At 40.9% G+C, this 72,089-nt stretch overlaps 1 protein-coding gene across 1 annotated transcript; it reads right to left on the minus strand.

The window, feature by feature from the left end:
* Positions 1–9,037: 9,037 nt before the first annotated feature.
* On the minus strand, positions 9,038–46,230 carry LOC126188397 (ADP/ATP translocase 1-like). Its single transcript, XM_049929999.1, has 4 exons — positions 46,047–46,230; positions 29,248–29,506; positions 28,560–28,794; positions 9,038–9,310 (listed from the first exon to the last, which is right to left on the minus strand). The coding sequence occupies exons 1-4, from the start codon at positions 46,228–46,230 to the stop codon at positions 9,038–9,040; spliced, it is 951 nt and encodes a 316-aa protein (XP_049785956.1).
* Between the last annotated feature and the right edge of the window lie 25,859 nt (positions 46,231–72,089).

Below are 72,089 nucleotides of genomic sequence, written 5' to 3' on the forward strand. Positions count from 1 at the left end.
TCGATCCCTGAGTCAACAGATGGGGACGTTTGCAAGACAATAACCATCTGCACGAACAGTTCGACGACGTTTGCAGCAGCGTGGACTATCAGCTCGGAGACCATGGCTGCGGTTCCCCTGGACGCTGCATCACACACAGGAGCGCCAGCGATGGTGTACTCAACGACGAACCTGGGTACACGAATGGCAAAACGTCATTTTTTCGGATGAATCCAGGTTCTCTTTACAGCATCATGATGGTCGCATCCGTGTTTGGCGACATCGCGGTGAACGCTCATTGGAAGCGTGTATTCGTCATCGCCATACTGGCGTATCACCCGGCGTGATGGTATGGGGTGCCACTGGTTACACGTCTCGATCACCTCTTGTTCGCATTGACGGCACGTTGAACAGTGGACGTTACTTTTCAGATGTGTTACGACCCGTGGCTCTACCCTTCATTCGATCCCTGCGAAACCCTACATTTCAGCAGGATAATGCACGACCGCATGTTGCAGGTCCTGTACGGGCCTTTCTGGATACAGGAGATGTTCGACTGCTACCCTGACCAGCACATTCTCCAGATCTCTCACCAATTGAAAACGTCTGGTCAATGGTGGCCGAGCAACTGGCTCGTCACAATACGCCAGTCACTACTCTTGATGAACTGTGGTATCGTGTTGAAGCTGCATGGGCAACTGCACCTGTACACTCCATCCAATCTCTGACTCAATGCCCAGGCGTAACAAGGCCGTTATTACGGCCAGAGGTGGTTGTTCTGGGTACTGATTTCTCAGGATCTATGTACCCAAATTGCGTGAAAATGTAATCACATGTCAGTTCTAGTATAATGTATTTGTCCAATGAATACCCGTTTATCATCTGCATTTCTTCTTGGTGTAGCGATTTTAATGGCCAGTAGTGTAACTAACTTATTACATGAATAATAAATTTTTGATTTGGTTCCTGATTTGGTTCCATGGAATGGAGAAAATGAAAGAATTTCTGAGCTAATGTTCAGCACGGAACAAGAGCAGAGAAGCCAGCTACAGACATTCTGATCAAACAGAAAACTAATGTGTCGCTCGGATATACTAACGAAATCCTGCAAACCAACGTCTGCCTGCGTCATTCATATTACCAAGGGCAACGGGGTGGTGCCTTAACGTCTTTGGTTCATAATAAGACTAACAGAGTGACTTTGGATTTACTATATTAACAGTACATCATAATCGGGGACTGTGGATACTCCATTCAGAATACTGTACATGCAGTGTAGAGGGACAACGCACAACAACAGAACATCCAGAAGCAAGAGAATCCAGTATCATATTTCTTGCAAACGTGACACGCTTTATATAAGACAGACAGCCGGGACGGTTGAGATCCGATGTACAGAATACCAAAGGTACGCGAAACTAATGCGGCATAGGAAATCAGCTGTACCAGAACACTGTTTTCCTCTGCAACATGAGATGGAGTAACGTAGTCGAATGCTGCTCTCAGACCTGTCGATTCTAGGAGATCGTGATAAAGAAGGTCAAAAATATCGGATGGCAGAAAACCTCAACTCAGAAAAGACCGCAAAGAAAACATCAGTTCTCTTATGGTATGGTCGATATATGGCAAAACGGCGGGAGACTGCTAGTGGGCCAGGGACGGAACGCACAGATAGACGAGCCTGATTATAACGTCCTAACGTCTCAGTAGCATCAATTGCAGTGATGGTAGTGACGAGCTACATGACTGAAATACTACGGTGCATGACACACACGGTTGCATATCCGCAAATTGAATTTGCTAAAACACCATTAAAACCTAAGGAGATGCAACGCCAGTTCAGTTGCACATTGTGAGCTTTGTCAACATCCACACTTGTCGCCAGAGACAAAGTACCCTTGTCCCAGGCAGATGATTATGTTTGGGCTCTGCGATTGTTCTGTAATTTTGTTACAGTGAGCCTTAAATGATTTAGGTCGGCAGTATTGTAAAGCTATTCTTTGGCTGGTTTGTACATGAATGTGACTTGTACTTGTTTTCAGTTACTCCGAATAATTTTCTTTACATTTCACCCGCTGCGAATTTGTGGTTAGAAGTGGAGCTCATTCCCTGAGAGAATCCGTATTGAACATCACAGTGGTGTATGAAGCAGTAGGTCCGTGTTGAGTACTGGTGAATTTAAACGTTCGTCACTGTCATTTACACTGATATCTACACCAACCATATTCGCAACTATAAGGCAGACGAATGGTGACAGCATTCCTTGATTTTTCTAGGGATATGAAAGTTTGAAAACAAAATTTAATATTCTGCCTTTCGTTATTTTCTTTCGTCCTTCAATTATGTGTTATCAACTATTCAAGTAGCTCATCATTTCTTGGTTAACATGCCTACCTGCCGTTTTATCCTTTGCTTCGAACGTACTAAGCCGCATCCGCTGTTTCTTAAGACGTTTCCCGATGTGACGTTATGGATTTCTCTTCTTTGTTGGTAATGAAGCAACTGTTGTACGAGACACCCAACAGACACACCCCAGGCGCTGATAACCCGCATCGTAAAAGCTGCAAGGAGTGTTCTTGAGACCCTTGGTCATTTTCAAAGCGCTACTAAACTAGACAGTCTAAGCACCGACGCTTATATATCAGTCTGTCTTCGACGGAATAGAACAAGCTGTTTGATATCCGACACTTTACAGAGTCGCGAGTCTTTCCAGCCAGTTACCAGGAAGATATGGAACAGAGTCTCCAATTTGGGATAACTGGGAGATGATTACCAATTACGGCATTTGCCAGACAACGAAAGAAAACTTCCCAAAAACGTTCTTCGCAACCGGGGCATTGAAACTGTTTTAAATTTATTTTTATATGTGGGACATATGCAACCGTTCGGCAACATGTTCATGATAAACACATCCGCCAAAGTTGCAAAATATTTTTATTGACCGAAGTCTTGCACGACATAAGTTACCACACACTATCACTGTTTTGGAGTCTTAGCCCCTTCGTAAGGTGTACCTAAAACCTCTATAGAGAAAAGGCAATGTCCCGACTGACTAACTCTCTGACTCATCAGCGCCCAGCCCAAATCACTACGGATGGAACCTTGAAATTTGTAGCGGATGTTGATCTTATACGGTAGGCGTTGTTTGAGAACGGTTATCTCGATATTCATTCCGTAAGAGGGTGAAATATGGATTGAAGGCTTTGTGAAAATATGGCACTGTTGAGGTAATTTCGAAGCTAGAGCTACGAAAATTGTTATTTGTTTTTTTGGTCAGAAATAAAAAAAAACATTTATTTCGCCATTTCTGTAAATTCAACTACTGAGGGGTTAAATAGGAGTTGAAAGAACGAGATTTTCACTTTGCAGCTGAGTGTGCGCTGATATGAAACTTCCTGGCAGATTAAAACTGTATGCCGGACCGAGACTCGAACACAGTTTTAATCTGCCAGGAAGTTTCAGGAGATGAAAGATTTTTTGAAAATAAATCATTAGTAAAGAGCAATTAAAGTATTTTTAAAGCTGTATCTATGAAAATTGGTATTTGACTCCCCAGTTACAAATAAAAAATCTGTGTTTCGATGTTCTGTAAATTCAAATCCTAATAGGATCAAACAGGGAAAGAATTTTTTAAGCTAAATCTATGAAAATTTTAATTTTGATTCTCAGTTAGAAATAAACAATACTTGTTCGCCTGGTTTTGGAAATTCAAACCCTGTGAGGATGACATAGAGGTTGAAAAGTTTCATGAAATTATTTCATTATGAAATCATTTTCAAAGCTAAATTTATGAAAATGTGTATTTTGCTTCTCTGTTGGAAACAAAAAACTGTTTTTGGAAATTCAACCCCTAAAGCGTCAGATTGGGGATGAAAATTTTTAAGAAGTTATTTCGTTATATTAAAAAATTATTGAAGCTAAATCTATGAAAATTGTTATTTCGCTTCTCGGTTAAATATAAAGAAATATGTGTTAGGGGATGAAGGTTTCTATTGAAATATCACCACAATAACACTAAAGATGTGATTAACAAAAGCCGTGGACACCAAATACCAGAATCGCTTTTTCGTTAGAAGCACATTCGGAAAAGGCCATGCTTCTGTGGTCCTATATGGCGTGAAAAGTTCAGAAGATGTTGCAATTCGTAAACAATTCGATTACAGAAATTCGTAAACAACTCGATTACATAAAAACAAAAACAACAGAAACTGGTGAATACCACACAGTCTACGTGAGCGAAGCAGCGGGTGCTTAGCTATGTAAAAGGCAGTTACCCGACTAACTGACTCACTCACTGACTCATCATCGCCCAGCCCAAACCACTAGCAAAATTGTTCGATATTCAGCTCCTACGGGGTTGAAATAGGGGATGAAAGGTTTTTATAAAAATGTCGCTATTAAGGCAATTTCGAACCTAGACTTGGGAAATTCGGTATTTGGTTTGACGGTCAGAAATAAAGCAATACATGTTTCATAGTTTTTCGAACTTTAACCCCTATAGAAGCGAAATAGTGGTTGTAAGTCTTTTTTTTAAATTATTAAACAACTGTTAAGCCCAAATCGCTAAGGATAGACAATTGAACTTTGGAGAAGGTGTCGATCTTGTACTGTAGGTATAAAACGTTATCCAGTGTTTTTGGAAAATCCATCTACTACGGAAGTGAATTAGAGGACAAAAAGTTTTATGAAATTACTTCATTATGAAAGCATTTTCAAAGCTAAATCTGTGAAAATGTGTTTTTTGATTCTCTGTTAGAAATTAGAAAAATACTTGTTTCACTGTTTTCGGAAATTCAGCCTCAGTGCGGTAAAATATGGGATGGAAATCCGTTTAAGAAAGGTTGCTCGAAATTCCACACCGAAGAGGCGAAATAGGGCATGACAGGATATTTGAAAACATGCCGCTGTTAAGACAATGTTGAGGCTAGAACTACGAAAATTTGTTTCTCAGTCGGAAATGAAAAAGTACGTGTTTCGGCGTGTTTAGAAATTCAATCACTATGGGGGTAAAGTAGTGGGTGAAAGTTTTTTGAAAATAAGTCGTCATTAAAGAACTACTGAAACATTTTTAATGCTACATCTTTGAAAACTGGTATTTGACTTTTCTGTTACAAATTAAAAAAATACGTTATTCAGTGTTTTTGGAAAATTAATCCACTACGAAAGTGAAGTAGAGAATAAAAAGTTTTCCGAAATTATTTCATTATAAAAGCATTTTCAAAGCTAAATCTATTAAAATTTGTATTTCGATTCTCTGTTACAAATTAGAGAAATACGTGTTTTAATGTTTTTGGAAATTCAAGTCCCTGTGGGGTAAAATAGGGGATGAATGTTTTTAAGAAAACATTTCGTTGTATTAAAAAAAATTGAAGGCTAAATCTATGAAAGTGGAATTTCGCTTCGCGATTAGATACAAAGAAATATGTTATGGGATGAAAGGTTCAAAATAACGTTGCCGCAAGAACGCAAAACGCATGATTAACAAAAACCTTCGACTCCAGCTACAACAATCGCGTTTTCGTCAGGAGTACGTAGCGAAAGACCGTGCTTCTGTGACTTTAATTAGCGTAAAAAGTTTAGAAGCTGTTGAAATTTGTGAACAACATAAAAATTCGATTAAAGAAAAAAAAATCTGTGCAGACCATACAGCCCAAGTGACCAAAGCAGCGGGTGTAAAGTTAGTCTGAAGTAAAACAGCATTTGTAACCTACTCCATTAAACAATTAAGAAATTTTAGAGAATTAAAGATTAACATTTAGAAACTGAAAAATCAGATGAAATGATTAAAAAAATAGCCTACCTAGCAGCAGTAGGATGTCATGTCCATGCCCAAACAACTACACTAGGGTCCAAAATTAAAGCAACAAACGGAAATTTTTCAAGTTTACGTTTATTTTGACACCAAACAGTATAAACAGGTAATAGTAAAGTAGAAAAATGTAAAGAATACAGAATGTAAACAACTGCAGTACGCATAGAGGTAGACAATTACGTTCTTCGTTTTTCCGACTTAACGGATTTGCACCGCATTCCGACAACTGGTTTAATGTACTCAGATGGGGTGTGACCACCTCTGGCAGCAGTAGAGGCCTAACAACGACAGGGCATGTTGTAAATGAAGTCATCAAGCTCATGTTGAGGCAATAACGCCAGCTTTTCCTGCAGAGCTGCTAGCAAGTCTGGGAGAGGTTGGTGGATGCTTATGTGATGCAACGCGTCTCCCTAGTGCATGCCAGACATGCTCTACGGGATTCAAATCGGAAGAGCGAGCAGGCCACGCCGCCGTACTTTCCAAGCAAACATCATCCACATGTGCTCTATGAGGTCCTGCATTAACATCCATCAGTACTAAGTCTGGGCCCACCGCTCCTCGCAATAACCGTACATAAGGTCCCAAGATCTCGTCACGACACCTGACAGCATTTAAACCTTGCCGATTCACCCATACAATTTCATGAAGAGCTGTTCGAATTGTCAACATAGCACCTGCACACACCATTAGATATCCTCCAATCCACAATGTTTGGGTCCTGCAATCGTGTTCCACGTTCCCTACAGATGCGAATCCGTCGAGAATCACTCTCCAGACCAACACCACTCTGCCGAAGCCTTCTGTGGTGTCACCGCCAGACACCACACTTGCTAGGTGGTAGCTTTTAAATCGGCCGCGGTCCGCTAGTATACGACGGACCCGCGTGTCGCCACTGTCAGTAATTGCTGACCGAGCGCCACCACACGGCAGGTCTAGTGAGACGTACTAGCACTCGCCCCAGTTGTACAGCCGACGTTGCTAGCCATGGTTCACTGAGAATTACGCTCTCATTTGCCGAGACGATAGTTAGCATAGCCTTGAGCTACAGTTGCTACGACCTAGCAAGGCGCCGTATTCAATTGCTATAATACTTCTGTATCATCAAGAGCAATGTTCTACAATTATGAATTAAAGTTAAGTATTCCAGAAGCTACGTACTTTTCTTTATAGCATTCATTACGTATCCTGTTTCAGACCTCACGCCAGCCTGCGTGAGCTTATAGCGTGCATTTCGGTCTCCTCAAACAAAACAGTGTTGGCACTTCTGCCGACACATCACCTTCTGTACACCTTTGGCCTCGATACATGTTCAGTGGATGCTGCGAGGTCAGATGCTAGTTGCCGTGCAGCACTTAAGTGGTACCGTCGTGCCCTTACAGCCAAATAACGGTCCTCTCTTCTGAAGTCACACGTGGTCGGCCCTGTCCTGGTCTTCGGGATACAGTTGTGGCCTCTATAAGCTGTCGCCACATCCGAGAAGCAACAGAATGATTCACATCAAGCCATCGGGCCATTTCAGTTTGTGACTGTCCCATTTGCATTCTTCCTATGGCCCTCCATCGCAGAGAGCCTGGTAGGGGCCTTCTCTGTGCCGTACTGCACCGTCTGCGGCTGTGTACACGGCGATTGTGGATGTGGGACTACCCGGCAAACACTACCCCGTTCGAGAGGTGCCCTGACGCTACCGTTGGCATGGTTGTCCGTTCACCGGAATGCCATCTTCTGAGCAGAACATAGTCGTACGGACATCTGTAGACAGTTTGTATGGTTATATCGTGAATTAATCACAGAATGGGGAAATATAGGTTTGTTGCTTTAATTGTGGACACCAGTATAGTGGGCAAACATCTGCCATAGGTAAGCCCTCATATAATATCCCAAATGTAGCTGCAGAAAACCCCAACTTTCAGTCGCAGAATTGCCACCGGGACAGCATGCAGCCTACAAAAATAGTCACCATACGACATTAGACATTAGCCCAGCGTTAAACTAAGTTACAATCCTGCGCTGCAGAAACCGCAAATCAGTTTACACCGTGATATGGTGAACCACAAGGAAACGCCTACATTCGAGTCCAGTACTTACCGAACGCTAATACAGCGCACTCGGGTGACCGGGGAGCGGACTGAGCAGTAACGCTGCGGACCGTATTCGTGTTAAACACTGTGATTTTATCTGACTTTTAATTTATAAACGTTAATCCTTAATTCTTTAACATTTCTAATTGTTTTATGGAGTAGGTTACAACTGTTTTGCTTCAGATAAAGATTTCAGATACACCTGATGATGGGGTTAACACCCTGAAACCGTGGTGGTGTATAGCGACATATGCATGCAAAACTTCGGTCAATAAAAGTATTTTACAATTGTGGCGGATTTGTTTACCACGAACATATTTTTAATTTATTTCTGGAACAATGTTGTCAATTATCCCAGACAAAAATTTAAAAATCTGTGTGTGTGTGTGTGTGTGTGTGTGTGTGTGTGTGTGTATGTGTTTCACCGCTCCGACGTATAATATCATTTACCAACCGTGTAGCTTCGTAAACCGATATCTGCAAGTGTTTTGTCACAAAACATAAGTGTATCTCTTTCCTCGTATTTCAATGTTGGATGATTTTAAACTAATTTTACAACCTGCCTAGCTATAGGCTTTATGTAGACGCTACCTAATATGATTGAAAATGGTCGAGAAGTTTTCTGTCATTTTAATACTGAGATTTCTGTTTACATTGGTTGTTGTATATGAATTTATTTCATTAGTGTTGTGATATTTGATTCCTTTCACACTGAAAGGACGATTGAAAAACTAAATCTTTGCAATTGTTATTATGTCCCAGTCGGTTTCTGAACTTCCTTAGCACTCAAGTATTAGAAAAACGATTTAGAAAAGGTACGAAGGTAGCAACCACTTGGAAAGTTTCCGGCTTTATTACTTCAGAAATTAAAAGTTGGTATCCTGTATACTGTACACATTCGGTGTTTTACCACCGAGAAAACTACAACATGATGGGTGAAAGACATATGCGTTCAGCGTCGGTCCTGGCACTTGTTTACACATGAAGCAATAAGGTAAACTATGAACAACTAGAAGTAAACATAAAGTTGTATAAAAAGAAGATGAATGGATGAATTTCTGTTCTCATAACTCAGTCGCTGAGACCCAAGTGTTGATGCTACTGGGTCGTTCGCCGTAGCTCTGATATACCGGGACTGTGCTCGTGGTCTCTTCATTTTTTCGTGGCGTCAAGAGGGCACGCGTTTGCTAAGGTTTCCGTAAGAACGTTTCTTGAATTCATCATACAGTACAATGGTTATGGCACCCCCAATGCCCCGTAGGACGTTGGGAAGTGCACCTCTGAAGAAAGCGCGGGCTCCCTCCAATCTGTAGACCTTAGCCCAACATTGGAGAGCGTTCTTGTACATGACGTCGCTGCCCTTCCGTCCAGATTGCATCATCATCCGACGGCGTACCGTGTCGAAAGGGTGCGACATTGCGGTAGCAAGCGACATTACTCCCTGTAACGAATGGATTCCATTTAGCTTTGAAGCAGTTACTGAGGTTAATTTACCACTCTTATACAGAATATGTAAGTAAAATACATCTACATCCACATCTAATTTCTCCATATCACTGCAAAATGAATAGCAGAGGGTAATTTGCGATATGCTATGTAGTAAGGATTCCATCAGAGTCATTCATGGATCATTCATGGACGAAGCGTGAGAGGTGTGGCTGCTTATTTTCCATTGTGTCGACTGTGATTGGTCTAATTATGTACTCATGGTCATCATGTATTCGATTTGCAGAAGGATAGCAACAGCCGCCATTCATCCCTGAAAAATAGTTCTAGGAATTTTAAACCAGATTTCCGCTCTGTTTCGAGTTTTGATATTTTGCAGTCTTTCTGTTACACTCTCGTGCCAAAAGAACCTTTGATCATTCGTGTTGCCCTTCTTTGCATACGTTCGATATTCTGTTATTCCAACATCACGTAGACTTCTCACACTTCAGATATATTCCAGTACAGGCTGTCCTACTTTTTCTTTTATAAACTCCCACGATTTACAACAAATAGTCTTCCGTAGAGTCCTGCCAAGAAGTAGTTGTGACTCGTCCGTTGTATAGCAGAAGCCCACTAATTTTTTTTTCGATTTACTACAAGAGGTGTTCGATAAGTAATGCAACACACTTTTTTCTAAAAGCTGATTGGTTTTATTCAGGATTCCATTACACCGTATTATTCACACTCTTTTGGCTACAAAACCCTACTTTTCAAAATAACCTTTGTTCAACGCGACTGTCGTACGCCACCATGCATGGCAGCATGGGCCAATGTACTGGTCGATTTGGAGCCAACATCGTGCTGCGTTAATAACCTCCCCATCATTCACGTACTACTTCCCGCGGAGTGCATCTTTCATTGGGCCAAACAGATGGAAGCCGGCTGTAGTGTGGATGAGGACGAATACTCCAGTGAAGTTTAGTGAGCTCCTCTTGGATGCGCAGACTGGTGTGAGGCCTTGCGGTTTCATGGAGAAGGGGACGATCGTTTGCTTTTTTTTTTTTTTTTTTGTGGAGACGAACATGCTGAAGTCGTTTTTCAATTTTCCGACTGTGGCACAATACACTTCCGAATTGATTGTTGCACCACGAGGGAGTACATCAAACAGAATAACCCCTTCAGATTCCCAGAAGACCGTCACCATGACTTTATCGGCTGGGGGTGCAGCTTTTAACTTTTTGTGGGTATTAGGGAGATTAGGGGTGGTGTGGCGCCACTCCATGCATTGCCGTTTTATTTCCGATTCGAAGTGATGAACCACTGCTCGGCAAAAAATTGTCACTCCCAGCCTCGTAAAGCGCAAGCAATTCCGAATAGACAGTCCTTCTTTGCTCTTTATGGGCTTATGTCAGGCAGCAAGGAACACACCTCTGTGTACCCATACTACTGGACGAGTTCGTCAGCACTACCGACAGAGACTTACAGCATAGCAGTGAAGTGTTTCATAGTGATCCGTAGATAACCGAGTGTCTGATTGTGAGCGGTCAATAACCTCGAAAGAGTATGTCCGCATGGTCCAACATTGAAGGAATCGTAGTTGTGTGTGGCCGGCCGGCACGCGGGTGATCGGACATGTTTGCGTGACTTCGTTGCAATGATGACAGACGCATCGCACAACGATTCAACGTGCTTTTGTTCACTGCCAGATCTCCGTAGACATTGTGCAAGAGCCGACGAATAAATGTGTTGCTCTGGTTTTCCGCTAAATGACAGTTCTTTGTTTGGATCGCATCTTTGTTGCAGATGCCAATTTGAAGGCTATGTAGGGTATCACCACCTACAAGAAAGTCATGAAATTATAGGGACTGAAGTAGGAATATTGCGCCATGACACCAACGGAGAAAAAAATGTGTTACGTTACTCATCGAACGTCCCTCGTACATTTTCCTTTTCCTTTTTTTCGTTTTTCTCTACATTACGAGCGAGTTGTCAGTTTTACACTGTTCTGATATTTGGTTAACGTGTAGCTGGACGTTTCTACAAATTCTGTTAGATAACGTTTTGCCATAAACGGGTTCAACAGAGAAAGGTCTGAGGTTGCGAGCAGGAAGATAGAAGGAACATACGGGTTAGAAGAATGACTGCTTGCAAGCCACTATTCGAATGATGATGACTCTAAATTTATTAGCAGGGCTCTATAGGAGGGATATTGTTAGAAATAAAAGCGTTTCTAAAACCTGTCATGAATTACTGGATTTTTTTGAGTAGGTCATCGTGAGGTATTAGGTGTCCTTCCTTCAGTATCTGCGAGTACAGATTCTGTAATTTTTCATTCCACCCCGACCCGTCTTGAGCTCTTGGGCCAGTCGTACAACCCTTTTAGTAGCAAATTAACTTCTCAGTACCCCACTACACTTATACGGGTTCTTGTAATTTGGTTTATCTACAATACACGTTGCTGCTCTAATAGAGTATGACTGATATTAGTAACCAGTGCTGTGACTAATTAATTGTACGTGCGAAGTCACCAGCTAGTGGTTCTGTGGTTAGCGTTGCAAACTATCGATCACGGGGCTAAGGATTCGTTACCTGTCGGGTCGGGGATATTCTCCACTCGGGACTCTGTGGTGTGTGTGTATATTGTTCTCACCGCGGGGTGAGTCAGCTGCCCCTGCCTACGAGCCTTACGCAACCCCAAATGCCTTCTAAAACAAAGCTCGAAATTTTCATATTCTCTCGCTCGCTATGCACAATTTACTAATACTACAGAAAAAAATAACAAGACCTTTTTGTAGGAAATTTAATGTAGTTAAATTTTGTAATGGGATACGTATTTTCTGGACGCCAGGGTTTTCAAGTTATTAAAAAAACTCGTTTGTAGGTCACTTTTGTACGTTTTTATTGAATAATTGAAAAACTATGGCCCCTAGCGAAAACATATCCTACTACAAAATTTAACTGCACTAACTTTCCTACTAAAAGGTCCTGTTCATTTTTTCTGTAGAACTAGCAGTTTGCACATAGCGACCAAGAGAATATGAAAATCTCACACGTGGTTTTTGAAAACATTAGGGGTTGCGTAAAGCCCATAGGTAGGCACCTGAATCATTCTGTATAGAACTGCTATACAAGGGAAGACAGCATTATGCAATGGGAAGAGGAAGCACAAGAAGATGAAATGGGAGGTATGATATCGCAAGAAGTATTTGATAGAGTACCGAAAGACCTAAGTCGAAACAAGGTCCCTGGATTAGATAATATTCCCTCGGAATTACTGAGATCCTTGAGAAAGCCAGTCATGACAAAACTACTCCATCTCGTATTCAAGATGTGTGAGACAGACGAAATACCCTCAGACGTAAAAAGGATGTAATAATTCTAGTTCCAAGGAAAACACGTGCTGACAGGTGTTAATATTAACAAATCATCGGTTAAATACGCCGTGGGCGTAAAATATTGACACGAGTAACTCACAGCACAAAGAAAAGAGAGAGAGAAGCAGACGTCAGGGAAAGCAGGTTGGATTCGGGAGAATTGCAGGAACATGCGATGTAATGCTGACCCTACGATTTATCTTAAACTACAGGTTGAAGAAAAGCAAACCTGTATTTATAGTATTTATAGAGCATTGTTGACTGAAACACATTCACTGTAATTCTAAAGGTATAAGGGATGAAATAAGACAGCGAAAGGTTATTTACTATTTTTACAGAAACTAGACCATAATTATAAGTCGAAGGATATTAAAGGGAAGCAGTAGTTAAGAAGGGAGTCAAGACAGGGTTGTAGCCTATCCCTGTTGTCAGGTGTCACACATTCTATACATCAAGCAAACTGTGAAAGAAGCTAAGGAAAAATTGGAAAGAGGAGATTTAAAATTCAAGGAGAAGAAATTAAACTTCTGTGTTTTGTCAGTACCACCGTAATTCTTTATGAGACAGCAAATAACTTGAAAGATCATTTAAATGGGATGGATAGTGTCTCGAAAAGTGATTGTAAGCTATAAGATGAACGCCAACGAAATTAAAACAAGGGTAATGGAATAATATCGCGATCTATCGGGCGATGCTGTAGGAATTAGATTAGCAAATGGGATCCTAAAAGAAGTAAATGTGCTGACGGTCCCCCAGTTTAAACCGACTCACACCGACACACACACACAAGAGCAGCGCTGTTGTGTAGGTGTTAACAACTGAACTAAATTTGCAAGCAGCTTTATAATGCGTTCAGTTATGGAACTGAAGAATTTATTTATGAACAAAATGCGGCATGGAAACTGAGTACTTCGCATTCATCTTCGTTCGTCTAGAGGAGAATGGTGAAATAGGTTTTCCATTGGTTTGGTGGCATGATTTCATCAGACATGCGTTGGAAGTCCTCTGTTGACTGTAGTATGGGGCGTTTTGCTGTTAACGATTGGAGGTAGATAGCACTCTGAGTCACACACGGAACACGCAATTGCGTAAGAGACAAACGTAGGTTATACCACATAACTGATACAGTCTGAGAGAGGAACGGGAACAAAATGGTTAAATTTGCGATAAATGACCTGCCACAACATCTCCCTCTCTCTAGAATGCATCATTAGCCAAACATTAAATCATACATTTTTACAACCTCTCTCAACCAATTACCCCATCTGCTTCCTATCATCCTTTAACGCAGATTCATGTAAATTTGGAGGCAGTTATAAAACTGAAGACTCGATTTATGTCTAAGATGTGGCAGGGAAATGGAGTACTTTGCATCCATCTTTGTTCGTCTAGAGGAGGATGGTAAAATAGGTTTCCCACTGGTTTGGTGGACATGATTCATCAGACATGCATTGGAAGTCTTCTGCTGACTCTGGTGTGGGGAGATTTGCTGTTAACGATTGCATGTAGGTAGAACTATATACTGCACACAGAACACACAATTGTATACAAGTCGAATGCAGGTCATACCACACAGATGATACAGTCCAAGAGAACAACGGGAAGAAAATGGTTAAATTTGTGATAAATGACCTACCACAACATCTCCCTCTCTCTAGAATGCATTATCAGTCTACCATTAAAGCATACCTCGTTACATCCTCTCTCAACCAATTACTCTATCTGCTTTCTATCATCCTTTAACGCAGATTCATGTAAATTTAGAGGCGTTCTCTTTATTAGGAATGCATCCAACGCAGCAGTCAGCTATTATCTCGTAGACATACATCAGAACGATGTTAAAAACCATGCAGCAACTTTTCTGTAAGGTATTTGTTAGCTGACACCACATGGTTGTGATTGGTAGAGAGTACAGAGAGGCACATTGTAAATTCTGTTTCTTAGAGTTTAAAACACTTAAACAGTCTTGCACAGGATCAAACACACGATTCGTTCGGTAGTTGTATACTGTAGTCCCCAAGCTGGTAATACAGTGCTCTTTAGCTAAGTAGTATGTACAGATTGTCATAGTCATATGTCCGGACACTTAAGTAAAATCTACTAGGTAGTGCTGATAACTTTAGGGTCACACCTGGGTTTATGTTCCAACATATATACATTTACTAGCTGCTGTACCCGAGTTCGCTCAGGGAGCTGATATGAGACTGTGTGGTAGTTGGAATAAAAGGTCAAAATTTAAAGTATAAGAGCTAAAAAAATTTTATTGAAACATATTCTAACTATTTACAATAATTGTTTATAAACAACATTTTTCATTTTGTTATCCGAGGTGCATTATATAAGTACAGATTTTTCGAATTTCCTACGTGAGAACAAGCTAGGTATAGTCGACTATGAGAGAAACAGGGAGTCTTTGATGTTGATGCCGCAATATTTTAAAGTTTGTCCTTACACTTCGTTAATTGTAAAACTGTAGGCTAATTTGATTGGAAATTGCAGTCTTTTGAATTGGTATGGCAGTTCAGTAGACATCATTGGTAGTCTGGAGATAAATAGTGTGTGTCCTTTGTACTTTCAGGTCATAAGTTCGGCTTCGATGAAGTTATTTTATAGCTGTTTGACGATCATCTGTGTTCCATTACATAGTTTTCGTGAGTTGAGATTTCTGAGTAGTATGATCGGAGATCCAATTTTGAGTCGAAGGCAGTGTAATGCAATTCCTGCAACTTGCAAAGAGTGAAGAAATTCTGTAGGGAAGTTTATACCATCGTGTCGAACGATTTATATATTCTCACTTCAACGGGAATTTTCTTTTGGATATTAAAGTTGATATCGTCGACAATATTATTTTTAGTTGCAAAAATTTCCCTTTCAAATAGCCGATCCGAATTAGTATTATTGTGAACAATGTTTGGATAAATTTGATCGATGACTTCGTTTTCAGTAGTGGTTATGTTGCAGAAATTACTGTTGAGTTTAATGAGGCCGGTCATTTGGTCAGTAGGATATGTGCCTTCACCTATTTGTAAAAGTTGTTGAGCAAAATGTGCTGTTGTTTCGTCTTTCGATAGTTCAACTCTTATACTTTTTGTTTTTCTCAGTATTTGTATGTGTGGCCAGAGAATTGATTTTTATAAGCGTGCATTGATCTAGTCTGCTGGTGTTGACGTGGGGATAACTGGAAGTGTTTGTCGAAAATCCCCTGAGATTTTGAATACCGCTCCTCCCATTACTTCAGAGTTTCCTCGCAAGTCTTGTAATGTTCTGCCCAAGGCTTTGAATGATTTTTTTATGTGCCATTCTGCATTCGCCCGAGAAGATAATTTTAGCTTGTTTTAGAAGTTCACCTCGTCCAGATGCTCTGGAGACTTTGTGTACCGGAAATTGTTCTTTGGCTGTATTCAACGGTAGTTGTAGGCCGGAATGGGTAGTTCGTCCTCCTTCCATAAAAGCATCTTTTCTTGGTGCTTGTATCCCAAGTTGTGGTAAGGTCTGATGGTTTATTGCTACACATTTATCTTTTAGGCGAATGAGTGTTTCATTGAAGACATCGTAGTTGAATTCGATGGTCAGGTCTGGATGAGCTTTTCGGGCTTCGTACTGTATGTCATCACTTGTACCCTCTTTGAAGGAGTCCCATAGCTATTTTGGATTCGGTGGGTTATATGTTGTTAGAATTGTGGAGAATAAAGTCTCTCATTTACTCAACTGAGGCTGTGAGTTACGCTTCTTGTAGTGTTAATTCCTACTGGTTGTTTTCCAGTAGTCCTAGGCGTTGGTACGCTTCTCTGTACGTCTGACGTAGGTAATAGTCAACAGACTTGAGATCTGGGAAACTTGTTGGTCCCCGTATTTCGAGTAGCAACATCCAGAGATAAAAACATTCAGCGTTGTTCGGATGTGTGGTGTATACTCGGCCTAGTGGGCTGGTTTTCATGATTCCTGGATCCTCTTCTACTGGAATTCCTTGTTTTCGTCGTTGAAAGATTTTTCTTGTTGTGTTCCATGTATAATAGATAGAGATGTCGACATATAGTAATGTTTTCGCGAATGGATCCATTTGGCACAGTTGGTAAAAAGCTGTTACTATTGTGTTATGTGATGGTGGTTCGCTCGAAATTTTACTGAAGGCGTCTTTTGTGAAGTAAAGTCTCTGTCCGTTTTCCAAATGTAGTGCTAAATGTTGCACAGTTGGTCCGTATTCGCATATGGGAGAACCGAAAATCCGTCACGCTGCATCGTTACTGTTGATATATCTTCCCATTTGGTACATGAGTATCTCATCATTTCTGTTTTGTTGTGCACTGTCTTTGACTATTTAAAATACTTCATGTCGCTGCCTTTGTTCACATAATTTCGTTGAATTGCAGTATTCTACGTTTATGTGTGCTTGGAACATTTTGGAAAGTAGTGTGTTATGTGGTACTACCCACTGATTATCTATTTCTATTTCTATGCTGCCTCGTATTAGTATTTTTACTGTGAAGCCACCGTTTTTGGGGGGTTGTCTTCTGTATTTGGGATAGCAGACAACTCTGTTTTGTGTATCGCCCAAGTATGATTTTGGGTAATTTTTTTTTTTGTACATTTTCCGTCACTCATACATGGCGAATAGGGTTTGATGGCCCGCATGGTCCGTGATTCATGTTTTTCGCTACTATGTGGTACAGTTCCTGATCTTCGTGTAGATTGGGAAATTCAGCTTGGATGATTTTGTCGATATCCATGGGATGAATTCTGTCGTGTAGCCATATGAGGTTGTGTGAGTGAGCCAGTCCTCGTTTATGCCATTCGATTGTGTATATCCAGCATCTAACGGTTTCAAAATCTTGTATTTTGTGATGAATTCTATAAATTCCATTTGTTTTTGTAGGAAAGTTCCGGCCATTATGTCGTGTCGATGCTTGGGGGCTTGTCCGTATCTTAGTTGTTCTTTGATTTCTGGCCACGACGAGTTGATTGGGAAAGTTATGAAGAGGTCAGGTCATCCATATTTTCTTATGTAGATCATGGCATCTTGAGTGTATTTGTATATGTGTTTCGGACGTCCTATGTGTGATGAGGGTCAGATTAACATTGTTCCAATATCGTGAAAGTTTCCGTCAAAGATTGCTTGTCGAAGGTGCATGTATTCTTTCATGCGAAGTTTCTTCTGACTGTCTTGTGTAAAGCATCCGTTCCGCTTCTATTTTTGCATACACATCTACCAGGAACTGTTGGAATAAATGGCGAGTGTTGAGCATGTGACAATGCTTCATTGTCTCTGGTCATGAAGTGGTAAGCATAGAACTCCTCGGAAGTGACTTCTGTATTTGTTTCTACGCCTGTTTCAGGTTGGCTTTGTTTCACATTAAAATGACATCCGTCTTCTCCGTGCAGAAATATTAATGGATATTGGAGGGCATCATAATATGAACGGTGTGTCTCTGCAGTACGTTGTAGTCCTCTTCTTCGTTGTACAATTATATCACAGCTTGCGTTTTCATTGTCTACTATTATGATGGAGACTTCGTCTATCTGAGGCGCATTAAATCGACGTTCTCCATTCCCCATTGCTCGAATTATAGCCCTATAGTCATCAGAAATCATTCTGTCTAGTGCTGTTTTGAATATGTGAATCAGTTGATGTGTTCGTGTAAGATCCTCTACATCTCTAACTAGTTCTCGTCTCAATCCACTGATATCTGTGCATTGTTGATCGATTTATGTTTCTTCATTTCCGATGAAATATACTTGGAGAAAGTCTTCATTGGGTAGTGGCATTAATGACCCATGTTGTGGTAGGTTTGTTCTTGGGCGGAAAAAAACGTCAACGATTTCATCTCTGGTAACGTTGATCGCAGTGACACCGAAAGAAGTCATTTGGAAGCAGGTGTTGTTCGCTTTTATATTTTGAAGAAAGTGTTTTGACTCCGGAGTTTCCCCGGCCATGTAATGTAAAAATTCCTGCGGATGTGCTTCTAGTGGTGGTAATCGAATTTTTGCACTCATGCTTCTCTACCGAATTTATTCGCATTGCAAAATTGGCGGATGTTATCGATTGTTCCAATTATGACGTGTTTGTTACATTCTTTCATTGGGTCGTAGAGGAATGCTTCATTTGTTAGGTTGTACTGTTTATTTGTCCTAGTCCGCGCCTCTCGTAGAGTAATACGGTATTTTCACGGCTGGCCTGAGTTCACAGTCTTTTATTATAAGATTGTTTCGCAATTCTTGATTCTTCATTTCACTGATTTTCGGTTTCTCTGCTTCTCTCCGTGCTCATTCTCGTTCTCTGGGAACTTAAATGTGCTTCGAGCTCTTCGTCTGTTTCGCTTTTTCGCTGTTCTTTTCGTTTTCGTCGTTTTGCTTGAGAACTGGCAAGACCTCCTCCTCTTTTACTTTTTGGCATTGACTTAAAATATAAATCAAATTAACTTTTTACTAACAAATACACTAAATACACTGTACACACTTTATTTTCGATTTATATTCAGTCACTGTATCACTTTGACTACTTACACTTCACTGTTTGCTTTTATTCACTCACTGCACTACTTTGTCGTTTCCTCCCTTCGTCACTGATAAGAAACTGACGTTCGAAACCATGACGGGTCTTCCATTATATACCCCCGTCATTGGGTGGCCCCACCATTCTGGAATCTTCCCTAATGTTCCAGACTATTCCCGAAATTCCAGAACATCCCGGAGCACTGAGGGACATTCCAGAACATTCCGGAATGTTGTAGGATGCTTTCGATTACTCTAGAATGTTTTGGAATGTTCTCGAGTACACTGGAATGTTCTGGAATGCTCTAGAAACTTCTATAGGGCGAAACTCCCCAGCCCTTGTAGCTTCAATAGCACGCCCTTCAGGTAAAAACTGGAACCTTCTTAATGAATGGGGAATAGAGGGATACCATACCATATAACTCCCTTGATCGTACTGGCACTCGTTTCTGAGTTTTAGCGGCACTCACATTGTACATTTAACTTTTATCATATACAGAATTTTGATTACTCTACTATTGGTGGTCATCGACCTTGAACAATCTATTCCAGCCGTCTTATCGCAGTACACGAAAAATTAATGTTTCCCTGGTTTCCAGTGCTTCCATTTCGAAACTTTCTCCTATTCCTCTTGCTGTCACATGCTCGTTAGCATCTACCAGAATTTTCGTGCACAAAGCAGAAATGTAAGTACTCTCTCATTCTCCCTCAATTTCCCCACATTTTGCGTATTTTCCTTCAATTTATAAGTATTCTCCTTTTATTTTCGTAATTTTACCGATTTCGTCTCACTTATGGCAGTGTATTCTAAAATTGCATGTATATGTGGTACAGTTGTTAACACCTAACGCAACTGTTCTATTTTTCTATGTATGTGTGTGTGTGTGTGTGTGTGTGTTGTGGGGGGGGGGGGGTCCCCATGGCACATGCCAGGTTCGGTATAGAGCTCTTAAATGTGGATTCACCACAAAGTCAGGCATAGGGTTCGAAAGTGGTGGATCCATCACATGTTACGGTCGGGATAGGGTTCGAAGATGTATCCACCATGCATTATGGCTGGGACAAGATTTGGAGCTGAATCTACTTTATGTTACGGCCTGGATATAGTTCAAAAGAAGATCCACCACGTATTATAAGCAGGACAGGGTTCGGAGGTGGCTCCACCACACATTACAGCCAGGATGGTGTTCGAAGGCTAATCCACCTGTGATATGTCCAGGGCGGTGTGGGAAGCTGGATTCACTGGCAGTAGGTTTCTGAGTATGGGCTGGGGGGGGGGGGGGGGGCATGTGAAACCGTCAAACACATACATACAGAAAAATAGCGTTGTTGTTTAGCAGTTAACAATTGCACTACATTTGCAAGCAATTTTAGAATACACGGTCAGAAGTAAGATCATGACCACATGAGCAGAAATGATACACCGTAAAATAGGTAAAATTACGAAAATTGACGGAAAATTCGTATAAATTGAGGGGAAATACGCCTAAATGTGAGGAGATTGAGGGAGAATGAGGGAGTACTTACATGTCTGCTTGGTGCAGGAAATTCTTGTGCATGTGAACGAGTTCGTGACAGCAAGAGGAATACGAGAAAAGTCGACATGGAAGCACTGGGAACCAGGGAAACAGTAATTCTTCGTAGTCAGCTATAAGACGGCTGGAATAGATTGTTTAACTTGGGTGACCGCCAAATGTGAAGTAACAAATTTATGTATGTCGGATCACACGCCCAGGTGTTACTCCAAAGTTATTGGCATCATATTATAGATTTTTATAAAGTGTCTGGACATATGACTACGAAAAACTTTATGTTGTCCTTAGCTAAAGAGCATCGTGTGACCAGCTTGGGGATTTCAATACACAGCTACAGAATGGATCGCGTGTTTGACCCTGTGCAAGATTGTTCAAGTGTTTTAAACTCTAAAAAAACAGTATTTAAAGTATCCGGACATGTGGCTCTGATAAACTTTACGTTCTCCTTAGTTAAAGAGCATTGTATTACCAGCTTGGAGACTACAATATACAACTACAGAATGAATCGTGTGTTTGACCATGTGCAAAACTGTCTAAGTATTTTAAACTCCAGCAAACAGAATTTACAATGTGCCTCTCTGAACTCTCTACCAATCACGACCATGAGGCGTCATCTAACAAATACCTTACAGAACAGTTGATGAACGTTTTTTTAACGTCATTCTGCTGTATGTCTACGAGGTAATAGCAATACATACAAGCTGACTGCTCTGTTGGATGCATTCCTAATAAAGAGAACCATCTGCCTCTAAATTTACATGAATCTGCGTTAAAGGATGATAGAAAGTAGATAAGAGTAATTGGTTGAGAGGTGTTGTAACGAGGTATACTTTAATGGTAGACTGATGACGCATTCTAGAGAGAGGGAGATGTTGTGGTAGGTCATTTATCACCAATTTAACCACTTTCTTCCCGTTGTTCTCTCGGACTGTATCAGTTGTGTGGTATGACCTGCTTTCGACTGGTATACAATTGTGTGTTCTGTGTGCAATATAGAGTTCTATCTACATGCAATCGTTAACAGCAAACCTCCCCATACCAGAGTCAGTAGGAGACTTCCAATGCATGTCTGATGAATCATGTCCACCAAAGCAATGGAAAACCTATTTCACCATCCTCCTTTAGATGAGCAAAGATGGATGCGAAGTACTCCATTTCCCTGCCACATCTTAGACATAAATCGAGTCTTCAGCTTTATAACTGCAGTGACTCTTAGTCAGTGACAGGGTTTTGAGAGGTAATGCAATCCCTGTGTAGACATTTGCCTGAGAGATGTTGTGCGTGGAAGAGACTGTGTTCTGTTCACCGAGTTAGTGCACTACAGTGTGTAACTTCATATGTCAAACATTGCTGCTATACATTTTTCTATTTCCTCATAGCATGTCGTTGTTTCATGCATTTTCCATTGCTGATGATCACTTTATAGGACTAATGCGAGCATAGCATAAGTTTGGAACCATAACTGGGTGTGAACAGTGGGCGCCGTGCACCTCCACAAAGCTATACAGTACACGTACCACAGAAAATCGATTTTTTCACTGGTGAATGACGCAACCAGCCCCAAATACTTTTTGAATGTTTTATTTTACTACCATAACTGGTTTCAGGCTACCATGCCCGTCTTCAGATGGATAACATTTTTCGTTACATAGATGATTTAGTTAAGAGCACGTCGTCTGCTCCACAATACGTTCCAGTAGATAACGGTTCGTTTTGTTATGATCCAAGTTGTTTTCTAGCGGGATGTGTATGTCCTTGTATTCCACCACAACACACATATTGTAAAAAAGTTATTGCAGCACACTTCGCAACATTGTTAAAACGCGTGTTGAGCTTTGCACATGTGGAATGAAATTTTCACTCTGCAGTGGAGTGTGCGCTGATATGAAACTTCCTGGAAGATTAAAACTGTCTGCCGCACTGAGACTCAAACTCGGGACCTTTGCCTTTCGCGGGCAAGGGCTCTACCAACTGAGCTACCCATGCTCGACTTAGAACCAGTCCTCACAGCTTTACTTCTGCCAGTACCTCGTCTCCTACCTTCAAACTTCACAGAAGCTCTCCTGCCTAACTTCCAGAACTAGCACTCATGGAAGAAAGGATATTGCGGAGACATGGCTTTGCCACAGCCTGGGGGATATTTCCAGAATGAAATTTTCACTCTGTAGCGGAGTGTGCGCTGATATGAATCTTCCTGCCAGATTAAAACTGTGTGCTGGATCGAGACTCTAACTCGGGAGCTTTGCCTTTCGCGGGCAAGTGCTCTACCATCTGAGCTACCCAAGCACGACTCACGCCCCGTCCTCACAGCTTTACTTCTGCCAGTACCTCGGCTCTTACCTTTCAAACTTCAATGTCTGTCCTTGGGAAAGGCCTGAACTCCGTCCCTATGCCGAAAACCCTGCCTCTGATTTTATTAGTGCTGTTGAGGAAGCTGTTAGACCTGTTCCTAGTGTTGCGGCAGAAGAAAGAAGACGTAAAACATGTCGTGCACTGACGAAAGCTCCACGTCAGAAGAGCAACATTTCTGTCGTGGAAAGGGTCGAACTACGAAAGCTACGAGAAGATCCTCACGCGGATAAGGGAAATGCCACAGTGCTGTTGCCAAGTGAGGTTTATAGACAGAAGATTTATAACTTGCTGAGTGAACCAATGTATCGGGAGATTGACAAAGATCCCACAGCGAAAGTGGAAAGGAAAACATCTGCTGAATTCTTCCTCTATTCCGCAAGAAGTGGCCAAAAGACTAAGACCTCATAGTTGTGTGCCACCCAGGTTATATGGACTTCCAAAGATCCCTAAAAAAGAGGTTCCGTTAAGGCCGATCGTCAGTAATATCGGTGCTCCCACGTATGTTTTGGCAATACATCTCGCCTCTCTACTGAGACCTTTTGAGGGGAAGTGCACGCATCATGTTAGGAACTCGACTGACTTCATCAATAGACTGAAGTCACTTCAACTCAGTGAAACTAACATATTAGTGAGCTTCGATATCATCTCACTCTTCACTAAGCTTCCTCTTATGGACTCTTTATCGTTCATCAGCAATAGGTTCACGGCCGATATAACAGCACTTTTCCATCATGTCCTTTCCTCAGCCTACTTTTTATTTAACAACGAATATTTTGAGCTGACTGGCGGTGTTGTCATGGGCAGTTCTCTCTCGCCTTTGGTAGCAAACTTTTTTACGGAAGTCTTTGAGGAAAGGGCACTTGTTTCGGCAGAACTTAAGCCGGGAGTCTTCTGGCGGTATGTAGATGACACTTTTGTAGTGTGGGCCCACGGTGAAGAAGAACTGTCACGTTTCTTGCAACATCTGAATGCAATCCACAAGAACATCCAGTTTAGGATGGAGATAGAGAAGGATGGTTGCTTGCCGTTTTTGGACGTCTTGGTTACTAGGGGAGTGGATGTGTCATTAGGGCATTCTGTCTACCGTAAACCCACACATACGGACCTTTACCTGCAAGCGCCGAGTTGCCATTACCCTTCACAAACTTGTGCACCGTGCTCGTATTGTTTCTGATGGAGACAGCCTTACAAAGGAGCTAGAATATCTAAGCCGGTGTTAAGAGGTAATGGTTACTCTCCACATCAAATTAGCACAGCGCGAAGAAGGAAGAAACGTGACCACCCACATCATCAAAAAGATCAAGGGCTGTTCAAGTCCAGGGCGTTCCTTCCCTACGTCGGCAACCTTTGATCTAAAGTAGGCAGGATCCTAAGGAAACATCAAGTTAATCTTCCGGCCACCAGCGAAGATAAGTGCCCTTCTCGGTTCAGTGAAAGACGAGCTGGGCCTGCGGAAGGCCGGAATCAACAAAATTTCATGCCAGTGTGGCAATGTTTACATCGGTCAGACGACACGCACAATACATGAATGGTGCGTTGAACATGAGCACCACATTCGCCTTTCGCAGCTCAGTAAGTCGGCTGTAGCTGAGCACTGTATTACCACAGGACACGCTATGGAGTTTCTGCCACGAAAATCTTGGCCCCAGCGAGAACGTTTTGGGATTTAGCAATTAAAGAATCTTTGGAAATACGTCTAGCACAAAATCTTATAAATGGTGACAGCGGGTTCCAACTGGACAAGGCTTGCGACCCGGTGATCTCTCTAATTTCTTCTGAGAGAAGACAGTTTATTCATAATGACTTAAAGTCTCACCTGAAGATGGCTGGGCAGTTGCCAGCCGAAAAATCGTGGTATGAAGTCAACATGATCCGGCTGCAATCCCGAAACCTCATCGAACATTCAGTACGCCCGGAAAACTTCAAGAATCACAACTTCTAGTCGAATTGCGTACCTAAGGAGTATAGGAATATCATCTCAGTTGTATGACTGGATTCGTTGTTTCCTCAGAATAGTCACAGTTCGAATGTCACTGACAGTCACTGACGGAAAGTCATCAAGTCAAACAGAAGAGCTATCTGGTTTTCCCCAAGGAAGTGTTTAGAACCTCTGCTGTTCTTAATCTGTATAAACGATTTACTAGACAATCTGAGCAGCCTTCTTAGATTGTTTGCAGATGATGCTGTCATTTACCATCTCGTAAAGTCATCAGATGACCAAAACCAACTGCAAAATGATTTAGACCAGCTATCTGTATGGTGTGAAAAGTGGCAATGGACTCTATATAATGAAAAGCGTGAATTCTTCCACATGAGTATCACAAGACATTCGGAAGATTTCAGTTACACGATAAATCCCACAAATCTAAAGGCTTTGAATTCAGCTAAATACTTAGGGAACTGTCATATAGAAAATGTTGTGGGGAAAGCTAACAAATGACTGTGATTTATTGGCGGAATATTTAGAAGATGCAACAGGTCTAATAATTAGACTGCCTACAGTGCGCTTGTCCGTCCTCTGAGTACTGCAGCGCGATGTGGGTTCCGTATTAGACAGTATTGACGGAGGACACCGAAAAAATATAGAGAAGTCAGCTTGTTTTGTATTACCGCAAAATAGGTGTGAGAGTGTCACGGATATGACAGGCGAATTGACGAGGCAGTAATTAAAACAGAGATGTTTGTTGTTGCGACTGGATCTCCTCATGAAACTTCAGTCACCAACTTTCTCCTCCAAATAAGAAAATATTTTGTTGGCGTCCACCTATACGGGGAGAATGACCCTTGTAATGAAATATGAGAAATCAGAGCTCGCACGGAAAGAGTTAAGTGTTCATTTTTCCAGCGCGCTGTACGAGAATAGAACGGTGGAGAAACGCAGTAGCTTGAAGGTGGTTCGGTGAACCCTCTACCAGGCACTTAATTGTGAATTGCAAAATAGTTATGTAAATGTACGTGTGGAATCCGCACAAACCGCGCAGTATTCGAGGACTTTCTTTTCATACCGAAAAAAGTGACCAAGCCATCTTGATATTGCGGCGAAAAATTCCAGACCCTGCAGGACGTTGTGCAAAGTGTACTTTAATATTATACGTAGACAATGCAAAAAATTTCTTGACACTCCCAAGGGACGCAGAATTTTCGATGTAAGTAGCAGTAAACTAACTCAGCTCTTTTGTTACAAAATGTTTTCATTCGTAGTTAGGTTCAATTACAATAAAGTTGCGACATCGCTTTCGTTCTTAGTAAATATCACTAATGACAGTGGTCGACTACTGGTATTTCTTTATAATGAGAATTAACCTAAATGTTATAAAGGTTTCTACACTAAACTATTTTATTTTCATTAATATCTTTGTTTTATGTATCTTTATGTATCTTTACAATCGTATCGTGTTTTCAGTTGTATGTTAGATAAAAAATCTAAAAATTAATGTGTTCAAAAAGTAGACGTTACTATGTAGACGTGGACCTAGTAATGGTCTGTATATCTGCACAAAATAGCGTACAGGAAGGTTTTCTGTAAAATATGACACTGTTCTTCCTGGCTAATCACGTTCTTGAGCATGTGCAAAAAGGTAGTATGATCCACATGTAATGGTAAAGCTGCATAGCTGAATGGTTAATATAAGCACGTGTAAGATTTGGACTGGCGACCATCTATTTACTCTAACTGTCTCAAAGACGGATTGCCAAACTGTGGCATGAGGAGATCTATGTTGGTACTTACTTGACTAGAGAGCAGTTTAATGTCTTATCCACAGCTTAAGTGAAACATTCACAGTCAACATTTGTGAACCTTAAACGAAACTGGTAGGTGCAGGTCATTTATTCCATGCAACACAGTTAACATTACACATGTCTCCCTTATGGCTAGACAGAACGATTGGTAGTATTATATGGCTCTTAGAAGTCTACACTGATGTAGTTAAGCAGGTAGGAAGCACGTACCAACCGAAAAACCAAGAAAATTATATACGCAGAATATTGAGTATCGGCCATATTGCGCTGTAGGAGCCATGTGACCGAATGAGGTGACGCAGTAGTAAGACGCTGGGCTGCCTTTTTTTTAGGGCAGCGATTCAAATCATCGCACGGTCATCCAAATTTAGGTTCCCTGATTTCCCAAAATCGCTTAAGGGGAATGCTAGGATGGTTCCCTCGAAAAGGGGACTGCGGATTTCCCTTCTCTACTCGAGCTCTTTCTCCATCTCTAATGTGGGGGACTGATGACCTTCGCTGTTTAGTCCCCCTTAAACTTCCCAACAACCACCATCCATCTCTAATGACCACGGAGTCGATGGGCCGTTAAAGCGAACCTTCCTTCAACAGTTATTGGCCCAACAGAGTGTGATGTCCAAAGTCAGCAGGGCCTAACTCTTGCTCTTCCTCTGAATGATAGTGGTCTAGCTGCTGTTCCCAATGCGTTACTTGCAAGAAAGTGGTGCCTGCCAACGGTGTTAGGTACATACGCAATAAATCAAATAATTACATCGTATAAACGGTTCATTTCTTCTCGTATTCCACTGGCACAGTTATTACACAGCACATTTAACTTCAATGCTTTCGAGCCCGTTCCCTTACTGCAAAACGGCACATTTCCTCCTATGCATCATTCCTTAAGATACGTTGATCACTAGAATACTCTGTGCAGAAAAGCAGAATGACTAAATAAGAGGCCACACAACAGCTGAAACTATTCAGCACGTTTATCAGTGTCATCGCTAAACTCTTATGGCCGATTTAGATGTAAAATGTGGTTGAATCAAACCAGAAATGGCTGACATTCGATAAAATTCCTACAAAATGATGCAGCTAAACATTGCAACACGTTTCCTACACCATCTTTTCACCTACAGTAATTTGCCTTTGTTTTCTTTTTATTTCGTTTATTTACTGCTTTTGCTCCGAAACCTGTATAAGCTTTATTCTACCTTCCAAAGGTTTTTCTCAGATGCCGCTAAAATTCTCGTATGTATATATTTCATCTTGTTTCTACTAATTATTTTCAGATCCTGCAGTAAAATGCTTCATGATAGGGCACAGACGTCTTTCACAGGGGCTCCTTGCTCAAACATCCTCTTGGCGTTCAAGCTGCATCAGATTTATTCAGTAACTCACGTTTTCGAACATTTCCATTGCCTGCATTGGCAGAAGGTGACAAAGATGGGGAAGTTATATGATGGATTCTTCATTAATCTACCTTAAAATTTCCCGTTATAACTGAAATGTTATCAATATAAAGAAGTTATCGTCGTTTTTTAAGCAAATCATACTTTTTTATGATCTTTTTTGCTTCGCGCTTGAGTTTTCCTGAGATAAGAAAATTGCTCAAATGTTTTTGCAGTTTCTACAAGTTGGAGGGTTTTCAAATACTTTACGTAACTTCTTTGAGATATGTAACACGTTATCTAAATTATACGCAATAAATACATATAATGCTTGTAATCTCATTTATGAATAGTACCTATTGACAGAGACAAATGTAAATTGTATTTTCACGTGTACATACCAAAGCAATACACAATGATGTACCCATAGAATCTTGTTTTGATTCAGGTAGTAGTGCCTTTATTGTGTCGAAACCTCCAAGTGCAACTGCTCTATAGATGATGACACCAGGTAAGGATATCCAAAAACCTCTGTAGAGCCCAACAATACCATCTGACTTGAATGTTTTCACCAAGCAATCTGTCATACCACGGAACTGTCTATCAACGGAAGTCCTGCCAGTGTCTGCGGCCAGTCTGCAATCAGAAAAGAGACTTATAATATTAACTGCATTAGAATTATATCTGACTGTAGATACTACTGACAAAATATTCGTTCAAATTGACAACATACAGCTAAAAGAAATTAGACAATATTTTCTTCTGAAGATGCTGGATAGTAAAATTTCATAAAATCACCTGCTATTCTGAGGATAGTTTCCTATATTTCGTTATTTAATAACCCTTAGTTGTCTTATGTTACATTGTAAGTTTAGCAAAAGTACAAAATATAAGAAACTTTTTTCAATAAGTTCTGTATCTATGACAAATGAAACCAATAAAAGTATAAGAGGTAAATTATGTGCAGTTTTCACAAAGACAGAGAATTACAGAAGCAAAGAAGCAACTTTGATCTACAGTGACATTGCAGTCTTATCTCGTGTACATCGTTCGTGCAAAATTAGTCATGTCCTCATAGCCTGTAGTTACCTTGTTCGAGCAAAATCCAGTGGGTATACAACGGTAAGAGATGTTGCACTCGCTGCTCCACCAGATGCCAAATTTCCAAGAAAAAGTCTCCAAACACTTGCGTTACGTTCATCTTTAAGAAATATTTCCTTGTACCTGTCTTTGAGTGAAAAATTCAAGGCCTGTAAGGGAACAACTCGTATGATGTTAGCAAGGTTTCCTCGCCAATAACTGAGAAAGCCTTCTTCCTTGAAGATTCTAACGAAGCAATCCACTACACCTAGAAATGACATGGTCACTGACAATTAATCCTGAATTACTAATCAAATATTACTGACAAATAAATTTCCAAAATTTAATCAGCTTTTCGTTAAGTACATCTGATTAACCAATAATTATGTTAAATCTAATGTCAGTTGTAGTTAGATAAATATAATTTCTGCCACAAGTAAATTATTTTGTTATTGCTTAATAGATCTTTGTTGTAACGATATTATTGTTTATTCTGTTTGCTTGTATTTTTATGCAGATCAAATGAACATAAAACAAAACAATGAAATCTGCAGGTCTGACATACCTTCTGTCAAATAGCGTCAAGCAAATGTTCATAAATTCGAAGGTAACATGGTGATAGTCACAATTTAGTTATTTCTCCTTTTTTAAACTAAAACAAAGTATTTGTTGTTGCAAAATTCTGTGGCACCTAGTAACTCCAAGATTTATGACACTAACTACTAATGGTTGCACAGGGGAGAAAAAGCTGAATTTTTTTTAAAAAGCTATCAGCAGTAAAACACCACAATTGTGGAAATAAATTTCTTCATATGTAACGTCATCGCGAATTCTGTGACTGGGTGCAAACAAGATCTGGGTGCTTCCACAAATGCACAGAGAATGAAGGCAGCCACATGTGGTCTCCACGAGACACCCTTCCTCACAACTGGCTGCGCGGATCCAGCTGGCTGCCGTGCAATCCAGCTTATTCTAATGGCTGCTGCAGCCAGGAAACCATCGCTGTTTAATGCGTGGCTACAATGAAACGTCATTGTTTCATTGGCTGCCGCAGCCAAGCAGTCGCAGCCAGCTTGTCTAGTGCGTTGTAGTCCTACGTGTACTGGTATTGTTGAGGGTAGGTAACTTTCGGAGGTGGCAGTATGGAGCAAACAAGAAAAAAGTCTGATAAACTTTGGATCTAAAATGCGAACCTTAAGGCATATGAGCACTTGTACAATGAACATAGTTCTCAACATATTCATTTTAGAGCCTCTGTTTACTGGACTTGATTGTTTTGGTCCACACACCACCTCCGAAAGTTGCCTGTCCTACAAAAAAATGGTTCAAATGGCTCTGAGCACTATGTGACTTAACTTCTGAGGTCATCAGTTGCCTAGAACTTAGAACTAATTAAACCTAACTAACCTAAGGACATCACACAAAAATGGTTCAAATGGCTCTGAGGACTATGGGACTCAACTGCTGTGGTCGTAAGTCCCCTAGAACTTAGAACTACTTAAACCTAACTAACCTAAGAACATCACACACATCCATGCCAGAGGCAGGATTCGAACCTGCGACGTAGCGGTCGTGCGGTTCCAGACTGTAGCGCCTTTAACCGCTAGGCCACTCCGACCGGCGGACAGCACACACAGCCATGCCCGAGGCAGGATTCGAACCTGCGACCGTAGCGGTCGTTCGGCTCCAGACTGTAGCGCCTAGAACCGCACGGCCACTCCGGCCGGCGTCTGCCCTACAGTCTTAACAATAATAGTATCAGTACACGTATTCTATCGTCAGAGGTATCAGAAAGATTGACACTTATAACTGGACCACGGATTTTTAGGTCGTAAAAAAGTGTGTTTTAGGCACCTAAATTGTCTCCTTCAGTAGTTCATTTAGGCTATATAAAACTTAAAATAAGCTCTAATAAAAATGATGCAGAGAAAATAAAAATAAATTAAAATACACTAACTAAACTGAATACCGTTAGTTCTATAGGACCTTAAAATTGCGTATTTCGACGTTGACGCCTAATTTTGCCTATTTCGGCATCAAAATCCTAAAAAGTACCTATTTCGTTAATCTGACATAGAGTTCTTGTGTTTTCAAAGATTAGAAAAAGGAAGTAAACTTAGGGCTTTACGTCTCGTCGAAGGCGAAGGTCGTTAGAGACTGTTTACAATTCGTTTGCTTGTCTTACTACCAACAGCACTCGGCACGGTTGAATGGTCATCCATCCTAGTACGCGCCGAGCGCGACAGTGCTTAACTTCTGTGAGCGAATGGGAACCGGTCAAAGATTTGAGTTACACATTAGAATTGAGCGTGGGAGTACTAAATGTTATATTTGAAAATATTTCGTTCGTAGGCTTCTGGCCAGCTGTGTATTTTCGCAAAGAAACGGTTTCATAGGCCTTAAGCTGAGCACGGATTAAAAAATCACAATGCTAATCGTAGACGCCCTCTATAGCTAAATTACTGCCCTTCGCGCATTTTCTCGCTGCTGTCTACAGGCAGTCCTATCAAACTACTCTGTTTCGTGAAAGGTATTATACGTGAATTTTCCGGTTCGAAAAATAATTTGCCAGTAGTAAGATGTTTTCATCTGAAGCACCGGTAGATTCCATTCGCTTGTTCAGAAGGGGCGGCCATCTGTCAGGTGCCATATGTCCAGCAACGAGTACGGTACTTCACCTACCGCTCCCATGCACCGCAGTAAAAGGAAAATTAAAAACAGGTCATCGTTCACTTTTTCCCAGCGAAAACAAATCTGGTATTAACAGGGATAGAGATATAAGAAAATAAAAAAAAGACCGAAGTGTTAGGCAAATACGAAGCATGCGCGCATATCAACTAGCCACCTTGCTGCACGCTGAGCAGAAAATATTTTTTCTCATCTGTCGTATAGTATGGAAAAAGTTGGAGCCACTGTCTTATATGATGAAATAGGCACTTTTTAGGATCTTAAAGCCGAAATAGGCAAAAATAGGCACTGACGTCGAAATAGGCTTTTTAGGTCCTATATAATTAACGCTATTAAGTGTAAATAGTCATGAAACGCATAAGCACAATTTTTTTTGCAAATAGGAACTTAGGAACAAAATAGGTTTTTACCTAAAATCCGCGGTCTACTTATAACCTACGATTTGGTCGTTTCTGGACCAGGGTCCCTTACCTCAATCTGACACATTTACCCTTCACAGTCATCACAGAATCACTTTCTATGTAATGCAAAGCGCTATTTAATGGAACATATACATTTACATGCAAAGGTTGTACTATTTTACTAAAAGAAATAAATTACACATGAACACAAAGTAAAAATCAAAAACAAAAACAGCAAATTACTTCGTATGATAAGGAACATAACATTCAGCAAACAGTCCCACACTACATTCCTACACTTGGTACACGCTGATGTCATCAGCACATCGTCTTCTTTTGAGCTCCTGTATATTCACAATCAGATGGTTCATTAAATCAAACTCGAGCTCATCTATTACTACTGTACAGGAGTGCTGGGCTTGTCCAGATCCTTTCAGTGGCGTACCTCACCAGCTCAAGTACACGTTCACAAATTCTATTCCAAAATTTACATGAGAAAAGGTATTTCCATTGCCATCCACGCATTGCGTACACTGTACAGACACACCCAATAACCAACTGAAAAGAGTCAATTACCATTTCCTGTTGCGGAAATTTATCCTGTACTCACGTTTTGATCCATTCACTCAGTTCCACGTGCTTGTATACAATTAGAATGGAAGGTCGAGAAACTTCAATGTGTTTCCTTGACCACTGAGAATATCTTTTAGCATTAGTTTCTCTCATTCCACCAGTTTTATTTGATACTGAAGAGAAAACCGGGTTATCATGCCGTTTACACAGAAACGGACCAATTTCCTTTTGTGCGGAAAAATGAATAGTACCTCTTTCATCTTTATCTATTTTCTTCTTATTTGTAAGAGAGCAGTTTCTGGGGATACAATTTTCTCTCGCAGTCCCAATGGCCCCAAAACTTCGTTCTCTAATAAAAATAACAAACGAAAATTACGAGTGCATGCTGAAAAGTAATGTACCCGAATTTTTTATGTGAAAGCTTTAAATGAAGCAAAGTTATTAAAGTGCGCGTCATTACGACGGCGGCCGAGTTTAGGTTCGTTCTGTGCATCTGACGTCACAAAAAACAGACGCCACAAAACACAGTCAGACAATGAACAGAGAACGACGTTGCCAGAGCTCGACTGGAGTGCAGAGCACGAACGAACGTCTCCAGTTTTAGAAACTTTCAGTCATAAATCAAGTAATTGAACAAAAGCAATGTCTTGATAGACTTTCTTGTATAGACAGTTTGGAAAAAGCATTCTTTATACCAATTGTTTCATATTATATTAATTAATTAAACCACACAAGCAATAAGCCTCCTAATTCAGGCGATAGCGAGGAAAGGTGTCTGTATCATTCTCACTAATCGCTTTTTCGCAATAAGGAACAGCGCTAATTGTTTATTTCCTATTGTACTTCGACGAAACGTGAGTAATTCATTGTCATACGAACAGTGTTTGTATTTTGCGTGATGTTTTAAAGTCCTCCAGGAAGTCTGTCGAATGACGAATTGCGTTAGCGTAATGGTTAAAGTGTTTGGTTGCTAAGCGAAAAGTTCTGAGTGCAAACCTTTATTTAAAACAATATCTAAATGTCCTACTTCATGAATTTTATTCGTTTGAATGTAATTTTTTGAAATTTTTAGTGGTAACTAAAAACGACCATACGGAAAGTATACGCTATGGACTCTTACCTCCGCAAACTCTTCAAAATTTCTTGCAATGGTTTACTACATTTAATGCTGCACAATAACTACGTTAAACATCGAAACAAAATTAAGTCATTTATGGGGGAAGGTATCAGTCAAGAAGACGTGTAAAAATCAAATTTTTGGGCCAAGTAGTTTTTGTGAAATCGAATGATAAGTGTGTCAAAGCAGTCGGAACACCATGTGTCTGTACAGGCGAGCAGTGCAGTGATGACAAAATCGCGCACTGCGTGGAATGCGGGGAGCACGTCTCTGTAGCAGGGAAAGGGTTAATGCGGCCGTGGTGGCTTTACTTCATAAACTGCGCGCTTCCCCCTAAACGTAGTTTGCGAACTACACTGTACTATGGCGCTGCTTCTCTTGGCGCATGCAACTGGCAACGCAGCAATCTCCCGCGTCTGGGCGGGCATGCGCGAGCCGCCAAGATAAAAGAATTGAACTGTAGCATTCCAAATCTTTATTCTTCATGTCTACATATTTGCAGCCTTCTGTCACTAGAGGCCCCCAAATTATAGCGTGTTACATGGCGGCGAGGGACGTTAACTATGTCGGTGTGTGAGAAGAGAAACAGCGTGCAGTAATAAGTCCCGAATTCGAAGAGTTCGTTCACGCATGGAGCACCCTCTCCATCAGCATGACGATACCAGATCATACACGAGTGCTGCGACTTCTGCAACAATCCGACACTTTGAGTGAACTGTCATCGATCATCCTCCGTACAGTCCCGACTTGCCGCCAACCGATTTTCATTTGTTTCCAAAACTTAAAGAAAACCTTCGAATTCTTCACATTTATAGTGAGGAAGAAGCGGTGCAACCAGAGATTAGGTTGTGGCTCCATCTACAAAATCAAACATTCCACAGTGGCGGTATCAACAAACTGGTCTCTCGTTGCGAGAAATGTGTTCTTCACCTGGGTAATTGTGTTGAGAAAGGGTGATTATGTTGAGGAAAAAATATGTAAACATGAAGAAAAAGATGTAGAACGTTTATTTTATTTAAAAAGCTTCAAAGAGTTTGCACATAAAAAAATTCGAAGGCATTACTTTTCGGCTGGCCTCGTGATAAAATTCTTACTTACACACAGGGTGAGTCAGGAGGAAAGGGAGATGCTTTGAAGGGTGATAGTATTAGGCCATGTCCTACATGAGTGACAGAAGCGAGCGACAGCAAGCGACTTCTGGATACGGAACACTCCAGTGACAAGCAGCAGCATCAGGCGACAACCTTGGGTGTCCTACGTGCGAGCGGCCATGTAGCGCTACAAGATGGCTGCTTAGAGCCAACCAGCTGTTTCTATAAAATGGCGTCCTTAACCTGTAGAATACTGTAGCTGGAGAGTAAGGCTACAGAATTAGGTTTACTTAAGAAAATAAAGCAAAAAGGAATGCTGTGCATAAAATGTACAAAGGGAGGAATCTCCATGGAGAATTTCATAAGTATTGTCAACTACAAGATCACCAGACAAATGCTTCGAATACACGTGAATGAGCAGAGGAGCATCCGACTATCTCATCAATAAATTAAATGCGAATGTTTTTTTTTTACATGATCAATACCTTTTAACAGCCAATAAATGCTGAGGTATGACTATCACATGACTAAGTACACTAAATACAAACATAAGTACACAGATTGTTACCACTGAAAAACAGCTAGCTGTAATGTAGTGGTAGCGAGTATATCACACACATTTAATTCCTAATGAATTACAATGAACCACGAAATTTTACAGATATTTGATGTTTCGAACGTAATTCATCAGCAGTCAGTGTTCAGGCCAAGCGTTTCAGTTACTCTAAAAAGCCTGTAAAAGTAAAGCTCCCAAAATTTTTTAAAGGAAAGTCAAACTTTTGTGTGACAATTTGTCTCAAATTATGAAAAAAAATATAAGGGAACGTTAGGCGCACTTCATTTTCTATTCATGATTTCAAGCGTCATTCAAAGGCACATAGAACGTTTGTCTGATCCACTTATTTCTATTACACAAACCATTTCATAAAATATTTGACTGATTTCTTCCAATTCTGAATTTCAAGTTTTATTCAGAAAACATGATCTCAGTGACTTCTCGTTTGCCTTCCTAATGTACTTGATTCGAATGAAGCCTTTTTGACATTTAAATACCACTCCAATGTATCTTTTTAAGTGCAAAATAGCTGGGTCTTGAACAGATGAAATTTTTGACACACCATTTACAGCAGCTTTTCGTGAAATATTTCAATTTTTCCTCAGCTTATTATTTAAGTTTTCGTTCCTTACCCTTTTTACTTTCAAGCAGTTAAATATTTTCATGCCGAACTAGACCTCATACTAGTCACTTTGATACCCCGTTTACCTGTTTCTCTCCCTTTGTTTGGCTATGAAAATTTGGACAAATACTCATGGTGTAAGATACAGGGAGTCTTGTTTTCGCTCTGTTCACGCGTTTGCAAAAACGTATCGACTGTTAATCATACGAGGGCTATCCACAAAGTACATTACGTTTTCGTTTGTGTCCGTTAGGGGCGGGGCTAGCGCGGCCATCTTGGTGTCATGGCATTCCGCCGCTCACTCGGCATCCTGCCGTGCTAGTGAGAGGTTCGTGCTGTACTCCATTGAGTTTCTGTGACAGTTTGAAATGTCAGCGTTAATTGAAAATGCCGCGAAGTGTGAAGTGCGTACTATAATAAGGTTTCTGACTGCAAAAAACTGTACACCGATAGAAATCTATCGGCAGCTTTGTGAAGTGTGTGGAGACAACATAATCACTGAAGGTGGAGTGCGTCAATGCGTCATAAAATTTGAAAATGGCCGAACTAACGTTCACGACGAAGAGCAAAGTGGAAGACCCAGCATAGTGACTGCCGAACTTGTCGAAAAAGTCGATGCCGCGGTCCGTGAAAACCGTAATTTCACAATAACGGAACTCTCTATGAGTTTTCCATAAATTTCACGAAGTTTGTTGCACGAAATCATTACCGAAAAGCTTGGTTACCACAAGTTTTGTGCAAGATGGATACCAAAAATCTTGACAGAGATTCACAAAAATCAGCGAATGGCTGCAGGGTTAACGTTTTTGGACGCTTACGAGAAAGATGGCGACTCATTACTCGATCGCATCGTTACTGGTGACGAAACATGGGTTAAGCATGTGAACTGCGAGACAAAATTGCAGTCAATGCAGTGGGAGCACACAAATTCCCCCCAAAAACCCAAGAAATGCATGCAGACAATGTCGGCAAGGAAGGTGATGGCGACTGTCTTTTGGGACAGAAAAGGTGTGATTTTTGTGGATTTCCTGGAAAGAGGCACTACAATAAACTCTCAAAGGTATTGCCAAACTCTGCACAACCTCAGAAGAGCAATACAAAACAAGCGCAGGGGAACGTTGGGCTCAAAGATCTTGCTGATTCATGACAACACCCGGGCCCACACGTCAAATGTCACTCGTGAAGTTCTCGAATCTTTTAAGTGGGAGTTGTTTCCTCATCTGCTGTACAGTCCCGACCTGGCACCGAGCGACTTCCACTTATTTCCAGCAATGAAGAAGTGGTTGGCTATGCATCGTTTTGATGACGACGCACAGCTTCAAGAAGAGGTAACCACGTGGTTGAAGGCGCAGACGGCCGAATTTTACGACGAAGGAATTTCCAAGCTCGTCCGACGCTACGATAAGTGCCTTAATTTAAATGGCAACTATGTAGAAAAGTAGTATTTAAGTGTGGCTTTCATCTGTATATAATAAAAAAATTCCAATACTTCATTTATTTTTAATTCCAAAACGTAATGTACTTTGTGGATAACCCTCGTATGATAAAATAGTCCTTTCTGCGTGCTGTCATTTCCAAAATTCGTCTTTTCGATATATTGAACCTTTTATGAGATACTTCGATTTTTACTACCACAAGGTTCCCGAAGCGCAGGAACGGTTCGGACGCGCCGCGAGCGACCCGTCCGCGGATAGACACTACTGGCCATTAAAAACACCAACGGGTATTTATTGGACAAATATATTATACTAGAACTGACATGTGATTACATTTTCACGCAATTTGGGTGCATAGATCCTGAGAAATCAGTACCCAGAACAACCACCTCTGGCCGTAATAACGGCCTTGATACGCCTGGGCATTGAGTCAAAAAGAGCTTGGATGGCGTATACTGGTACAGCTGCCCATGCAGCTTCAACACGATACCACAGTTCACCAAGAGTAGTGACTGCCGTAACGTGACGAGCCAGTTGCTCGGCACGATTGACCAGACGTTTTCAATTGGTGAAAGATCTGGAGAATGTGCTGGCCAGGGCAGCAGTCGAACATTTTCTGTAACCACATAGGCCCGTACAGGAACTGCAACAGGCGGTCGCGCGTTATCCTGCTGAAATGTAGGGTTTCGCAGGGATCGAATGAAGGGTAGAGTCACAGGTCGTAACACATTTCAAATGTAACGTTCACTGTTCAAAGTGCCGTCAATACGAACAAGAGGTGACCGAGACGTGTCTTGCAAACGTCCCCATCTGTTGACTCAGGGATCGAGACGTGGCTGCACGATCCGTACAGCCATGTGGATAAGATGCCTTTCGTCTCGACCGCGTTCCGTATTACCCTCCTGACCCCACCGATTCCATATTCTGCTAACAGTCATTGGATCTCGACCAACGCGAGCAGCAATGTCGCGATACGATAAACCGCAATCGCGATAGGCTACAATCCGACCTTTATCAAGTCGGAAACGTGATGGTACGCATTTCTCCTCCTTACACAAGGCATCACAACAACGCTTCACCAGGCAACGCCGGTCATCTGCTGTTTGTGTATGAGAAATCGGTTGGAAACTTTCCTCATGTCAGCACGTTGTAGGTGTCGCCACTGGCGCCAACTTTGTGTGAATGCTCTGAAAAGCTAATCATTTGCATATCACAGCATCTTCTTCCTGTCAGTTAAATTTCGCGTCTGTAGCACGTCAACTTCGTGGTGTAGCAATTTTAATGGCCAGTAGTGTAACAACCAATACCTCAAGATTGAAAAGAGATATCATTCCGGTCTCAATTTTAAATACAAGTTAGATATATTGGTTACATTTCATACGCAATAATGTATGGCCTTAAATGAACTACACGTACACATCGTGATTTTACCTCTGCAAATTCTTAAAAATTTCGTGCAGCCGTGTACTCAGTTTCGTGCAGCACAGTAAGTATGACGAATAACGAAAGTAAATTCTGACCTTTATCATTTAAGGATATCAAGCTATAGGTTACATGTTACGGTGGTTAAATTATAAGTTTGGTTACATATTTGTTAAAGTAAAGTTCCCCATCTAAGTCAGGCTATTTAGATCATTACATTAATCACTGTGTTGTCGTGTTACCCTGTAAATTGCTGTTATTTGTCACACTGAATGTCACTTGGTAGGTACAATTTATGAACAAACCAGATGTGTAAACTACAATGGGCCTGACAATCTTAAATTCCGTTCTTTTCCTTCGTAATTTAACGAATCTTTCACTTTGTTGACATGACAGCTGTCTTGTTCATATCATCCCTCCATACATCTAAGGGACACCAAAGGAAATAAGTTAAGTTTCTTGCAAACTTGAACATTGAAAATTTGCATTTGGCTTGAAAATGCAACGAATACAAATAGGTGCCTTTAAACTATCAATCATTGCTTTTGGAGTTCTGCTTTATCAATTATCGACACAAACACAATGAAAGTGAATAGAAATGGGTTAAGAAAGCACGATTTTCATAGCACACACTTCTCATATCTGTTATTCGAAGTGTATAAACAAAAAGGAATTACTGTACTGAGGCCAGAAGCAACATATTTTCGTGTCGTATTACTATATCGAGTACGCATTTAAGGCCAGTTGCGTTCCTTATGCTGTGTTGTTCACTAAAACAGTGTAACATTTACTATATAAAATAAATATCGCGTGCACAAGACAGAAACAACGAACAAGAAGCAATTGTAAACACTCGTCTGTTAATGTTTTGGGGGATCCAAGATGGCGGCACGCCCCGCCCACTGGCTTCAAAACAACTTACGGCGTAAGTCTGTAGCGCCATCTCCCCTTATTCTACCTCCATGGATTGTGTTTTGTCGCCCGAAGCTGTCGCTCGCTTCCGTCGCTCACGTAGGACACGGCCAACGCTGTAAATATAGCACGTGTCTCAGCGATACAAATAGTGTTGCAGAAACTTAAATAAATGGCTTGTGATTGTTGGTTTATTGAGGCGCTATTAACAGCTTTCGAATCTGAATGATAAAACTTTTTAATTGCTATACCTAGAGTAAATAATGGGAGTGATGAGAGTCAGGCTGTAGAAAAAATGTTTCAGTTGCCAATTTTTCCCAATATTGGACTCAGGCTCACAACTACTAGCACAGGAATGAAAGAACAGGTATTCAACAATCCATAAATAAGCATAACCAGATTACAGGAGTTCACTGTTGTCCAAAAAATCAGTAAAGTCCCGCCCTGTCACGCTACACTAATTAACGCTGACCACTAGTAACACTATTACGCGATACAATGGGAAAAATCCTCTACCATGTATTTCACTGTGGTATGATGATTAAGGATATAAATGTCAAGAGCGCTGTGATAAATGAATGCTGCTGCCATTGAAATGGTCCTGTTACCTGTATTATGCCCACGTCTCCTTTTTCCGATCCTAGAACTAACTTACCGAATTCAACGTGGAATCCGTCTTTATTATAAACGGATACTTATTTACAACTCTGAAAACTTATTGTTACTTTTCGGAATGCATAACGAGTATGATGTTCGCAAGTTCTTTCACAGAAAAAAGGTAGAAATAGCTTCCAAAATTGAAATGAATATACTAATTGAAGATACAATGAGCTGTTGCATTAATTTATCTGCTAGAATGGCTACCGCAGTTTAGGATCACGTGGTTGTGAGACCAGAGACATCTAATGGTGTCTTCAGTAGTCCAGCGCCTCGAACGATCATAAAAATCGATACACGGATTCCACTCTCTTTCAGATTCTGAAGGTGGCAGGGGTAAAATACAGAGAGCGAAACGCTATTTACAATTTGTACAGAAACCAAATGGCAGTTATTAGAGTTGAGGGGCATGAAAGGGAAGCATTGGTTGGGAAGGGAGTGAGACAGGGTTGTAGCCTCTCCCCGGTGTTATTCAATCTGTATATTGAGCAAGCAGTGAAGGAAACAAAAGAAAAATTTGGAGTAGGTATTAAAATCCATGGAGAAGGAATAAAAACCTTGAGGTTCGCCGATGACATTGTAATTCTGTCAGAGACAGCAAAGGACTTGGAAGAGCAGTTGAACGGAATGGATAGCGTCTTGAAAGGAGGATATAAGATGAACATCAACAAAAGCAAAACGAGGATAATGGAATGCAGTCGAACTAAGTCGGGGGATGCTGAGGGTATTAGATTAGGAAATGAGACACTTAAAGTGGTAAAGGAGTTTTGCTATTTGGGGAGCAAAATAACTGATGGTGGTCGAAGTAGAGAGGATATAAAATGTAGACTGGCAATAGCAAGGAAAGCGTTTTTGAAGAAGAGAAATTTGTTAACATCGAGTATAGATTTAAGTGTCAGGAAGTCATTTCTGAAAGTATTTGTATGGAGTGTAGCCATGTATGGAAGTGAAACATGGACGATAAATAGTTTGGACAAGAAGAGTATAGAAGCTTTCGAAATGTGGTGCCACAGAAGAATGCTGAAGATTAGATGGGTAGATCACATAACTATTGAGGAGGTATTGACCAGAATTGGGGAGAAGAGGAGCTTGTGGCACAACTTGACTAGAAGAAGGGATCGGTTGGTAGGACATGTTCTGAGGCATCAAGGGATCGCCAATTTAGCATTGGAGGGCAGCGTGGGGGGTAAAAATCGTAGAGGGAGACCAAGAGATGAATACACCAAGCAGATTCAGAAGGATGTAGGTTGCAGTAGGCACTGGGAGATGAAGAAGCTTGCACAGGATAGAGTAGCATGGAGCAGCTGCATCAAACCAGTCTCAGGGCTGAAGACCACAACAACAAAAATCTAGCTGGCAATGAGGCGGCTGATGTTCCACGCTAGAACTTCACTCGTCTGAGCAAGCGCGCAAACCACTTTCCTCTTACTGTGCCTCTGGCCTCTCTGATAGCGGATATCTCGTAACGTGATCATGAACCTTTACCCCATAGCTCCCAGATTGTCCTATAGAAGTGTGAGGAACTCTCCACATACGCGAAGCATCCTCCAGGTGACCTGACACGCTGAACACATTTGTGTCGCCACAGAGCGTGATTTGTGGTCTCACGAAAGGTCGACAACAATGCCACAAGGGACAGAAAACAATCTTGGAAAGGCTAAAGATAGGTAAGGAAATGGGATATGTCCTTTTGGAGGTAACCATTCTGACAAGGGTCTGAATCGATTTAAGAAAACGGCGGAGAACAATCTGCATGGGCGTCCGGGCATTTGAACCGGTATCCGGTGTTTTTAATCACTGCGCCATCTCACTCGGTTCTCAACTTCGATCAAACTCCTTGATTTGCGTGTGTTGGCTGAGCGGTCATGGATTAGGATAGCTGCTTACATGCTTTCGATGTCTTGTGAATCCATGCCATGACGCACCTCCGCCATCACCAGGGACCGGGTTTTACAGTCTACGCTTCTGCAGGATAGGTTCTCCAATTTATCTGGTCAGAATCGTGCACTCCTTGAAGACTCTAACGCAATGACTGATAAGATTTATTGCATCGATAAAAACAGAAGGTACTCGGCCATCACTGACAGCTTTACGTCTGTTTCATCCTAGGCTAAAGTTATTAGCTAACAGCACTGTGCTCTGTGTTTAGTGTGTCGACTGCTTTTGGGTACGAAGGCAGATATGACACGTGTAGATAAAACGATAAACGAAGTAAAAATTGTGAACAGCGAAAACAAAACAAAATAGCAGTCAAAAATCCCATTGTACACTGCATTGGATGCTACGTTATGAGTTTCAATCGTAACTGGATTTGGGGTACTTCTTTTCATTCCATTATTTAATTTATTTACCGTTTCTGTATAGCAGCGTTGTCCATGCTCTCCAAAATTTTCTTCGGCTTTACTCAGTTACGAAAAAAATTCACAAACATTGTGAGGCAAAAATGGCTTAATTTTCTCTATCTAATTGAAGTTGAGAAGCTGAAACTTGAGAAACTGCTTTTCTTGTAACAGTTAATCATTTTATTGATGCTGTAAAGAAGAATAAATAAAACTGTTTTTAGGTGGAAAGGAAGTTAACTTATGAAGATTTTCCAGATGGTTACCCAACATACGTTCGTCAACGGAACGGAGAAAATCGAGCTGTTTTCAGTAGTCAATATTAACTTTGTCTTCTCTAACCAGGAATTTGATATTTTCGAAAATTCTTCAAGTATACTGATGTCAGGTAGATGTTATATACCTAACTCTGGTGAAGTGTTTAGTGTACAAAATGGAAAATTTGTCTGCGACTCACAAAGTCCTCAATTGTAAATTCATGATGCACAGGAAGGTAATACACAAAATGAAATGAAATGATTTTATGGCATTGTTGGCCGGGAAGCCCCATGCGGGCAAGTTCGGCCGCCGTATTGCAAGTCCTTTTTAGTTCGCCACTTCGGCGACTTGCGAGTCAATGATGATAAAGAACACACAACAACCAGTCATCACGAGGCAGAGAAAATCCCTGACCCCCGCCGGGAATTGAACCCGGGACCCCGTGTGCGGGAAGCGAGAACGCTACAGCAAGACCAGGAGCTGCGGACACAAAATATGTTTAGATGACAATATCCAAATCATTTTTTCAATAATTCACTTTTGGCAATAATTTCTGGAGTAAATACTGATTGTTAAAAATCTTATATTTAATGTATATAGAATATAACAATTTGGAAAGAACATTATGGATATAGCCTAAGTTTTGTTTCTTTACGAAAACTTGACTATTTGTCGACTGCTATCAGAAGATAATCAAGCGCTGTTGTTTTTAAACTAACGAAAGTCACAACTTTCGTTAGTTTAAAAATTGGATCAAGATGGGAACGGCATTTGTTCTCGTGAATTCTCGAAAATTTTCAAGAAAACATTTACAGTGCTGATCTCTCGGGACGTAAGTGCAAACAGCTGTACAAATATCGAGATGATGTGTGCTTTAAATTAAGTGTGACATGCTGCTGATTTTTCCGTACATTTACCCAATTTATCACCGTGAATGAGAAATATAACAAATCCTTTGCCATTTTTGAATTTTCGAGTTTTGGAGGATGATTCACGTAAGGTCATGATCACTGACAGTAGTGATCATCCGCTCCTTTCTTATCAGAGAGATACAAAAATAATAAAAATTCTTCTTACAAAGTCTGCTTTGTTCTAAAAATAGTTCCTATATGCCTTGACGTTTGAGTTGCTTCGCTAGAGGATCTTGCACGTATATATTTTCTGCACATGTCGATATTCATATACTCAAAAAGGTATACAGTTGTAAGCAGCAAATCATACTGATGGTGTTTTTCACATCAAAGTTCATTAAGGGAAAAATTGCGACAAAAAGTTACCTCCATATTACGCGGTGAACTGCCAAATTAATCATTTTAATTTTTGAATACTCGCTGTGTATTTAGGATAGCGGAATTTAAAAGGTACTAAACACTTCCATTCAGATTCAGTAGCAGATGTAGAAGGCAAAATCTCGGTGAGCAAAGTCACTTTTTAAAAATTCGAAAATGCTCGATACCATTCCACAACAGGCGATCACCAAGTTTCTACTTCACATTGAACACAGTGAAGCATTTATTCCATTTGACGAAACTGCTATCTCAGTGCTTTTTTCATGAGCTGAAATGAGAATTTGACTCTTGAGAAATGCCTACGGTGCTCGAGCTTCCATGGCTCGTCTTCCAAATCTAGTTAAGGAATTCGAACCTGTTCGACAGTTTCATTAATGAAAGAAAGACTGGGAAAAACTTTGTCAAGTAAATGGGCAGAATATCATTAGCATTTTATATGAACTAGAGAATAGTCACTAAGTCTGGAACTTGTACGTTGATTATTCAGGTCTGTGTTGTCCTACTGCACCTGGAACCGTTCCTATGAACTTAGCGATATTCTCACTAGATCATTTCCATCAACAATAAATGAAAAAAGAAAGTTACATAAACAGATTCACTTCTCACATAAAAACTTCTTGATCTTTTATATACAAGCATATTTCCTTCATTACGAAGTTTGGCACAGATAAACAAAAACAAGTGTTATTATTTCTATACGAAGGCACGTGACATATAATCCATAAGGAAAATCTCACTTGTAAGAAATAAACTCACAAGACAAGTATACAATATAGTGTCGTTACGGTAAGTAAATATTCTATCATGGTCCTATACCCATGAATTCTGCAGCACTTGTCATAAATTATATTGCATACTAGTTACAAGCTTATTCTTCTTTAACAGCATTTGTGACTAATGACAAAATTTATTTATTTTATTAACTATGAGCCACGATTCAAGACAATTTTTCACATTGATGTTACGTCTTTGACTGACGCCGGCAAATGGCAGTAACTTGTGGCGCGTATATAATAGCTGATTAGGGTACCGTAATCGAAAAAATAACAACTTTCTTTGATGTTAACTGGGCCGCTGTGGACATGTAAGACAGATTTCGAAACACCTCATATCGTTAACAGGGAATTACCAATAGTCTGGATTGAGAACGCACAGAGAGAACTATAACTTATTACAATCAGTGGTTGTTCATTCATTAATTCATTGTAAAACACAGACACACACACACACACAGAGAGAGAGAGAGAGAAGCCATTTATGATGTGATAGTCGCTTCTGTCTATTGCGTATTCTTGTTCTAATTCTGAAGCCCATTTCTCGTACGGGAAGAATTTGCATCACACATTCCCTGTGTGTGTGTGTGTGTGTTGACACTCAAACTAGAAAAAAAGTGAGGAGACAAACTGAGAAAAAAAAACCTTGTCACTGCACCCTGCAGAATACTAACCTCTGTAATTTGCCTTGTTTTCAATTTTCTTCAATTTGGTCTGCACTTGTAACAGCAGTTTAACTCGTTCCATAGGCGCCATTATGGTTTTTGAAATTGCAGATGCTGTGCCACCAGCAAGCATGTCCAGGAGAAGGGACTGACGACTCGACTTAGATTCCTTAGACGACTCATCTTCCGGCATTCAGAGCAATACACAGTTTAAATGTGAGACTTAATTCAGGGAAACATTTTCCCTTTCATAACTCTCAGGAAGGAAATATGTGATTCATGATAAAGAATTATAAAACTCTACTACTGATTTAAAATTTCTGTGAAATGCATAATAGTAACTCTTTGGTTTCTTTTGGCGTTCACTTTCTCTGGATCCACGATGAGTTAGTTATGATTAAATTGCTTTTTTTAACCAGACAAACTAATTAACATGACTATAATAAATAATGAATTGCGTGAAAAGCATTTTCTTTGTTTTATTGATAAAAGAGGGAAAAACATAAGAAATTTTATTTTGGACTGGAAGGTTTTGATCCCACCTTTCCAAAGAGCTACACGTCATAGCAAGTTCTACGAAACGTAATGCGCATTTCTTGTCATCGCAAGAGCACAAGATGAGACCCGACTGTAATGAGACCGTTACATTACAACATGTGAAACACCTACACGCAATGAAATAGGCGGTGTCAGTTAGCAAATAATAGTGCTCCAGCACCTATTGTTTAGAAACAGTTTTATGAAGTTATTTCCATTATTTTCATCTCTTATGTAACTATGGTAATTGAAGGGAAACATGGGATATCAGAGAGAAATGAGACACCAGCAGCACTTGTATAGGAGCGACTTCGAATTGTTTAAACTAAGAAAATTGCTTATTTTGCATGTCGCTCTCTGCTTTCGACGCATCTGTATAACACAAAGTTATCTGTAAATTTCATTTCGTAATAAAACTCATTAATACGATTTGCTTGAACTGTTGCCTAGCGATCAGAGGAAGCAGGTTTTCTGGACTCCCATCTTTGACGACTAGGCAGGATTCATTATTTGACGACGAGGCCCAAATGTAACTAATTTTGCTTTAGAAGCGAAAGTGTTGCAGGTCTTTGAGGATTGTGTCTCAGATGTAGCAACAATATGACTTGACGTGTTATTAACACGCCTATGAAGTTTTCTCTTTGGCTACAGTTTTGGTAGCTTACTTGGTAGATTACATAATGTAGGAGTGAATTCCATACAAGTTTCCTGCGTTCCACATTCACTGATTTGACTGGTAGTATAGTGAACAAAATTTCGTGTTTTTGAATAAATACACAAAGTATTTCTGCAAAAACTGACGTCTTCTACTGTTTCATACCTCCCAGAGTTCTTAGAAAACTAAAGAAAGCCAAATTTGTTGTTATTTTTTAGTTTTCAGTGTTTGTGGCACTACATAAGCTCTCCATTGCAAAACCTATGTTACAGATCAATATAAACAACACTATTCGCTCTCATCCGATATCGTATTCAAAGGTGTTTCTCGCTGGCCACTTGGTGCGCTGCTGTCGCAGAGTGTGATAAAAATGGACAGGAGTGTTGCGACTGTTTATGTTAGACTGTGGCATAAATCTTGTAGCAGACTACTCGTGGTACAGTGGAGGTGAAGTGTTAGTGGAAGTACAAATTCAAAATGTTTATATCTCCTGTAACAGAAACTAAAAGATTTCACTGAAAATTTTAGCGAAACATATTCTTTGTTGTGCATGCACTTTATACGCCGTCCTACAGCCACCCCACGACTCGTGCCTTGTGGCTACATTTCGAAACACAATGGATTTCCTTTCATCATTGTGTTAGCTTCCTAGAAAGACGTTGTTGATCATCCTAACGTGTAGGAGAGTGTGTTGCACCTTCAAGCAGTTTTCACACTTCCGTTACTAGCTGGTTATATAATAAAAGTTTAATATATTTTCTTATTTCATTTTTAAATAATAGCATTAAATTTTTAAGTGCTGCGGTCTTCCTCTGAAATTATAAAAATTACTTCGGAAATTTAATGTTTTTCCAAACGTGAAAAGACATGTTACAAGGCTAGGTTCGCCATGATTCTCTCCCAAAAAAACCGGGACAAATGCATATCAGCTATTAAGTATAGGGCGAACATTTATAAAACCGACAAACTGCGGGGCGGATTCCTGACAGGAAGTGGAGGAAAAAAGGACTTGTGAACATGTGTCCGGAAATGCACCGTTGCCACAGTAAATGACGCTGACGAATGACCGTTCTGGCCAGGAGCCGTGTGTTCTTTGCGCTTTTGCAGGCTCCATGATTGACGCAGCTCACTGTAAGCAGCAGAATGGTCTGGTATTCATGTCGGGAACAAGCCGAGATGATGTTTGTGTACGGCAAAGCAGTTGGAGACAATTGATATGCAGTACGACTATACCCAGATAGCACAGTAAGCCGGTTTCAAACTTGTTTCCAGCTGTAAAGTTCAAGTATATAAGCTTGATCAAAGCTGGAATATTCAAGCCTGTTAGCTGGATTCTAGCTTGAAATAAACATCAAAGTTGGCAGAGTTCAAGCTATATTTCAAGCTTGACTTATCAAGCTTGGCTCCAGCTGTATCTACACACGTGGAATACAGCCTGGTATTTACAGCTTGTTTTAAGCTATATAAATATTAATCTGAATTTATTGAACCTAATTAATTACGTTACGTAATATTTAACATTTGTAACATTAACGTACCGAACTGTTTTCTAGTATAAAACAAACTTGTCAACGAACCACAACCATTAACGCGCATCACAAAGGTAAAATGGCCGTAAACGTAACTTTACGTTACGTAATATTTAACATTTGTAACATTACCGTACCGAACTGTTTTCTAGTATAAAACAAACTTGTCAACAAACCACAACCATTAACGCGCGTCACAAAGGTAAAATGGCCGTAAACATAGCAAGGCTCAGAAAAGTAAATAAAATAAGATAAAACAGAACTGGAGAAAGCCACACTCAAACCAAACTCCGCGCCGTCATGACGTCACACACGACAACACCCTTACGTCACGGCTTATAAACGCTTGTGGCGCTTCCCGTGGACGTATATGGAAGCTATGCTGCGCGCGCATCTGCTGTACAACCTTCCAGGGAAATTACAGTTTATTTCAAGCTTGGGAAAATTATTTTAATTCAAGCTAAATTTTTACAGCTTGATGTAAACTGTGTAAAAGGTTGATTTTTCAATCTTGAATTTTCAACTGAACCTAAACTCAATACCCACCTTGAAACAAGCTGTGTAACAGGTTGATTTTTCAATCTTGAATTTTCAACTGAACGTAAACTCAATATCCACCTTGAAATAAGCTTGAGTGCTAGCTGGGTACCAAAACAAGTACCCTCACAGACACCAACCACATCACACAACATTTCAAGAGAAATTCGTTTCTGGATGTTTGTGTGATCATGGGTAGTTTCAGACAGACGATTGTACATAGAGATGGCGGACAGTGCGTACATCAGATTTGGAGCTTGTAGTAGGGTTCGTCCCAGTATCATGTAGAACCCAGTCCTCCAAAACCGATGTACGTGCAGTCCGCCACCTATACTTCCACAGTATTCAAAATAAAAGGTCAAAACAAGATCTGTTCTTTCAATTATAAACTCGTTGAAACAGTAAACCAAGAACATTTAACACTCTGTTGTTTTGCGTGTATATAAAAAAATGTTTTTTTACAAGTCAATTTTTTCTCGTAGTAATTGAAAACATATGACATCCTCTAGCTTACAATATTTAATACATTACTGAATAATGTGGTTCACTGCGTAAGCAAGCACTATGTTGTATGCAAAATTTTGCTATCGTAGGTTTAATATTGAATGAGATAATGGGACCTAAATATGCAAGAACGTTGACTACCGGAAAATGAAACAAAAGATTAGCATGTCATTTTCTTCTCAGTGATAAAATGTCGAAACATTCAATCTCCATAACTTTGTTGATTCTGAATGTCATTTTCATCTTCTTTAGTTTTCTTTCTTTTCTTTGTTATACTGGCCTATTTTTTCAGGCTTCCAGCAGTTTTTCCAACTACAGTGACACATTACCTGACCACACCTAGCACCCCACTTTTCATGTTGTCCCGTGTTTTGATGCCTAGACTGCTCATTGTTTTTAATCTACCTTTTACGCCATCATCAAAACATTTTATGGCGTCCATCAAACCAATCTGAAAAGCTGACATGTCAACAGAAACATAAACGCTGGCGAAAAAATATTATTAAACTCAAGTAATCTACTTGTATCGACAGCTGATCCGGCAAAAAAGGACTGTAAATCTTGTTACCTTAGGCGAGTCCCGTACACGTTCGATTATATGACGTGGTTACTGCTCAGCCCACATCCAAACATTGCGCCGATTCACTTTATCAGAGATACAGAGGGTGGGTTCGTCACTGAACGCGCTTTTATTGAGAAAATCATCTTCAGTCTGCACTTTTTTTAAACATTTCTTCACAAAACTTGGCTCCCTTTTCGTCGCCACTTTTGTAGGATTTAAATGACAGGCGTTTCGGTAGTACCACCCACATTGTGACAGTAGGTGTATTCAATTCTGACCTGGCACGTCTCGTTGATTTACCCGCACTATGAACGACAGTGTAAGAACAGACAGAAAACAAGTAGTCTGGCGTACCGACTCGCTGCACTGTCCAAGGCAGCTGTACGCGCCTTCAGCTGCACAAAGAGAACGCTGGTTAGCCTGCTAGCCAAGCTGCAGCAGTGCCATAACAGGTCGAGAACGTCATGCCTGCTCCGTCAAGTCAGTAGTCTCTCTCACACGCTTTTACAAAAGCTATCCATAAAAAAATTATTTTTACTTTGTCTATAGCTTAGTATGTCAGCTTCATGGTAAAGTGTTCATCTCCTCGCTAATGGTCATACTTATTGTGGCATTTGGACATAAGATACTGTGCGAAATTCGGAAAAGTCTGCAATGAAAAATGTGAATCACTATGATTTTGCGACTGGTACATATTACACCATGTGTTGCTGCAAACGAAATGTAGCTAAGATATTGAATTTTTCTTTAGGCATGGGAGGAGGCACTTTACCTGTCTCCAATCTCGAGAAAATGGAATTTATGTATGGAGCTTACTTCCGATTGCACGCGCGTGAGATTGAAATATTCGTAGCGTAACTCATATAACCTAAAACGTTCGAGATATCGAAGCGAGATTTTGGCAAATGCTAGCACACGGAGAGTGTTTTGCCACGAGGTTAACGTGCAGAACTTTACCTACGATGATATAGCTGAATCTACATTTTCATTTAATTTTCTTTTTTCTATCAAGTACTGTAATTTTTAAAAGGTCATTGCTTATACGAAAATAAACGTGAAATTTCTTCTCCGACATTACAGCAAATCGACACAAGAATTTTTCCCATAAGGTATTGATCTCCCTTGTCAACTATAGCTTATTAAATAAGACGCACTGTTTCAAGATCCTGTCGCAATAGCTATTTCATGGTGAGTTTGCGCAGTTTATACTTCATTTTGACAAAAAGCAATATTTAACTTGGCAATTAGATAAATGTATGCGCTACTCAAACCTGCTACTGATGGAGCTTCTCTGAAGTGAAACAGTGGAACAACTTGGATGAAAATAAATCTCCAATTCTGTTGCAATTTCAGGGAATCCTGTATCCCAGTATCTCTCTAATAATGAGTAGCTGGGACAGAAACTTACCAAAGTATTTTCTTCCTGCACCTCAGTTATATTTCACATAGAATACGAGTTTCCATTCCTCTTACTTTGCAGCGTGAGGGAATGAATGTTCTTGCTACAGATAACTTTTAATTCATCAGTGGTACTGACTTTGACGAATAGTTGACAATGTTCTGCTAGTCGTCAGTACGTTCACAGCTACACAGTTAACGAGAATTTTGTTGAGTCACTTCTATTCTGCAGTAAAAATGCAGTATTGTTCTTATAGAAATAACAAAGGACAGCTGCCAACATGAGTAACTTAGAAATAGATATCTCTGAGTACTGAAGCAGCTTAACAAAAGCAAGTCCTCCGGTCCAGATTGTATACCAATTAGGTTCGTTTCAGAGTATGCTGATGCAATAGCCCCGTACTTAACCATCATATACAACCGCTCGCTCGACGAAAGATCCGTACCCAAAGATTGGAAAGTCGCACAGATCATACCAATATTCAAGAAAGGCAATAGGAGTAATCCACCAAATTACAGGTGTAACGTCCCCTTAGAAAAATTATAAATGACTGTGCTTAAACTGACACACAATACTTTTAGCGCAACGCAATCTGACTTTCAATAATCCCTACAAATAATGGCCCTGTCTAACATTAACTTATACCTTTCACAAATCACTTACCTCACAAAAACCTTCGTTACTCGAACTACTGCAATACAGCGAGCGCCACTACTGCCAGCTAAATAAAAGTTTCAAACTACTGAAGGCACTGATGGGCATAGTTAGCAAATGAAAGATTTTGATAGAGAACAAACAATGTATTTACCTTAATAGTGTTCAAAAGTCATAATATATATAGCAGTTCATGACATCCAGTCTTACAAATTTACTGTCTCTGTCAAGATCATCCGCTCTCAAAACTCCGCCATCTCACTGCCCACATCCTGGCGGCTCACCTCCAACTGCGCTAGACTTGGCCACTGTTTCTATGTTTCGATACAGTGTATCGATACGTGGAACTGTTTCAGTTCTCGGAACGGCTGTGGTTCACTGTTTCGAAACAGTGGTGTTTCATTCCGCCCCTGTCTCGGACCAGATTCGATCTCGAGCCAGACACAGAAACTGTATCGTTGTTTCAAAATAAGGCCGTTTCAGTCCACCTGTGCTTGGAACGGACTAATTGTATCGAAACAGGGATGTTTCATTCCGCTCTGTGTCGGACGACATTCGGGCTCGGCACAGGTAGTGAAACACAACATACCACTTCATGAAACACTTTCAAGAGTGTCGAAATCTTTTTGACAACAAATAGCATGAAGCTTAAGATATCCGAAAATAAAGCTTCGTTTCTAGCTGACTGTCCTATTCCGAAATGGCGTAACATCTGCTTTAGAAACACTAACAAAACAATAAAACAACGCATACTATTCACATTGAAAATAATAAATATGTGAAAATCATTTAGTTAAATTACACTTTTTTTATAACATGCGCTTCTCTGTTCATGTGCAATAATCATATTAAGAAACGCAAGTAAGCCTACAACATTTTGAATAAAAAAAGGCGTAGAGTGACAGTTATTAGACATATACATAAATTTGATGTAGGTATAATTGCAAGCAATCTGTTTGACATATCACTGATAGTGTAATGGTGAACGGGAAGGGTTGGGAAGCATGGTGAATTTATAGTAACGGTTCGAAACACCTTGAAAGTCAAAATTTTTTTGTTATATTTTGTTATTTACTCGAAGTATTTGGCGTTATTTGTGAGTCTATAGTCACTGCGCCTATTATCCACAATGATTTCCTTTGTGTGCATGGAAATTAGCAGGATGGGTATATTACCCATACTAACGGAATGTGGGAATCCCAGTAGCATATCCGTAGTTTCTGCAGTTCGCTCCCACCTCCAGTTCCGTTCGTGATGGTTCTTCTGTCTTCAGCTATGGCTGTCCTCAGCCAATTGAAAAGTATGAAAGTCACACGGCACGAAAGCAGTGCATTTGCTGCAGGAAATACGAAACTGCCAATACGACAAAGTGATAGTTTCATACTTCCTGCTATATGATTAGCGCTCTCGCACCTCATTTGTGTTTATATGGACATACTTATACAGTAGACATTCAAGATGATAAATTGTGTAGGTTTATTAGATTACAAAACACAAATTGTTTCACTGTATCGAAACGTTACATTGTACTGTTTCATTTGTTTCGAAACAGTTACATGTTTCACTTTGCCCATCTCTAAACTGCGCAACGCTACGCGCTGTTAACAGCCAACTGCCCAACACTACAATGGCGAATATTACTCCAACAATGCAAACCAACCACAGCCTTCACACAGCACAGTCAGTGATTTTCATATAGAGCGCTACATGGCGTTACCAAGATAAAAACCTATACAGCCTACTTACACAGGCCCTTACCATTAACGTCGATATGCAGCAGGATTTTGGAACATACATTGTGTTCAAACTTTGTGAATTACCTCGAAGAAAACGGTCTATTGACACACAGTCCACACAGATTTAGAAAATATTGATCTTGTGAAACACAGCAAGCTCTTCACTCACACGAAGTGTTGGATGCTATCGACAAGGGATTTCAAATTTATTCCGTATTTCTAGATTTTCAGAAGGCTTTTGACACCGTACCTCGCAAACGGGTTGTAAAGAAATTGAGTTATGTAACTGGATTCGTGATTTACTATCAGAAAAATCAGTTCGTAATAACTGACGGAAAGTCATCGGAAAAACAGAAGTGATTTTCCCAAGGCAGTATTATAGGCCCTCTGCTGTTCTTTACCTATATGAACGATTTAAGAGGCAATCTGAGCAGCCGTCTTAGGCTGTTTGCAGTTGATGCTGTCGTTTATCGTCTAGTAAAGTCATCAGAAGATCAAATCAAATTGCAAAACGATTTAGAAAAGATATCTACGTGGTACGAAAATTGGCAATTGATCCTGAATGGAGAAAAGTGCGAGGTCATCCACATGTGTGCTAAAGGAATCCGTTAAACTTCCGTTGCACGATAAATCAATCAAATCGAAAGGCCGTAAATTCAGCTAAATACCTAGGAATTACAATCACGAACAACTTAAATTGGAAAGAACACACAAAAACTTTTGTGGGAAAAGCGACGCAAAAACTGTGTTGTATTGGCAGAACATTTAGAACATGCAACAGCTCTACTCAAGAGACTGCCTACACTACGCTTGTCCATCCTCTCTTGGAGTACTGCTGTGAGGTATGGAATCCTTTTTAGACAGCATTAACAGAGTACATCGAGAAAGTTTTGTATTTTCAAGAAATAGGGGAGAGATCACGCACATCAAACAGGATTTGAGACGGACATCATTAAAATAAAGGCTTTCTCGTTGCAGCGGGATCTTCTCACGAAATTTCAGTCACTAACTTTCTCCTCTGAATACGAAAATGTTTTATTGACACCGATCTACATAGCAAGAAACGATCATCACAATAAAACAAGGGAAATTAGAGCTCTTACAGAAATAAGTAGGTGTTCCTTTTCTCCACGCACTGTTCGAATGTGGAATAACAAAATTTTTGTGAAGGCGGTTCGATGAACACTCTCCCAGGCACTTAAGTGTGATGTGCAGAGTAGCCATGAAGATATAAATGTAGAATTGGTGCCTATCTCTTCTATCAGTCCTACCTAGTAAGGATTCCAGACTGATGGAAATACTCAGGAATCGGTCGAACAAGTGCCTTGTGAGCCACTTCCTTCATGGACGAGTTACCTTTGCTTAAGATTCTTCCTATGAATCTCAGTCTGGCATCTGCTTTTCCTACTACTTGTTTTATGTGGTCGTTACAGTTAAGGTCGCTCTGGACAGTTAGTCCTAGATATTTTAAGGTATAAACTGTTTCCAGCAATTTCTCATCAATCGTGTGGTTACACAGTAGTAGATTGTCTTTCCTATGTACTACTTCCAAATAAACTGAGTTTCATTAGTGTTTCAATATTTCTTTATGCTTGAAAATTGAAATTTGTACTAGCTTCCAGTAGTTACTGTTTCAAAAATAAACTTTTAACTGGTTTTTGATAATACGTCTGCTTAATTTGATTTCACTTACTGTTTATTGATATGAGTAGGATAATACTGTAGCAGACAGACGACTAAATATAGTACATGACGAAAGTTAATAACCGGTTTCTCATACACAAACAGCGGTTGACCGGCGTTGCCTAGTGAACCGTTGTTCTGATGCCTCGTTTAAGGAGGAGAAATGCGTACCATCACGTTTCCGACTTTGATAAAGGTCGGATTGTAGCCTATCGCGATTGCGGTTTATCATATCGCGACACTGCTGCTCGCGTTGGTCGAGATTCAATGACTGTTAGCAGAATATGGAATCGGTGGGTTCAGGAGGGTAATACGGAACGCCGTGCTGGATCTCAACGGCCTCGTATCACTAGCAGTCGAGATGACAGCCATCTTATCCGCATGACTGTAACGGATCGTGCAGCCACGTCTCGATCCCTGAAGGGATGGGGGACGTTTGCAAGACAACAACCATCTGCACGAACAGTACGACGACGTTTGCAGCAGCATGGACTATCAGTTCGGAGACCATGGCTGCAATTATCCTTGACGCTGCATCACAGGCAGGAGCGCCTGCGATGGTGTACTCAACGACGAACCTGGGTGCACGAATGGAAAAACGTCATTTATTCGGATGAATCCAGGTTCTGTTTACAGCATCATGATGTCGGATCCGTGTTTGCGTCATCGCGGTGAACGTACATTGGAAGCGTGTATTCGTCATCGCCATATTGGCGTATCACTCGGCGTGATGGTATGGGCTGCCATTGGTTACACGTCTCGGTCACCTCTTGTTCGCATTGACGGCACTTTGAACAGTGGTCGTTACATTTCTTATGTGTTACGACCCGTGGCTCTACCCTTAATTCGATCCCTGCGAAACCCTACATTTCAGCAGGATAATGCACGACCGCATGTTGCAGTTTCTGTAGAGGCCTTTCTGGATACAGAAAATGTTCGACTGCTCCCCTGGCTAGCACATTCTCCAGATCTCTCACTAACTGAAAACGTCTGGTCAATGGTGGTCGAGCAACTGGCTCGTCACAATATGCCAGTCACTACTCTTGATGAACTGTGGTATCGTGTTGAAGCTGCATGCGCAGCTGTACCTGTACACGCCATCCAAGCTCTGTTTGACTCTATGCCCAGGCGTATCAAGGCCGTTACTGCGGCCAGAGGTGGTTGTCCTGGGTACTGATTTCTCAGGATCTATGCACCCAAATTGCGTGAAAATGTAATCACATATCAGTTCTAGTATAATATATTTGTCCAATGAATACCCGTTTATCATCTGCATTTCTTCTTGGTGTAGTAATTTTAATGGCCAGTAGTGTAAATATTTGTGAATCACGTAACTGATGCAGGACTTGGGCACCAGCTCGGTAAGCACGTAGCGTGGTGTGATAAACCGTACAAAAACCACATCTAGGCTGGCCAGCACGATGACCCTCGTCCCTAATCCACCCGGCGAATTTGATCTGGGGCCAGTGGAAGCGGCGCTTAACAGGTGCGGCAATCTGTTCTCACCAAAATGTGCGACGGCATATTGAAAAATAATGCCTCTGAGTTTTTTATTCTGTTTTCAATATCGGTTGAGATATTAGACGTAATGCTTATTACTCAGTCTACCTTCCCGCTTCACTGTTGCAAGCTGCAACCCTCTAACGCTAAAGGACTCCGAATTGTAGCAATTATTCGCTAGTACATGAGAAACAGCAGGCTATAATCGAGTTTCTAAACGCAGAAAACATGCCTGCAATTGAAATCCACAGGAGAATGAAAGCTGTCTACGGCAATGATTGTACCGACATCAGTAATGTGCGACATCTCCGACAATCCGTTGCCTTGGGTTCACTGTCATCGACCATCCTTCGTATAGTCCTGACTTGGCCCCAACTGGTTTTGATCTGTTTCCAAAACTTAAAAAAGGTCTTCAAGGACTTCACTTCAATGAATATAATGATGAAGAGATTCAAGCGGAGGTGAGATTGTGGCTTCGTCAACAAAGTCAAACATTCTACAGTGACAGTATCAACAAGTTGGTCTCTCCTTGGGAGAAATGTGTTAGCCGCCAGGGTGACTGTTGAGAAATAAATATGTGGACATGAAGAATAAAGATGTAAAGTGACAAATAAGTTTGTTTTATTTGAAAATATTCAATAATTTTCACATAAAAAAACTCTCAGGCATTACTTTTCAGCACGGCCTCGTAGTATTACACAGCCATTCAAGACCGGCTACTGGTCGATGGCGTCACAAACCACATGGCCGTGCCTAACCAATACGCCGAGTCAATGACCTCGTCGTTGATAGGTCATTAAAGCCTAATCTTCACTTCCCTACTTACTACCTAAAGTAATTATTTGTGAACTACAAAGACAAACAGTTTTTTTTTTAGTGAAAATCTGTATTTACGAGGGTTGCCCAGAAAGTACAGAACCGCATTTTTTTCTCAGCCGAAAACAATGCTATGAACGCGAAACATTATGTATGTATTATCTGAAGTCTCCCGAGCAGGCGCGGCTCGTAATTAAAGGCTCTGAGGCGGAGCCGCCCCAAAATATATGTTAAAGTAAATTTCGCAAGAACGTATTGCATAATTTAAATTATCAGGACGAATTTCGCATATTTCCCATTCCGATTAAAATAACGGCGGTCAACGTTTTTGGAACTGTTTGTATCGATAGATGTTTTCCGAACGGTTAGTAGTGTTTAGGCTGCGCCTTGGAACGTCCGTAAGCTGCATGTAGTAGCGGTTTGGGAGCGTGGCTTCTACATAGTACTGCTCTTTATGGGCGACCCGAAGGCTCAGAGCTTGCAGCCTAAGGGTGTCATACCAACCACCACACATTTTTCAGGTTCCACTATCTATGTAATAAAGGAATGTAGAGTGGCCGAAACTTCGCTATCCAATCTCTGTCTCTGTACATCTCTACTACGCTTCGACGCGTCATTAATCGACGTTTAGTATTATTGTTTTGATAATGTTTCACATAGTTGTTTTGTTTCAGCCATTGGCTATTTTATCCACATTTAGAATAAGTTTGCAAATATCCCGCCAGAGTGCACTACACTACAGTAACATACCAGTACTGCCATCTAGCGAGAGTTTCCTATGTGGTTAGAGGACAAAGCGCGCGAAATTTGTCCCGTTACTTTACTTTCCTTTCCTTGCTTGCTGATGCTGACTGCTTTTGTTGATACCGTTTAATATTAGCAAGTTTCTTTTTCGGAGTATATTTTGCAAGATTTTCGTGAGTTTTACTTGCTGGTGAATATCTGCGACATACCGCGAGTGTGAAACAAGCGCAACATGAATTCAGTGTGCAATTTAATAGGTAAAAACTTGGAACACGGCCATAGAATGAAAGTGAAAGAACTTTGTGCATCCAGACCCGCATTAAAGATCTCTCCGAAACGCGTCTTTCCATATGATTTGCTGCAAAGTGTCAGAAAATATAATGATGACGTATAAAAACACTTACCAAAGATTTTAACTCGAAGTTAGCTTCTAATGATATTTAATACCTGATTATAGAAGATACAGTACGTAAAATTATGGGTGGAGAGTGATCTGCCCACCCCGTCCACCTGAGTTCTTAGTTGTTTATGTCAGACTAATCTGTAGCATAACCCGAGGTCTATGTTGGCTCCGATCGATAAATGCCGCAGCCTTCCCCAGTATAGAAACCACGAGCCGCGCCTGCTCCCGAGTGAGCGCGCCAAGTTTCCGTCACTTCCGACACATAATGTAGCTGCAGGACAGTTTCAAAATGGCGTCTGTGGGTGATGTACGCTACAAGCAACGTGCCGTCATTGAATGTCTCACTGCAGAAAAAGAAAACGTGGGGAATATTCACAAACGCTTGTGCAAAGTCTATGGAGCATCTGCTGTCGACAGAAGTACCGTTATTCGCTGGGCACGGAGGGTGAGGTCATCAGAAGGCGGCTCCGACACCCCCGGGTGTCGGCGGCTCGGCGGAGCTCCACGATTTGCAGCGGTCGGGGAGACCATAAGTGGCTGTCACACCTGACATGTTGCAGCGAGCTGATATCTTTCACGAGCTTAGACGCATTACGACTCGGCAGTTGGCGCTGCATCTGTCAATCAGCAAAGGAAATGTGGATGCAGTTATCCGCACTTATGGATATTCAAAAGTGTGTGCAAGATGGGTCCTGCGGTGTCTAGCGGTGGACCACAAACCGCACCGTGTTCTGGGACTGTGAAGGTGTGATTGTCATTGATGTGATGCCAAGAGGCGGCATAATTAATTCAAAAGCGTGTGTCAACACATGAACAAAACTCAAGACGCGCTTCTGGCGACTTCAGCGCCACAGCAGCGCATTAGATGTTTTTTGCTGCAACACGGTAACGCTCGGCCCCACACAAGTATGAGGACTGCTGAACACGGTACAAGACAGGGTTGGACACTGTTACCCCGTCCACATTACGGCCCTGACCTAGCCCCATATAGTCTCCACTTATTTGGGTAATTAAAGGATGCCATTCATTGAAGACATTTTGAGGACAATATGGAGATGATTCACACAATGAAGCACTGGCTCCACCACCAGGGCAAGAATTGACACCGACAGGGTACATACACCCTTGTTTTTCACTGGAGGAGGCCATAGAACGGCATGGAGTTTACATGGAAAAAGAGGGCGTGTAGATAAAACACCATTCTTTCGTGTGTGTAGTTCTCATTATTTTCAGTAAAGAATTGTTGAAGAAAAAGATGCGGTGTATTACTTTCTGGGCAACCCTCGTACTTTGTAAGACAACCTTACTGTGTTCGGAATAAATACATTATAAGTCAATCAATTACAACGGAGAATAATATTACAAGAAAGATAAATAGCATATAATAAATCATGGTTTTAAAACGAAACAGAATCTTAAAGTTAATTTGAAAGAAGTAAATTGGAAGGCAGCAATATTTTCCCTCCATACCAGTTCGTTTGCGTATTTCATTCAGTATGAGATTGCGATTGATGATGGGAAGTCCGGTAACTGATCGAAACAAACATTTTTCTCTAATGTTGCATGCCTGACAATTAATTTGAGCTGGAAGCTAACAACAAGGAGTGGTGAAGGTTACACATTCCTGAGGAGGCGGTGATCGGTACAAAGGCAGTTTGCAAATGTAGACGCGTCGTGTTCGACCGAGAGGTATGTTTTCCCCGCTCAGAGAAAACAGTGTTAGAACAGCGGTTTTATAGGCCTGTTGGCTGTGGCCCTGCGACGTGGCCGGTTAATTGAGGCTAGTTGCACTGCTGCCGTTAAAAAAACAGCCAGAGGTTGGCACCCGGGATGACGAGCAATAACATCTTACATGTACAGAGGCCACAATTGTAGAATTAGAACACCATTGGGGAACACTGAATACTTCGAAATAAGACAAGGACTTAAGCAAGGAAGTATTCTATCTCCTGCGCTTTTTAATGTTGTGATGGAGGGAATGAATAGGGCAGTTAAAGATATAGTAAAAGAAAAAGACAAAAAGATGATTTTTGCAGATGATATGGTAATATGGGGTGATAAAGAGGTAGATGTACAGTTACAGCTTGATGCGTGGAAGGAAATAATGAAAAGGTATGGATTAAGAATAAATAAAGATAAGAGTGAAGTAATGGTATTTGGAAGAGAGAAAGGAATCAATGGAAATATTACCGTGAATGGAGAACCCCTCAAAGTGGTAGAAAGTTTAACTTATTTAGGGAGTGAAATATCTAGGGATGGAAGAATAACTAACGAAATTAATAGGAGGTTACAGAAGGGAGGCAATTTCTACCAAACAATAAAACATCTGATTTGGAATAATGAAGTTTCAGAAAGAGCAAAACTCCTGATGTATAAGAATTATTACTTCCCTATTGTCACCTATGGTGGAGAAACATGGACAATGAAAGAAAGGGACTGGAGCAGACTGCAAGCAGGGGAAATGAAATTTCTCAAAGCAGTTAAGGGAAAAACAAGAATGGACAGAGTAAGGAATGTAGAGATTAGAAAGGACCTCAAACAAGAAAGTATGAGAGAAGAAATTGAAAGAAAGAGATTAAGATGGTATGGGCATGTTAAGAGGATGCCTGGGCAGAGACTCCCCAAAATTATGGAAGAACTAAAGATGGATGGGAAACGACCTAGAGGGCGCCCAAGAACACGGTGGAAAATGGGAGTGAGAATATCTGTTGAAAGGAGAGGTGTGACCTGGCAGCAAGTGGAGGAAGAAAAGTGGTGGGAGGACCGAGCCAAATGGAGAGGACTCGTCAGCACCCAGACCCGGCAGTAGCTGGAGCGGGATTCGGATATAGATAGATGAGAAAAAGGCATCCTTTTAATACGGAGGAATACGCAGGAGCCACAAACACTGAATGCGAGTTGATCTTTCGCAGAACTTCTCACAAGAAACGGGGAGCGACGTTTCCCACGAATAAGCAGAGAAGTGAATTTGATTGGCGGTGTACTTAGTCGAAGATGGAGTTCTAGAACAGTGCTCTATACAGAGTATGAATTGCAGGCGGTTGGCTGGTGGCTTTGTGATCTGTGTAGCGGGAGGTACTATTGTAACGCGTGCAAGGATTCGTTGCAAGAGAGCACACAAGTGCGAAGCCCACGACCCTTGCTGGAAACCGGCGTACGACATACAAGGTCTCTCCTGCAGCTGTCGAAAGAGGTCACATCGCGCGGGTGCAACTTAAAAACTTCGCTGACAAGAGCGTCAGTGAAGAGGTCGAATTTGCAAAGTGTGGATTTCGCCACTGGAAGCGAGTTAAGTCGTTTCTCTGTAAGCAGACTGACGAATCTTGGCTGCTCTGTGGGGTCCGAGGCACACTGATGCGCGTTTTTACGAACGAGTACTTGAGTTTCTGTGCCTTCCTTATGAGTAAACAGATACCTCGACTTGTGTTCTGTGCCGTACTGAAGCAGTTTCAGTTCTAGGAGTTTGCGGACGGTATATTAGTCCACTGTCTAGACGAAATTTATTGGTAAGCAACGTCCATCCTCTGCACGGCGACCAACAGCACAGAGCAGATCGATGCTGCAGAACCTCGTCTCCCAGTACTATAATCAGTGACGGCTCGGCAGATAGGGAAACGATCACAGCAAATGTGTTTCGTTCCATTTGCTTGTTCTCTGAGCTCTTTACTGTCAGTGCCACTCGCAGTGGACGTTTGCAGTTTCACAGGACTAATCAGTATCAACCAACTTAATCTAAATGATGACTAACTGAAACCATTAGCTGCCAACAGGTGTTGTTGATATACCTCGATGTGGACACCTGAAAATGTGTGCCCCGACCGGGACACGAACCCGGGATCTCCTGCTTACATGGCAGACGCTCCATCCATCTGAGCCACCGAGGATACAGATGAGCAGCGCGACCGCAGGGACTTATCCCTTGCACGCTTCCCGTGAGACTCACATCCCCAACTGTCCAGAATTGTGGATATCTATTGAACATTAACGAGTTCCTAATTATGCTACAAAATGGTTCAAATGGCTCTGAGCACTATGCGTTAATGCAGGATGGCAGCAGACCGTATTATTCGTTTCGGACCTCTTGATAAGTATGGAAATGTGATTACGCATGTCAATCACATCGCGATTACGGGCAGCATGGTGTTCACGCCTGAGCCTCAGGACGTGCGCTAGCAGCGCATGTCGGGTGTTTCAAGCGTCAACTTCGCGTCTTAGTATCTCGGGATGTAATGGGAATATTGCGATGCAATCAACGCCATTGTGTATGTGCTTTGTCATGCTATGGATTGCTGAAGAAAAAGTATAGGAGGTCCATTTAAAAAAACATAAGTTTGTGTTAAAAAACACATATGCTTTCGTTTTAGAATGTTTCCAAATATGTACATTCATGGGCCCCAGCCCTACATTGATACCGGTGAAAGTCGTTTTCCAATAGCTGTTATTGTTCCAGAGATATTTTGGGTGGACAAGATAGCTAGGATACCCTGTATATTAAGAACAGCAGAGGACCAATGACCGAACCTTGCGGCACCCCATTCTTGATTGTTCCCCAGTTTGAGAAATCACCAGTTTTTTTTCATATTATGTGAACTGTTTATTTCAACTTTCTGCACTCTTCCAGTTAGGTATGATTTAAACCATCTGAGCACTGTCCCATTCATACCGCAGTACTTGAGCTTATCTAGAAGTATTCCATGATTTACACAATCAAAAGCGTCACCAACAGGTGACTTCCGGTTACTCAGAGCATTTAATATTTCATTAGTGAAAGTATATATAGCATTTTCCGTTGAAAAACCCTTCTGGAAACCAAACTGACATTTTGTTAAAACTTTATTTTTACAAAGGTATGAAGCTACTCTACAATACATTACTTTTCAAGAATTTTGGATAAGGCAGTCAGAAGAAAGATTGGACGGTAGTTGTTGACATCAGACGTATCCCCTTTTTTTATGCAGTGGTATAACAATGGCATACTTCAGAGTATCTGGGAAAATACCCTACTTCAGAGAGCTATTACATATGTGTCTAAGAATCCCACTTATTTCTTGGGAACAAGCTTTTATTATGCTGCTGGAAATGCCATCAATCCCGTGTGAGCTTTTATTCTTGAGAGAGTTTATTATCTTCCTAATTGCAGATGGAGAGGTGGGTGGAATTTCAATTGTATCAAATGGTATGGGTAAGGCCTCTTCCATTAACTGCCTTGCTTCTTCTCATGAACATTTAGATCCTATTTTCTCTACAACATTTAAAAAAAGATTATTCAAAATGTTTTCGACTTCCGGCTTGTTGTTTATCAAGTTTCCATTCGCTTTGATGGTGATGCCGTCATCCTGTACTCTTGGTTCTCCTGTATATACTATTCCAAATTGTTTTGATTTTGTTATCAGAGGTAATAATCTCAGACATGATGCACATGCTTCTGGACTTTTTAATAACCTTTCTTAATGTAGCACAGTAGTTTTTATAATATTTGGCTGTTTCTGGGTCATTACTCTTTCTTGTTGTTAGATACAGTTCCCTTTTGTGGTTACAAGATATTTATATTCCTTTAGTAAGCCAAATTTTTTTGCATAGTTTCTTATAATTAGATTTAACTACTTTCTTGGGGAAACAGTTTTCAAATTCTCTTACAAGTGTACCATGAAATAAGTTATATTTTAAATTAGTGTCAGGTTCCTTTTACACCTCATCCCAGTCTAACTGCTGAAGATTTTCTCTGAAATTTCTAATTGTTGAGTAATTAATTGAATGCACAACTTTGGAGGGTAGTTTTGAATTACTGAATGGAGCTATGTCATATACTGTAACTAGCTGAGCATCATGATCTGAAAGCCCATTCAAGACAGGACAAGATTTTATGTTTTTAAACCTATCTTGGTCTATAAATGTGTTATCTATCAATGTGCTGCTGTCCTTTACTATCCGAGTAGGAAAATTAATGACAGATGTCAAACTGAAAGAACCGAGCAAGACTTCCAGGTCATTCTTCCTATTACACTCTTTCAATGAATCAACATTGAAGTCCCCACAAATAATAATTTGCTTTCGCCTATCTGACAGATATGCACAACAAGGCATCCAAGTTTTCCAGTAATAAATGAAAGTTTCCTGAAGGGGACCTATATAATGTTACAATTATAAAAGAGCCCTCCTTCAGTTTAAGTTGACAGGCACATGCTTCTATATGTTACTCTAGACAAAACTTTTTTGTATCTAAGCTTTCTACACAGTGATAACTTTTGAAATATGTGGCAACTCCTCCTCCCACCTTATTCTCTCTACTCATATGTGCAGCTAGTTTACCGACAAATTACACAGCTGTAAAACAAAATCATGGTATTCTGTGCTGAATTAAAACAGGAATTCGAGAAGAAGAAAGAGGCGAAGGATGCGAGAATTATATTGCAAGCTATTCTAAAAGAATTGCACAAGAAAACAGCGTGTAAATTCGAAATACCGCGAAAGCAGGGAAAACGGTTCCAAACAAAAGACATAGTCGGATAAAAAAATTAGAACAACGAAAAGGATAGCACTCAGACCGCGCGACGGCTGAAGCTCAAGATGCAAAGTACAAATGCATAGATAAAGTTTTAGAACAGGGGCAACTTTTTGAAAAAAAAAGTCCTCTGTGGAATCGGTATCTAAAGCACAGGAAACGGAAACACAGAGACACGGTGCCATGAATCCAGATACAAATGGCGCATCCTCGCGACAGAGCGAGCGTGTGGGTGATAACAACTATGTTCGGCCATCAGAAACACCAAAATCAGAAATACCAAAATGGCCAGAATCTCACGCACAGAATTCAGCTCCGATGTCACTAGACCGCCAAGGCACGGAACTGGTGCGAGAGATTACTTCAAATCAGGAATCGTAGCAGTACAATGACTGCATTCCTTTAAGAATATGAGACATTCATATTATGGATATGATTGGGTCACATCAGCAGGTGAAAGTAGCACAACAGGAAAACATGCCTTCTTGCGCACGAGGTACCGTAATTGAACGGGATAGAGGGGAAACTGATGTGGCATTTTTCTACGAAAGTTATCTATCAGAAAATTCCAGCACTAGAAGGAAGAAGGGAATACTCTACAGCACTGTAGTTCCATAGAACAGTTTGCAGAAGCCATACCTCCGTAGTGAGAGCACAAAAACGTAGATTATATCTGCGCGCATCTAGAAGGTGTGGTCGCCAAAACGACGCGAAAAATGACTAAATCATGCACCTGTATGAAGAATTTTAACACAAGTTCTTGCCTCGCTACTGGTCGCGGGCCACTCAAGATAGAATAAAACGTGGGCTCACGATGCAGAGATATATGGAGTCGTCTGGATTTAAAAGCCCAGTAAAATTTTTTGACCAGAATGCCATGAAAAATCAGTACCTCGATGTATCATATAGCGACAGAGAAATCATTCGGATGTGTTTCGCAAAAGTGCAGATGCTGTATCAGCAATTACTGATAGACTGATGTGGAGATGCTGTTGAAGCAGTCAGAAAATTTTTGCTGGAAGTAGAATTTGTGATGAACGAGGAACAGGCACGTTAGTAAACAAGTGAGAGGGAAGCTTTGAGCAGCCGCGTATTAACAATAACAAAGGGAATTTTAAGAAACCAAAAAACTGACAAAGTAACGGATACAGATCACACCATAACGATTCGCAGTTCCGAAATCAGAATGATAACGGGCGGACCGGGAATGGTGGACCGTGGAATGATTTGTTACATTATCAGCGAAATGAAACTGTGGAAAACGAGACGCAACCGAGGGTTCAGATCATTGAGATAGGTCCACCGAACCCAGGGCGTGTCGTAGTTTCAGAAGGCGCCAAAATTGACAACAGAGAGCGTAATGTGTAGAACTTGTAAATAAAGCAGAGTAGAATGTGTACAAATGTAAAAGAAATTGAGAAACATAGAATAAATTGCAGATAATATATACAAATAAACTGTAATTGTGAAACAAAATTAGAAAAAGTAAGTAGAAACGTTTTTAAACTGACAAAATTACGCAGAAATGTTAAAATAAGACTGTACTCTTAAGACATAATCCGAAAATTAGAACAAGGTTGTGTTTCTTTTTATAATGAGGAGCCTTGCCTTCAGATTCCAACAGGAGCTTGATGGGCGGGACTGTTCTATCGTTTCGACGACGAATATTTGGTAGGGAGATGTGAAGAAACACGACAAACCGAAGGCAAAATAAACTTTAAGTACCTTCGATATGTCGAAATCTTCATCGGAAGTCAGAGCGTGAAGGTAGGTATCATGAGTATTCTGTTCAGGAACACGAGAATACGATTTTCCGATTAGGGTGACGAACGGCGTCAGGTGTTTCCCGAACAAGCCATTGTGACTTGATTATTATTGTGGTGTTTCTCACTGTCAGACCGACGTGGAAAGTCAATTATTTTGATGCTTGGTGGGTTCATCGCAGAACCGAGAGCGATGACTAACATTGAGGTTTTGAGAAGGCTTCACTCAGTGCGTGTGAGTAGACTTTCTGTGAAGAAACACATGACGGTAGGCAAATGAAATAGGAAAATATTTTCATAGTGTTGCGACCAAGAATGGTATGGAAATGTCTGTGCGAAATGAAAGAAAGCAGGAGGTACACAGGGTGAATGACCTACAACTTGCACCGCAAATATCGATGTGTTCTTTCACAGAACAGATTGGTAGTCAGGAGCTAGTATTGTTAGTCAATCAACAGATTGTAATAATACTTAGAAATTACATTTTCTTGCAAACATACACGTTCTTAAACGTGGCAATGCCTATTGACATTAATAAACTAAAAGTAGTGTGAATTAGAATGTCAGTGGTGTCCGTTGCAGGATTCTAGTGCGAATCGTTTACGAGATATCGTATTTTAAAAAGTGCTCTCACCGACGCTTATACAACACCTATGGTAGCACACATTAAAGAAAAACACAAGTGCATACCCTAGTTATGTAGATTCTGAACAGTAACGATACAGCTGACCATCACAGACTGCATTCAAAATGACCACCAGCAGTGGCAATACACGCTTCCAGTCTGGCTCGAACTGACTGCTGCACAAGTGCTAGCAATTCAGCAGTGATGCCCAAGCAGGTGTAGTTGGTAGTCCTTGTAGACAGCGTCTTTCAGCTTTCCTCACATAAAAGTCTACAGGTATCAGATCCGGGGAATGGGCCAGCCAAGGTACAGGTCCTCTGAGTCCAATCCAACGATTTGGAAACAATTCCTGAAGATAAGCTGTAGTACTTCGTGCACTATGAGTTGGACAGTCATCATGTTCACACCACAGCGTACTCCTAGACTACAGTTGAACGTCATCTGTCATCTGTGCAAGGTGGCCTGTTAATAGGCTGTGATACATGTGTGCATTCAGTGTTCTGTCTATGAAGAATGGACGTATGATGTGATGGTTCACCATCCCACACCACAGGTTTACACTCCATAAGCCAACGGGGTTTGTCGGCAGAACAGCAGTGCATGTTTAGACAGGTTACCTAGCCACGATTGGTAAATGTGGTTTCGTCACTAAACAACATACATGGTACATATGAGAAAATGTACCACCACAGCTGTGAATTGAGAATGTCTTTATTATATCACATGACTAGTTTCGGCGGCACATTACAGCCACCCTCAGGCCCCATCACTGCCAAAAGAGTATTTGATTTCCTCGGCACATTTACTACGGGATCCTTGTTACTAGCACACATGGGGTAGCTTCCATCAGGAGTCTATACTCGACAACGTGCTGTCTCCAATACAATAACATGCACCTAATGTGTCCACCTCATAGCACACTGTACGCTAGCTCTGCCTGAAGTTAAACAACTGCCATGCCAAGATTGTCGAGATGTGGCATGTACTCAACAGATAGTGCATTAGCTCCTCTGGGAGTTGTGCAAATGCATGCACCACAAGTGGTCAAGACCCACGCCCTGTCTCTTTCCAGTGTCATGCCCTGACAAACAAATTATTTACTTCTGCCCCAAGTGAACTTCATAATTCTGTGATGTGAATACCTGTACAACAAAATAGTAGTCCCCATAAGTCCACTGCAAACGCTAAAAACAATATTATTTTTAGTATTACTTGTAACTCTTATGCTTGCGTTTGTTTTCTTTTTGTTGTTGTTTCTCTTAAGTTAATATATGTATCGGTCACGTATTTTGTCTGTTTAAATGTCTGTATGCGCATTTGTACTAATTATTATGTTAGAGTAAGCACTTGTCCAACATTAGAGCCCAACAAAACCATTTTAAGTTTTTAATTTAAGAGTGACTGCAGATCACCAATAACTTATTATATTTTTATGCAGACACTCTCAAACGGCGGTCATGCTTGGTTTTGATTAATGTCATATTTTTTAAATTTAAAGGCAAATGCAGATCACCAATAACTTCTCATTTTGTTACGCAGACATTCTCAAATTGTGGTCATGCTTGTTTTTTGACTAATGTTATGTTGTTTAATTTAACTGTAAATGCAGGTCACCAGTAGCTTCTAATGGTAGTTGCATTAACATTCTCTGAAGGTGGTCATGCTTTCTCGTTCATTAAATTCATGTTAATATTTAGATGTGACTGCAGATCGCCATTAACTTCTCATTTGGCTATATCTCGTTGGACGGCAATGTCCGCTATGGTCGCAGGTTCGAATCCTGCCTCAGGTATGAATGTGTGTGATGTCTTAAGGTTAGTTAGGTTTAAGTAGTTCTAAGTTCTAATGACGTCAGATGGTAAGACCCATAGTGCTCAGAGCCATTTGAACCAAGTAACACCACAACTGTTCCATGATCATAGCAGAAACAACATCTTGCCTTCATATGTATAATAATATACCACATCGTTTGCATATTTAATTCAATATGAGATTGTGACTGATGTTGAAAAATGCAAAAATTGATCGTTTCTAACTTTTTCCTGAGAAGGCGGTGATCAGCACAAAGGCAATTTGCAAAAGTAGATGTGTCGTGTTCGACCGAGAGGGCTGTTGTCAAACCTCCATTGAAAACAAAATGGGGGCAGCAGCTTTACAGCCCTAAGGGCGGACTCCCTGCGGCGAGGCCGGTGAATTGAGGCACCGCAACCGGAAAAAAAAAAAAAAAAAAAAAAAAAAAAAAAAAAAGTAATGTGGAGTAATGCGCGGGGGTCCTAAACAGGGGATGGAGTTGACCCTTCGCAGATCTTCGTACGAGATATAGCGAGTGACGTTTCCCGCCACAAATAGCAAAGAAATGAATTTGATTGGCGGTGTCCTTAGTCGCAGACCGAGTTTTAAAATGCTCTAAACAGTGTTCTATGCGAAGTATGAACTGAAGGAGATTGGCTCGCAGCTTAATGACCTGTGTAGTGGGAGGCACTGCGTTAGTAAAGAGTGCGTGAGTTCGTTGCAAGGAGAGCATACACGGACATCGCGACCCTTGCTGGAATCCGGCGTTCGACATGTAAGGACTCTCCTGTGGGTGTCGGAAGACGACACGTCGCACGGGGGCAATTTAGAAACTTCGCTGACAAGAGTGGCAGTAAAGAGTCTCACTGTTAGAACTTGAAAAGTGTCCATTTCGCCATCAGGAGCGAGTTAAAGTCATTTCTCTGTAAGCAAAGTGATGATTCTTTGCTTCTCTGTGGGGTCTGATGCACACTGAAGTGCTTTTTTTTACGAACGGGTACTTGAGTTTCTCTTCCTGGCTTATGAGCAAACAGAAATCTCGACTTGTGTCCTATGCCGTACTGAAGTAGTTTCAGCTCTAGGAGTTAGCGGACAGTATATTACGTCCACTGAGTAGGTAAAATTTATTGGAACGCAATGTACATTATGTGGTCAAAAGCATCCGGACACCGCCAAAAACGTACGTTTTTCATATTAGGTGCATTGTGCTGCCACCTACTGCCAGATCCTCCATATCAGCGACCTCAGTAGTCATTAGACATCGTGAGAGAGCATAGTGGAGCGATCCGCAGAACTCAACGGACTTCGAACGTGGTCAGGTGAGTGGGTGTCACTTGTGTCTTAAGTCTGTACGCTAGATTTCCACACTCCTAAATAATCCTAGGTCCACTGTTTCCGATGTGATAGTGAAGTGGAAACGTAAAGGGACACGTGCAGTAGAAAAGCGTACAGGCCGACCTCGTCTGTTGACCGCCGACAGTTGAAGAGGATCGTAATGCGTAATACGCAGACATCTATCCAGACCATCACACAGGAATTCCAAACTGCATCAGGATCCACTGCAAGTACGATGACAATTAGGCAGGAGGTGAGAAAACTTGGATTTCATGGTCGAGCGGCTGCTCATAAGCCACACATCACGCCGTTAAATGCCAAACAACGCAGCCTCGCTTCGTGTAAGGAGTGTTAACATTGGACGATTGAACAGTTGTAAAACGTAGTGTGGAGTGACGAATCACGGTACACAACGTGGCGATCCAACCCCAGGGTGTGGGTATGGCGAGCCGGTGAACATCATCTGCCAGTGTGTGAAGTGCCAACAGTAAAATTCGGAGGCCGTGGTGTTATGGTGTGGCCGTGTTTTTCGTGGAGGTGGCTTGCATCCCGTGTTGTTTTGCGTGGCACTATCAGAGCATAGGCCTACACTGATGTTTTAAGCACCTTCTTGCTTCCCACTGTTGAAGAGCAATTCGGTGATGGCAATTGCATCTTTCAACACGATCGAGCACTTGTTCATAACGCACGGCCTGTGGCGGAGTGGTTACACTACAATAACATCCCTGTAATGGATTGGCCTGCACAGAGTCCTGACCTGAATCCTACTGAACACCT

This window comes from Schistocerca cancellata, chromosome 5 (assembly GCF_023864275.1).
Source record: "Schistocerca cancellata isolate TAMUIC-IGC-003103 chromosome 5, iqSchCanc2.1, whole genome shotgun sequence".
In the NCBI taxonomy this organism is placed as follows: Eukaryota; Metazoa; Arthropoda; class Insecta; order Orthoptera; family Acrididae; genus Schistocerca; species Schistocerca cancellata.

Bases quoted from the DNA above. Each gene is read 5' to 3' on its own strand.
- LOC126188397 (XM_049929999.1), bottom strand. From the start codon at position 46,230: ATGCCGGAAGATGAGTCGTCTAAGGAATCTAAGTCGAGTCGTCAGTCC. The intron at 29,507-46,046 runs GTTAGTATTCTG...TGTCATTTCTAG, and splicing joins AAACAAGGCAAATTACAGAG to GTGTAGTGGATTGCTTCGTT. The intron at 9,311-28,559 runs GTATGTACACGT...CATTCGTTACAG, and splicing joins CATCATTGTGTATTGCTTTG to GGAGTAATGTCGCTTGCTAC.